Source organism: Saccoglossus kowalevskii, unplaced genomic scaffold (genome assembly GCF_978046115.1).
Source record: "Saccoglossus kowalevskii unplaced genomic scaffold, keSacKowa6.1 SCAFFOLD_87, whole genome shotgun sequence".
In the NCBI taxonomy this organism is placed as follows: domain Eukaryota; kingdom Metazoa; phylum Hemichordata; class Enteropneusta; family Harrimaniidae; genus Saccoglossus; species Saccoglossus kowalevskii.
In genome coordinates, this window is record NW_028188632.1 from 1 (window position 1) to 72089 (window position 72089).

Sequence of the window (72089 nt, forward strand, 5' to 3'; positions counted from 1 at the left end):
AGGTACATATACACCAAGTATCAAAGCATTCAAGCTTGGAGTTTTTTAAGAAGAAGTCGAAAAAGTAAAACATTGACACAGACGACGGAGGAAAATCACTGATAGGCTTCGCTCGACAAAGTCGACAGCGGAGCTAATAAAATTAATTTAATAACCGTCTATTATTCTTGCAAACAAACAATATATTTTATTTGCTCTCAGATAATACATACATCTACATTTACAAAGGCAAATTTATAAACACAAATAACCAGTTGCCTATCCAATCAAAAGCTGTTTGTTGTTGTTTATCTTTCATTCCATTCTGTTTTACTTCCTGTTAATTTTCAATTTATACATTCAAATTTTATATTCGAAGATAATTAGGCTTTCAAGTCCCTTCAGGCTTGAAAGCCTATTGTTTTTGTTAAGTTTATTATTATTATTAGGCTTTCAAGTCCCTTCAGGCTTGAAAGCCTATTGTTTTTGTTATGTTTATTAGGCTTTCAAGTCCCTTCAGGCTTGAAAGCCTATTGTTTTTGTTATGTTTATTATTATTATTATTATTCTTCCGCCAACTTCAAACGACTTCTTCTCTGAAACGGCTGTACCATTCTGCCTGAAAATTTGTATATACCTTCTACATGTCATGCCATTAAAAGTGACTGAAACAGATTTTGGATTAGTCACGTGGTTCGGCCGCCATCTTGAAGCTCATTAAATATGCATGTCTCTTGTATCTCAAAAACTATTGCATGTACAAACATGGAACTAACGGTATACTGAAGGCAACGAACAAGAGAATAGGCCAAAATATTCGTTGACCATATATGGTCATAGAACTCATTAAATATGTATGTCTCTTATATCTCCAGCACTATTGCATGTACAAATGTGAAACTAACGCTATATTGAAGGTAATAGTCAAGAGAATGAGCCAACATATTCGTTGACCATATAAGGTCATATACCTCATTAAATATGCATATCTATAATATCTCAGGAACTATTGCACATACAGACATGGAACCATTGCTATATTGAAGGCTTTGGACAAGAGAAATTGTCAACATGTTCCATGACTATATATGGTCATACAACTCATTAAATATGCATGTCTCCAATATCTCAAGCACTATTGCATGTATAAACATGGTACCAAGGCTATATTGAAGGAACTGAGAATGAAAATTGGCCAACATATCCGTTGACCATATATGGTCATAGAACTCATTTAATATGCATGTCTCTAATATCTCAAGCGCTATTCCATGTACAAACATGGAAAAAACACTATATTGAAGGCAATAGCAAAGAGAATTGGCCAACATATTCGTTGACCATATATGGTCATAGAACTCATTAAATATGCATGTCGCTAATATTTCAAGCAGTATTGCATGTACAGACAGGGTACCAACGCTATACTGAAGGCAATGGAAAAGAGAATTGGCCAACATATCCGTTGACCATATATGGTCGTAGAACTCATTTAATATGCATGTCTCTAATATCTCAAGTGCTATTCCATGTACAAACATGGAACAAACACTATATTGAAGGCAATAGAAAAGAGAATTGGCCAACATATCCGTTGACCATATATGGTCATAGAACTCATTAAATATGCATATATACAATATCTCGAACATTGGGCCAGAACGTCGTGTAACCTAAACGTATATACATTGCACAAATCAAATCTTCAAACTTTTTTTTTTCCAAATTTAATGGTGTTATGGCCCCTTTTTCTTGAAAGCCGTTAATAGCTGCTCTGCAGCTATATTTATTATTATTATTATTATTCTTCCGCCAACTTCAAACGACTTCTTCTCTGAAACGGCTGTACCATTTTGCCTGAAAATTTGTATATACCTTCTACATGTCATGCCATTAAAAGTGACTGAAACAGATTTTCGATTAGTCACGTGGTTCGGCCGCCATCTTGGAACTCATTAAATATGCATGTCTCTTGTATCTCAAAAACTATTGCATGTACAAACATGGAACGAACGGTATGTTAAAGGCAACGGACAAGAGAATTGGCCAAAATATTCGTTGACCATATATGGTCATAGAACTCATTAAATATGCATGTCTCTTATATCTCAAGCACTATTGCATGTACAAACGTGAAACTAACGCTATATTGAAGGTAATGGTCAAGAGAATGAGCCAACATATTCGTTGACCATATAAGGTCATATACCTCATTAAATATGCATATCTATAATATCTCAGGCACTATTGCACATACAGACATGGAACCATTGCTATATTGAAGGCTTTGGACAAGAGAAATTGTCAACATGTTCAATGGCCATATATGGTCATATAACTCATTAAATATGCATGTCTCCAATATCTCAAGCACTATTGCATGTACAAACATGGAACTAACGGTATACCGAAGGCAATGGACAAGAAAATTGACCAACATATACGTTGACCATATATGGTCATAGAACTCATTAAATATGCATGTCTCCAATATCTCAAGCACCATTGCAAGTATAAACATGGTACCAATGATATATTGAAGGCAATGGACAAGAAAATTGGCCAACATATCTGTTGACCATATATGGTCATAGAACTCATTTAATATGCATGTCTCTAATTTCTCAAGCGCTATTCCATGTACAAACATGGAACAAATACTATATTGAAGGCAATAGAAAAGAGAATTGGCCAACATATCCATTGACCATATATGGTCATGGAACTCATTAAATATGCATGTCTCTAATATTTCAAGCAGTATTGCATGTACAGACAGGGTACCAACGCTATAATGAAGGTAATGGAAAAGAGAATTGGCCAACATATCTGTTGACCATATATGGTCATAGAACTCATTAAATATGCATATATATAATATATCGAGCACTATTGAAGTTAGAGACATGGAAATAGCGCTATAATGAAGACATTGGGCCAGAACGTCGTGTAACCTACACGTATATACATTGCACAAATCAAATCTTCAAACTTTTTTTTTCAAATTGAATGGTGTTATGGCCCTTCAGGCTTGAAAGCCGTTAATAGCTGCTATGCAGCTATATTTCTTATTAGGGTTTCGAGCCCTATGGGGCGAAACCCTATTGTAATTGCTATGTTTATTATTCTTATTATTATTATTATTATTCCGCCATTTTTTTTAAGCGCTGTAACTTACAAAATAATGCTGCGATTGATGAGGCATTTTGCATGCTGATGAAGGGCCATGAGTTGTGGTGCATACCCCAAAACCAGCCATGTAGGTCACATGACCTGGCCGCCATCTTAGGTAGAACACAAACCGGAAGTGCTCAATTGCACCACTTTCTGAGGGTCTAGGAACTTCCGGTTTTTTTGTGTGGCATCATTGGCTCATGTCTAGCAAATATCAGCAATAAAATCTTTAGCGGTCATGTGACCTTGGCCGCCATATTGGATTTTGTGAAAAATGACAAAAAACTTTTAAAATCTTCTTCTTAAAAATGGCTCATTCATGTGATTAGAAATTTGCATTGCAGTACCTATGGCCATAGCTCTACAAAGTTGCTGAAGCAGATTTTTGAAAAATGGCTTCATTTGGCAGCCATCTTGGATTTAGTCAAAAGTGAAAGTACGCTATAACTCATGAACAATTTGCCAGATTGAAACCAAAGTTGGCATAAAACATCTGTTCAATAAGGTGATCATGTGTTCATGAAAATATTTCCCATGATTCAAGTGGTTTTGGCGGCCATCTTGAATTTTTTTAAATAAAGCAAAAAAGCTCAAAAAATTATGTTCTTAAAAACTGCTTGCTTGTTTGACAATCAATTCAGCATATATTATCTCTGTTGATTGCTCTACAAAGTAACTGAAGCAGATTTTTGAAAAATGGCTTCCTTTGGCAGCCATCTTGGATTTAGTAAAAAGTGAAAGTACACTACAACTCATGAACAATTTGCCAGATTGATACCAAAGTTGGCATACAACATCCCGTCAATGAGATGGTTACATGTTAATGAAAATATTTCCCATGATTCAAATGGTTTTGGTGGCCATCTTGAATTTATCCAAAAATGCAAAAAACCTCAACAAATTATCTTCTTAAAAACTGCTTGCTTGTTTGACAATCAATTTAGCATATAGTATCTCTGTTGATAGCTCTACAAAGTTACTGAAGCCGATTTTTGAAAAATGGCTCCCTTTGGCAGCCATCTTGGATTTAGTAAAAAGTGAAAGTACGTTATAACTCATGAACAATTTGCCAGATTGACACCAAAGTTGGCATACAACATCCGATCAATAAGATGATTATGTGTTCATGAAAATATTTTCCATGATTTAAGTGGTTTTGGCGGCCATCTTGAATTATAAAAAAATGCAAAAAACCACAAAAAATTATCTTCTTAAAAACTGCTTGCTTGTTTGACAATCTATTTAGCATATAGTATCTATGTTGATACCTCTAGAAAGTTACTGAAGCAGATTTTTTGAAAAATGGCTTCCTTTGGCAGCCATCTTGGATTTAGTAAAAAGTGAAATTACGCTATAATTCATGAACTATTTGCCAGACTGATACAAAATTCGGTATGTGGAATCCTTGCATTACGTTTTCATATTCCTATGAAATCAAATCCATGTATTGTCTGCCATTTTGAATTCAGTTAAAACAACAAAGCTTCCTAAAACTATTGGTACGACATGCAGCATACGACCTCCATGTAATTTATTGTCAATTAGAAATGCCCTACAGCATATGAATGAAATACTATTTATACAAATTTTAGCATATTTTAAACTTGTATATTCATAACGTCTCGAATGTACTTTTATTAACGATGATATACAAAATAACGAAAATAATTATTTGTATTATCCAAAAGTGTAACAGAATGAGGACTGTCATTCCCAATGGACATATAGATACATTTGCATCTGTTTGATTTGATTGCAAACATGTTAGTCAACAGTAGTATGCCTGAACCTAATGTTATGAGAACTATTGTAGATAGAGAAGGGAGATTGAAAAAAATATGGCACAATATGCGGGAAACTGATTAGATGGATATGGTTATGTGGTTCATCAAATATGCCCAATTATAATATCCTGAACAGTTTTTGGTATGAATATGCATCTTTTGGCATAAGTGTGTCATGCATTCATTGTTCTAATCCTCACATGCATGTGTTTGTCAAGCCAGGGTACAGTAATATAAGAAACATTTGCTTCAAAGATTCCTTAACATATAACTGAGTAAATCACGTAGTTTTGTTATTTAAAAAATGAGTCATTTATTTTGGCAACATTAATAACAATATGTACAAAAACTATTACATGTGGTTTTGGATATATATAATACAGTCATGTAAATAAGCAAATGACATTATATATCAGTAAAGAGTTCGTTAGCTAAGTTCATAATGTGAAACAAAAAGAAACAGTGGTTTTCAATAAGTAATTGAAAATTACAGTAATAGTAAAATCATTTATATTGAACAACATTAGAATATATCACAACAGTTACATGATTATAAAATCAATACAACGCAGATGATGCGGTATTCATTGTCTGTCTTAGATAACTATGTCTATCACGTGTTGTCTGATTTCATGTTTTTAACGTTCTGATGTCATAAAGTGTATACATAAGCACAAATGTTTTTGACTGACAGTGACTATAATATACACTGATTATAATAGACGCTCCTAGTTCTTCACTAAATATATAATATATGGTTACATATTCATAATATATATGGCAAATATGAGTACACAAATTCAGAGAACGCATGCTCGGCTTACTTCTGCAAAATATGTTTAACATAACATTGAGAAACAACAAGGCTACCGGATTAAAAATCAATCTTTACATTTCGTTGCTTTGAAGAAATTGTTCTAACCATATTAATATTTCGTTTATATTACCTAAATAGATTCTGTATTTTTGATAATAATTCGGCTAAAAGAAATAAGATATAATTTACAACCCAGAAAGAGGATAACAAAATCCTATTTCATTAACTGAACTACTCAAAATAGTTTAGGAGACACCATAATAGCCCGATTCAAGCGTGATTTCTTTTTTTCCAGTTACAACTACAATAAATCAGATCAAAATGCATGTTATGATAGCATATTTTACGGGAATGAACATTATAATAATGAATGTATTATAATTGGTGACACAACAATGTACAACACATGCACGATAATATGAACAGTTTATGCATCACTTCACTTCACTTTGGTCTGTCGCCCCTCCTGGAACATAAGCCATCGATGACAGTTCTCAGCATGTGCGGCCCTGTTCTGCAGTCTCAAGCTGTACCTAGGTGGATCTTGAGCGCCTAACATCACTGTTTAGGTCCCTCAGCCAGGTGTTTTTTGGCCTTCCATGTTCCCGTTTTCCTTGTGGATGTTGGATGGTTGCTTATGCAAAATGTGGCCAATCCAACTCCATCTCCTCCGCAAGATCTCTTCCTCCATGGGAGGCTGCCTAGTTTGCTTCCAGAGCTCAAGGTGGCTGATCTTATCCGGCCAATGAATTTTTAGGATTGTCTGCAGGCATCTGTTTACAAAGGTCTGTACTTTGTGCGTTGTTGCCTTTGTGGTACGCCAGGTTTCTGCTCCATATAACAGGACAGACTTTACATTTGTATAAACAAACGAAGCTTGGTGTGTCTTCCTATAGTTCTGGAGTTCCAAATGTTCCTTAGTTGGAGGAATGCAGCTCTTGCTTTGCCAATTTGACATCAGCATCCGTCCTGCCCTGTTTATCCACAACACTGCCAAGGTAAGTGAAGGACTCCACCTCGTCAAGAGGTGTATCACTTATTCTGATCGGGATCGGATATTCACTTTCATGACCTTTGTCTTACCTTGGTGGATGATTAGACCAAATTTGGCAAAAGTTGTGCTTGTGGTTATGGGACAGGAGGGCAATGTCATCAGCGAATTCCAGGTCTTCAAGCTGTGTCCATAGTGTCCACTGGATACCATTTTTGTCATTTGTCACTTTCTTCATTATCGAGTCAATGATCAGCAGGAATAAAAATGGTGAGAGTGGGAAGCCTTGTCTCACACCTGTCTTCACTTCAAAGCTATCTGTCAGTTTTCCTCCATGTACCACCCTGCATGTCATTTCCTCGTATGAGTTTCAGATCATTCTGACAAACTTCATAGTGTCTAAGCAGCTTCCAAAGTGACTCTCTGTCTACACTGTCAAAAGCTTTCAGATAGTCCACAAAATTGATGTACAGGGTGGAGTTCCACTTTATGGACTGTTCAACTATGATCCTCAGTGTAGCAATGTGATCAGTACATGATCTGTCTTTACGGAAGCCTGCCTGGTGGTCACGTAGTTGTTGGTCAACCGGTCCTTTCAATCTTTCAAGGATAATCCTATTGAAGACCTTTTCCTGGTACTGTGACCCCTCTGTAGTTGGAATACTGACTGAGGTCTCCCTTCTTTGGAATTTTGATAAGATGGCCCTCTTTCCACTCTGCCGGGATTTGTTCCTGTTCCAAAATCTTCTCAAACAAAGAGAATAGTACCTCTACTGAAAAATCTAGTCTGCCTTTAGTGCCTCTATCCATACCATGACAGTAAATACTATGAATAGTTAATTGGGTCTATATTAGATGAATGCCAAGTCGATTCAATTAGAATGTTTTGTCCAGTATTGACATAGACAATATGTGACATCAAGTGCATAGTGTGGCTCGGTTTACAGCAGGCTCAAATGTTTGATGTAATTCGGTTATGGAGAGAGGGGGACGTTAATCAACTTGTATCATAATGCTGTCATCACATTAAGTGATCATGCTATCCTACTGTGGCATCGATGAAGTGTTCACCAGCTTGTATGACATGATATTTCAATCACATCATCTATGAGATCATTGACTTGGCTTGGTATGATTAATGTTCCAAAGGCGCTGAATTTGAAATTGATGGCCATAGTTCGGCTGTTAAAACCTGCGACAAGATTGTATCACTCTCATCTAAAGTTGTCACAAATGGGTGGCTTAACCTTAGTCATTTCTGAGCTGTTGAAAAGCTTTGACACATATACATGTAGGTGTCACAGTTATTATTCGTACACTTCCATGCTCAAATTATTAATGACGTGGTGTCATGCTTGTAGAATGTGTGACAACATAACATGCATTTCGAGCAGGTTTATGATTGCTACATTTAATTTTCCTATATTGGAACCCAAACCAAACATGCAAGGTTGTGCCAATATAACAGTTACATAACATTAAACAATATATAATGTCAGAAGCAAGGTGTTCCCTAAATTGTTTTGAGTAGTATCGATAAATTAATTTTTTTTATTGGGAGGGGGGCACTTGACCGATATTGTGTGAATAAAGTAAAGTTGCAATTACGTTACTGCTCTGCTGAAATTATTAGACCTCATAATATAGGTTCTATATTCAAAGTCCTTAATTACATTATATATCTTGCATAACGATCTATACTAAGCACGTGTAAACAATGACATTATGGTGGTCAACATCATTACATTGATCAGCAAAACAATTTAACATAAAATAGATAAATAAACAAATGCCACGTAACTGCAACTATCTCATCTGTTAAAAAACAATCAAATTTATTTTTTGTTATAAGAAAATAAGTTAGCGAAATATCCATGTCAATAAGTGCCCCCCTCCCAATCCTATAATGAGTGAAGTGGAGTGGGGTGGGTGGGCGTGTCCCTTAGTTTTACTTTCACGCCCAGGAATGCTATTCGCGTAGTACAAGTAGGGAGAGTTTTAATATCTATATACATTGGAATATTTTTTCCCTATAATAGATTTATCACTTAAGTGTGATTCTAGCATTCCAGTTGTAGCAATGTTGACATCTATATGAAGGTAGGAAATCAAGGTAGAAATTTCAATAATAATAAATCTAGATTGAGTGTACCAAATTAATGATACTTTCAGAACCGAATAATCACAGCATCATGAAACCCATAATATGTTTGTATAACTTCAACATTAAGAATGACAGCGTTTTTAATGTATACATGGTCAATCAACGTTCCACTTTCTGTAGTTGGTAAGGCTACACATTGTTTGAATCCTTGCTTTTCCAAAATGTTCTGCACACTGGAAGACACGAGTATATTTTCGTTGAAATCACCAATAATAATGTTACTTGCAGATATTTTACTCATTTCACTAACCAGACACAATAGGTTTTCTCTAAACACATCAGCTCTATATGACCGCGGTCTATATATAACAGCTATTGACACACGTACATCTTTCACATAAAAAGCTAAGTACTCCAAGTTAGACACATGTAGCTTGAGGAATTCAGTATCTTTATGAATGCTAGAATAAACTGCTACACCTCCATGTGCCTGTTGTTTCAAATCTGATGTTATCTCATTAGATGTATCATAAGATAATGACCGTGGTTTGTGGTGAAAATCAAAATTGTTTAATTCCAATTCACTATATAGTTTCCCATCCAGTAGCCAGGTTTCTGTCAAACACATAAAATCAACATTAACAAGTCTTTTATCGCATTTGATGTCTTCAAAATGAGACAATAATCCTTCAACATTGTGTAGCAAGATAGTACATTGGCAAACCCTGTCTGACACTGATTTTGACGTCAAGTATGTTGGCATGCTTAATAGAGCTGATTCAATCTTTTCATTGCAATACATACTCGATTCCTTGAAATCTTGAATAATAAGGCCATCTAATGTCTTAACTCTACTCAAAGCTACATAAGCTTGCCCCGGAGAAAATATTTTATTTAATGATACTACAGCTTTCTCTACTGTTAATCCTTGTACTTTGTGTATAGTGCATGCATAAGCTAGGCTTAATGGATATTGTCTTCTAATGCCTCCGCCATTGTTTACTCTGTCCTCTGATGGCTTTATAGGTGTGCTATTTGGTGATGATACAGAGAAGCTTCCAGATTTACTGCGTAGTTTAGTACCAACCTTCACGTTATCAAACACTACATATATACAGGATGGAAATATGTTATTGTCTTCAAAGGAAATATGTGAAATTTTGCCAAAAACACCATTTACTAGACCATCAGATACATCAATGTTTTTAATTAACATCACACGAGCATTTATAGCCAAAGTAACCGTCTTTGCTAAGTTTGTATTGTAGACTTTGACATAGTTCCTCTCTCTCTGTTCTAGTTTTTTAGTTTTAGTATTTCTATAAAAGTCTTGAGCATTAATACATATGGGGTTTGAACATGTTGCACGAAGCATGTTTATATTACATAGATCCACATCTTTATTTGTTGCAAATATATGCATACCAATGTACTCTTCACCAGTTTCACACAGACGAAACATGTTCACAACACTTGCTGGTAATTCATCAGATTTTCTTCGTGTTCTGACGCTATTTAATGCCTCAGCAAACTGTTGATCTTGCTGCCTTACTACATCTGTTAATTCAGCAATGGCGAAATAATCATTCCACAGATCCATACCTTCGCTACTAACATATAAAGCCTTTCCTTTTACAGGTGGTAATTGATAAAAATCGCCTACAGCAATCACAGAAACATTTCCAAATGGTGAATAGTCACCAGTCTGTTTGATTTGCCTTAATCTCCCATGTATATAACAAAGCAACTTCTTGTCAACCATTGAAATTTCATCAATAATAAGAATCTGCAGACTACTAAGTTTGGAACGAATGGTGGTTAATGTATCTTGTCCTAGTGGTTGATATGGCAATTTGGCATCAACTGCTATTGAGAAAGTACTATGGACAGTGGTTGCATTTATGTTGAACGCAGCTACACCAGTCGGTGCTGTCAACAGAACAGAAATATCATCTGGATTTGGTAGAATACGAGCAAGAATTCTTGAAGCCTCAAAATACACAGCCTTGATAACATGGGATTTTCCTGTTCCTGCTCCTCCACTTAAGAACATGTGAAATGGTGCAACATTCTTGCCATTAGCTTTATCTAAACACCATTGTCGAACAGTGTAGAATATATCACGCTGTTTATCATTAAGTGATCTCATCAATATTTTAGCCTCATTTTTGGACATTCCACACTGATTATATACTTCTTTACAAACTTCTTTTTTATCTTTGTGCAACAAGTCTGGAATTGAATCTTCACTTTCTGATTCATTAGATATCGAATTCGTACTAGCTGATTCTAAGCATTCTAATCTTTCCTTCTCAGATTCTGGGTGAATTTGTGCCCATGCATCTTCTAAAAGAGGGCATGACTCAAGCATTTGCTCAGCTGCATCAATAACATCAACATCTTTCTCAAACATTGCTTTATTTCTGTCAACTATAGATTTTACACTTTCGGGCCAATTGTTCTTATATTTCACAGCACCAGTTTGATAAAACTCTTCAAATGAATTGAATTTAGGTTTAGGTTTCAACTGGCATTCAGCTCTGTATGGCAGAAAAAGTTGCAATATACTTTGATAATGCTTCTCTGGTTCCTTAGTTGCTGAAAATCTTGCATATCTGACAACTGCAGGATCAGTTCTTGTTCTCTTTTGCATATAACCTAGACCATTATTAAGTTTAATAACTTTATTGTTATCAATATTTCTTTTTCTTTCTACCTCTGACGTAGGTACAATTCTGTATTCAGAAGCAAAACTTGCAAGACACATGGTATTAATTTCATTTGGTCTATTCTTATAACGATCAAGCATACTTGTCATCCAGATGTTTTCATTGTTGAGATCTCCGCCTTTACTCATGTTCTTTAAAATTGCTAGTGGAAGACTCATTTTAATTGGAGTATCGCCTGTAGGAATAAATTGTACTTTTCTTGAGCATTCTTTTAACCTCAAATTACAAACTCTGTATACAGCTTCCTGAGCACTCAACTCACGGTTGTGAAGATATACACCTCCAATTTTTTTCATTGCAAGTTTTGCATCCATATTACCTTCTTTTGATGCTTCCCTCTGTGCATGATCTAACAACAATCCCATTTCTCGTTCCGCTTTTGAAATGTAGCTAATAATGTACACAACACAACTGTAGGCATCTACAATATATTGTATGTCCATATTTGCATTCCAACATCTCAGAAGATCTTTGTTATATTGATTTACCCAAACATCAGAAGGTTGTCGTTTTAAAACTATGCTTGTTTTTTTTGTCAACACGCTACATGCTGTCTCAAAGATTTCTTGGGTTAATTCAATGTAAGCAAACAAGGATGAAACAGATGAGAAGTTCTTTTCAGAATTCAGTAGTATATTCCAAATTTTTGTCAGAATTGCCATGGCTGTATCTTTAGTCATCTCATTTTCTTGGTCTGTTTCTTGATATTCTGTTTCACTATCAACATAATCCTGTATGACATTATCAGTTTCAGTTGTTTTTTCTTCTTTGTCCTTAGCTTTTTCTGCATCAGTTCGAGCAATAAAGGTTTTTCCTGAAGGTGGACGTGGGAAATTAAATCTACAAGTAGTACCAAGTTTTCTGCAAGTTTTTGAATGTCGTGTACTGTGTTTTTGTACACTATTCACAATCTCATTAAGTTCTTCATCTTGTTCCGGAGATGGCATTTCACAAGTGACATATTTATCCACGAAAGTTGCTACTTCTTCGTCATCATCTTTATCAATAATTGGTGCATTCTTTACCCAAAAAAGACAATGTGTATGAGGAGAACCACGTTGCTGAAATTCAACACGGTAAAAATAATCTACTATTTCGCCAATAGGTGCTGCAGGTGACATAATTACCTGTTTCAAAAATAAGTGGAATCTGTGTTCAAACATTCGAGCTGCAGTTACAGGATTGTTTCTTAATACAGCACATTTTTCAGACCAATCAAGATCTTCAAAACTTCGTGTATCACCTACTTCTCGAAGAATACATTCAATTATTTCAGGCCATCTTGTGTCAGCTGATGAAAATGAACAAAACCATGTAGGTATACCAAGCTGTCTTAACATTGCAAATAAATCTTTCTGTGCACTTTGCCAAAAAGGTGGTGTTCCACGAATGGGTTTCAAAAACTTGTATCCCTCATTGTGCTTAAGAATGTCAGTCAATGACTGTGAATTTGTTAAAGTTGCAGCTGTTACAGATTGACCAACTGCTTTACCAGAACCTTTGCGTAAGGCAATAGACACATTTGAGACAACTTGTTGTACTTCTGACAAATACTGGGCATAAAATATAAAATCTGTATTTTTGGCAAATCTACCATCTGCATTCATCAAACGAGTATGCAGGTATCTTGACAATGTTATTTTTTCACTGCGTATGTCATGAAATGTTGGTGATCCTTCAGGATACAATACAGGAAAAGACTTTGCTTCATTGCCTTCATCCATTAACATTTTAACTGGACTATTTCCTTCAGCAGGGGCAATACAAGATATTTCATCAGAAGGTTGATCAAGTACTTCGGGTCCGATATCTACTGGTTGAAGACATGTGTCTAAAAGTAATCCATCTTTTTCTTCTTCATTGTCCTCAAAATCTCTATTTTTTTCTTCAGAATGTTTTGAGGCACTATCCTCGTTTTCTGGTGTTTCAATTTCTCCTTCAATTTTTGCTAAAGGATTAACCCAATCTTTGTTAAAACAAACATTGCTATACCATTTATTGTTCTTCTGAAGATATACTAATGCATTCTTTATATGAGCCTCATTTACAAAGTGATACTGATAATGGCCCTTGTATGTTAGTTTCCGCTTCAGTTTTACTTTTATCATTTGGTCATCTGATTCACATCTTGGTAAAATGGATGTAGCTTTATCAATGCTAGAAGGGACACATACAACAGGTCCATGAACACCATTCTGTCCACCTTTTGGTAAAGCCAACATTTTCATAAAAGGAATGTGCAATGCCACCAAATGTTGTTCCAGAGAGTTTAAGCATTTTAATTCATCTGGAATAGGCTTCAGATTAAGATTGTTGGTAACTGCTTCACATGGAATTTTACCACTCAGAATTTTCCTTTGACAAGTAAAACAAATCCATAATTTACACTGTCCATTTTTCAAATATAAACATTCACTATCACTAGAACACACACTGCTACATTTGTGTAGATAATCTTCAGTAATACACTTATCTGCAATTAATGCAACATTCCCACCTTTTTTGGTGTACACCTCTTTTTTACAATGAATAACTTGATTTCTGAAAAGTCGCCGATGGCAAACTGTACAGACAAAATCTGGACCATGGGCAATTTCATTTCTAAACATATCCAATACATTTCTAAAATATTGTTTATTATTTGATTCTATTAATCTTTTGGTGGGTGTTCTATTTAAAACATCTTTTCTATGCTGTTCATTCTTTTTATATTTTGTAGTACTCCTTGCCTTCACAGCTTCTCTATGCGACGGATTATATTTATATTTTGCTCTACTCCTTGTCTTCCAAACTTCCCTATGTATGTCATTCTCTTCATATTTCACTTTGCTTCTTGCCTTAACAGATTCTCTGTGTAATTCATTATCTTTATATTTAGTAATGCTTCTAGATTTCACAGAATCCCTGTGTAATTCATCATCTTTATATTTAGTAATGCTTCTAGATTTCACAGACTCCCTGTGTAATTCATCATGTTTATATTTAGTAATGCTTCTAGATTTCACAGAATCCCTGTGTAATTCATTTTGTTTATATTTGCTAATGCTTCTAGTTTTTATAGACTCCCTGTGCATTTCGTCATATTTATATTTTGTAATGCTTCTCGTCTTCAAAGCTTCTTTGCGAGTCTTATTATTTGCATAATGTTGAATTATGTTCTTTTTTTTCCTTTGGCAAAAAGTGTCATCATTGTGATATCGCTCTCGCTCTTTCTCTAGTTTACGTTTTTTACCCACATGCTGCCCAGTTTGTTTAGCACTTTGTTTTCTTTGAACATATTCTTTCAAACATTTAAGATAGGCACGTCTGCCCCGAGAACGTGTAATTTTTGCTGGTTTAGTTAGAGTATTTGGTACATCATCTGACTCTATATTGCTATCATTTTTAAATAATTTCATTGTTGTTCCAATATCAGTTTCTGTGCTTTCTAGGCGTCTTTTCTTCATTCCAAATTTTGACACCCTGTCTTGTTCTATAATATTGCTCTGGGAGCAGTCACACAACACATTACCAGCATGCTTGACACATTCAACCACTTCATAATGTATTTCCATGGCGTGTTTTAAGTATATTGCTTTTCCATTATTGGATACACTCTTGTTAAGCTGATAGTTGGAGTATTTAATCCATTTACCTCTGCTAAATGTACAAATATCTGTTCTTAATAGATCAGCAGCTCCAAGTATCTCAACTTCTGTTGCCCATGTTTGAGCATATTGCATACCAGATGCTATAATGTAATCATCAACAGACTCGTGGCCTGGTCTTAAAAATGGGTAAAATACAGGGTTATTCTTCTTTAGATGATTTACAATGGCAAATCTGATTTGCATGTGGTTAGCCTCACTTCCAGATAGTACATATGACAATGCCCGGAAAAAACAATTACCATCCCCTTGGATAGATTTGGTTTTGCATGGTTCACCCATTTCAAAATTTTCAGTATGAAACCCAAATCTTTCTCTTTCATTTTGTAAACTAAGTTCAGTACACAATATTTGACACATCTCAGAGGACAAGGGTTTATATAAAAAAGGTGTATGATCTGATTCAACTAACTCCACTTCATTATCTGACTGAGTTTCACTGTCAATAAAATGACACTTTTCAGCATTAACATTTATACCCGTAACTTCAAACTGTTCATTTTCATGCACATGCATGGATACAGCAAGATCACAACAATGTTTATACACCATCTCAATACTACTGAACTTGATTACTATGCTTAATCCATCAGGTGCTACCATGCCTTTGGAATTTCTTGAATGTGAATCAAAGATCCAATAAAATCCATCATTCTTGATCACAGCAAATGCTGCTCCGCCAAATATAACAAAGCATGAATTATATTCAGTTAATGATATATCAAGAGCATTGTCAAATGGTGTAAGAAATGTGTTCTCATAATCACCTTCACCAATAATACCAAATAATGAGTCACCAACACTCAAAGTAAACTGGGTGTCAAATAAATCAACTGTTTGTGGTAATTCTGTCACTAATAACAGTTCTGAATTAACAGTTGTAGACTGTTATAAAAAACCATACAATTCATTACCAGTTTGCAGTATTATATCCAAATCTTCCGATTCCCATGAATCTACATATTTGATTTGACTGAATATCATAGAAACTAAGCTATTTGCAACACACTGTTTTCCACTGTTATCTAGAAATTGATGATGACCTTGATGAAAACTTCCTTGTACTGAAGTTTTTAGCATGAACTTATTACCTGTTGTCTGATCATTAACATTTCCAACTGAATCATTTAACAAATTAAATTGCTCTAATGAGAAACTCTCTGCAACATTATTTGTTTCTTCATCATGTACTTTATTAAAAATACTTCCAGCACTAATTTGCGACTCGTTCTGATCCCGAAAGATAATACTTACAGATTCATTCTGATCCTGAAGGACAATACTTTCTGATTCATTATGATCCCGAAGGACAGTATTGCTATGATCCCGAAGGACAGTATTGCTATGATCCCGAAGGACAGTATTGCTATGATCCCGAAGGACAGTATTGCTATGATCCCGAAGGACAATACTTTCTGATTCATTATGATCCCGAAGGACAATACTTTCTGATTCATTATGATCCCGAAGGACAATACTTTCTGATTTATTATGATCCCGAAGGACAGTATCGCTTTGATCCCGAAGGACAGTATCGCTTTGATCCCGAAGGACAGTATCGCTTTGATCCCGAAGGACATTGGTTGGTGGGTTTCTACCCAAGGCCAACCTCTTCTTTAGAGCTTCACCTTTCTTCCAACCTTTCTTTCGAGGCATCTGAAAGATACAATTGTCAAAATACAAGTGATTTATTTAATATATTTGCTAAATTGAGCACTGTTTTTTACTTACAAGAGATAGGTACATTGTTATTAAAATACAGATGCTACCTGTGTCAATTTCATTAGCAATACTGCTAATTTGCAAGCAAAACAGTGAGATAAATTGCAAACTTGCATTGTGAGTTTTTTCCTTCACAGTTAAATACCACACGGCTGTCTTGAATTGGATCATCACACAAATGCATGTACATAGGTCTGATGTCTGTGTTTATGATTTTTGAAGTTTATACAGTTGTTAATAAAGAGCTAAACATACACTCATATCTACCTCTAAACATGTTCAAACATGATCAAAGTGTTTGTGTGAATGAGATCTGGTTGTAAAAAATGGTTGATTTCAAAAATATGTTACCTAAAAATTGTAGACATACAGGTGTCTTGAATTAGAACACTATAAAACTTTATTTACTGCTTAGAATGTCTATTGAATTACTAAACTAAAAACCTGATTGGTCCAGATATGTATGCATAGGCTAGAAAGATTGACACATATATATATCAATTCCCCAGTTGAGTGACAAAATGATCTACATATAGCATTAACTCCCACAAACCATGTGAACTTGGATATATTTTACCATAATGCTGACATGCAGTAATAATGTGTATAAATATCAATACATACTGAGCAGTATATAAGCATATATCCAGAGTTCACACTTCATTATTAACGGCTAACAAAATGTGCACATGTTTGATACATAATTTTTAACCAAATTAAAACTATATAAGGTATAGATCATAACAAATTCAACTTTCATGCCTAGACATATCTTACCTTTCAATATACAGGAATAGATTGTTATAGACTGCAAGTGAAATATAGAGAACTGTTAAATTATGCAACATAGTGAATTTACAATTATTATAGTAATGTGACGGTCAACACAGCAATTTTTGGTATTAATACATTTACAGTACTGTAAATGGCAAACCAATCACTATTCACTAAACTATTCACTCTTCGCTACAAATTATTTACAAAATTGTTTGCCCTGTTAATTGATTCAGGTTGATTTCAGGAAACTTGAAATAGCAAATCATTACAACCAATGATTATTGACAAAGGGTCATTAACTTGACCAGTGGCTGAAACCGCAACATGCAGTTAGTACTATAGGTCAAAGGTCACAATACAAAATAAAACAAGCAGCCTGTCAGCTGAGATAGCCCCGATGTTAGCTGTTCAAAATTAGATATCATCATGAATTGAACAAATCTCAGATAGGTATACCTGAGGTACCTATATGAATGGTATCCAAGCAATAGGCTCAAAATCAACCATTAGATAGTACACACAAGACGATTGAAATATCAATGCAACATACCCACAAGTAACAAAAATAGCAATTAAGGACCAGCAAGAAAATTTGGTAAAAAACACATGTGCAAAGAACTGGATGACTCCAGGTTTTGAAATTGTTAACACAAACATTGGGGTAACCCTGAATCTCTGGCCCCCGGCCAAATTGAATGGCCCCCTGGCCAATGAGCCATTTACATGCTTTTCTCACATATTTTAATATATTTAACACCACTAGCCAATCTCTGGCTCAGGCCAAATTGAATGGCATACATATAAAATATGTTCTTTGAAATTCAGTCCCTCATCCCCTTGGCTTTTATCGCCAATTTTTTTTGTCGCCAGAGTGATTTACCTCATCAATTTTGTTTCACGAGCGTCTCTAATGAATAACCTATCTAACCGCTGGACTGAATTAATGATATTATCAAAAAATCATAGAAGATTTGGCGAAAATCGGTCATTTTTGGCATCAACATATTTTTGCTCAGAAACGCAATGGCGATAAGACTCATTTTCAAGGACGCAGGTTGTTTGGATCGGAATGTTTCCTTTGTTTTGGGTTCGTTGTGAGTCTAGAGACATAATGTTATTTTTAGAGAATATAAAATATGTTCTGTTTCAATACAAGATTTTGATATGCCAATTGGGCAATTTTAACAATTTCTTACTGGAGCGTCCCCCTGTATAAATAGTCCTCTTCTGTCCAAAAATTGGCAATGGTACTAGCACAGAATGGACTTCCTGTTCTGCGCGTCTTTGATTGTAGCAATGTTCACAGCACTGTACGAAATACGCACACTCACGAATTTGACAACATTCACGGAAATACCAGTTACATCACTCATAACGATTGATGATTCGATTGCTGGCCGGGATAGATGTGTTTATTTCTTAGCTATATGTCTACACTTGCGTTTCTCAATTTCGATGTTTGAAATCATATCGCTGCTTTGGATGCAGTCGGTTGACAGAGTGTTTTGCTTTTGCGGCTCTTTGGGCATGGGCAACTGATTTTTAGGTTTCTTTTTTTAATATTCTGACGTTTACTTGGTCGTATTTTGTATATACCAGTCAGACACTGACAACAATTAAGTAAACAGGCCTGGACTCAGAAGGCCCCAGAGAAAGCGTCATCGTACAACATTAATGAACTAAATTTACATTACAATCTCATGCTTCCGAACAATTCGATATTTATGATGGAAAACAAAGTATACAAGTACTGTCTACGATATACTGCAAAGTGGAAATAATATACTTATTTAACCATTGATTTTTGTACAAAACTCCAAGAACACAAAACAAACAACTGACAACAAAAGACAAAAAAAAAACTGCCGAGTACACTACACAGTCACTGTAGTCACACCAATAAGAAAAACATACAAAATAAATGTCAGTGAACACAATCTTTATAAAAAAAATTGCAGTTTGCAGCCTCTATGGACAAGTTCACAACCTCTAATATTGCAAAACTGTCAGTTGTGAACTGTACATTAAATCTTATTAGGATTTCCACATAAAGTTACACAGATCAAAAAAAAATTCAATATTAAGACAAGGAAAAATAATGCTTTTTTGTCAAGGCTATATACTAAATTCTCTTATCCTGAGGGTATTTTTGTGGGTGTACAAGTATGCATTAAAATTATCGAAACTTCAAAAGTAATCATAGTACAAATGTTAAGTGAACAAAATTATCAAGTGATTTTGGATTTGTTGGAAAAGTGGCCGAAAGGCTGTGACATTGTTTATTTGGTGATGAGAACTGCCAAGCCAGTTTATAAAACAGTGAACAAAGATTTTTTCGTAAATATTACTGACCACGAAAGACGCCCATCGCGAAATGTCTCTGTATTACTGTCGAGTCATGGTAACTTATCGGCCAATTCACTTCCGCGTTTTACGTACATTGGCGAGTGGCGTTAAATATATAAACATTTGCGAGAAAAACATGTAAATTAATAACTCATTGGCCGGGGCCTGAGATTCGGGTTACCCCATACATTGCTAGTTTTGGGAATTGACGTTTGACCTTTCTAAATAATCGACACTATAAAATAGCGCCATTGTTCAATTATTTCACCCATTAGAGCTGTTAAATAATGTCTTTGTTTGTTTGTGACGCTCAAATGACACGTCTGTGACTTTCTAAATTGCCATATTGATTAACATGTGCAATGTTTTCAAGAGTTGAACACGGTGCACGCACTTCCGGTCGACATGACTGGGCGACGCCATGATTGTTTTACACGATAAATGACTAGAAAATGCACAAAATTTATCACATTTAATATCTTACACCGAAAACCGGACTTGAGAATGCGACAACTAGACCTTTACATTTCGGATATGTTCACTTATAGTTACATAAATTGTCATATATTATCAATATTCAACATTTGAATCTCCGATCATAAAATAAACATGTACTCACCTAAACGAAAGCGCAGCATATAAACTTCGACCGTCTGGTGGCGCTATATAGTTTTCACAGTCACGGCCTGAGAGACGGGCCGTTGTCCAAGTCCAACATTCTTAGTTATACCATTGAACAATAAACCAGTTCCATGGTTATACTAGTAATTAGTAGTCCAATAAAATTTACGAGATCAGATCACACGATTATTACACACCTTGTTGTTCTCAGATTGATTTGTTGAAATTGTATGCCTTTATTTTAATCTGTGCAAGTGCAAAAATGTGTTGTGAATTGATCAAAATTAAAGTACGCGTCTGTCACTGCGAGACCGTCGTTTTTTTTTTTGGTAACTGTTATATGAGAGTTTATACCGGGCATACTCTGTCCCGGGATTCGCCCATACAGATGTAAACGAAATATTATACATATAAATTTTATAACCAGATCTTGACATAACTTAGACGTCTCTGGTATCATATTGACAACATAAATTTACAACATATTATAAGTTATTAAACCAAGTACAAGATAGAATGCGACAACTGTGGCACATGTACAAGAAAATATTGAAAATGTTTTGTCTATGCTGCTACAATTAACAGTTTCAAAAACGACTGTAGGTTCCATTTTGTAAGTTCCATGGTTACATGCACTTCTAGTATAATGTGCGCCCTCTATTGCAACCAGGCTGCAGTAGCTTCTTAATGATACATTTCTGCAATGAAGCCTCATATTTTAAGCTGAGTGACATGCGTTATATTTTATTATTTGAAATGTTTTCAGGTTATTTCAAATGAAAACATCCTGACGGTGTAGTGAACCTTGTTATTTAAATACACGCATTGCCGGATTAATGAATTACAAGAAATTAATCAATCCAATTAAGAAAGAAACTGTATACTGAAATCACTGCCATCGCCGCTATGTAAACCAGCCAGAAAACAACGTGCATGATTTAAATTACTATGCCAAACAGTAAACTGCAGAAAAAGTCATTTTACAAGTATATTTTCAATACTACCATAAAGAGCTATGGACAACTACCAAATTATAAACAACCCTTTATTTATTTATTTTTATTAACGCCACTCAAACACCATTATCATTTTCCTACTTTATTACGAACACTTCACTATTTTCTTCATAGTTGCGACTAATTTGCAAGGTTATTGTGCCTTCATTTTCCTCACATATTTCGTTATGAATGTATTTGTACTAAGACTGTCGCCCCTGATTTGAAAGTCACTAAACATGTAACGGTTAACGTCATCATTGATATCCGTTTAAACTGAATTCCCCAGCCTTACGTCGAACACTTGTCGGTCTCTATGTTCTCCTTTGTCTTTCAATATTCAACGTTGTTTTCACGACTATTATGTAAATAACACTGCCATTCTCGCTATTACTTTTACTTGCCAAATACCCGCCGTCAGAAATCCATATGTTGTGTAGTTTGTCTGCTATCTTGCATTCTAGACATGAAACGTTCGTCAAATAATCACATCGAGCAAGTGCAATTTGTCATGAGCCACGCAGGCTCGAAACCCGTCATCGCTGCTATGCAGCTATATTTAGGGTTTCGAGCCCATTTGGTCGAAACCCTTTTGTAATTGTTCCGTTTATTAGGGTTTCGAGCCCATTTGGTCGAAACCCTATTGAAATTGTTCCGTTTATTATTAGGGTTTCGAGCCCATTTGGTCGAAACCCTTTTGTAATTGTTCCGTTTATTATTATTATTATTAGGGTTTCGAGCCCATTTGGTCGAAACCCTTTTGTAATTGTTCCGTTTATTATTATTAGGGTTTCGAGCCCATTTGGTCGAAACCCTTTTGTAATTGTTCCGTTTATTATTATTATTATTATTATTATTATTATTATTCTTCCGCCTAAATTTTTGGTCACGCTTTATGTCAACGCCGTTGGACCGATCAATTCAATACTTGCCACAATGGTAAAGCTATATGAGATCTGGTGCATATCCTAAGTTCAGACACGTAGGTCACATGACCAGGCCGCCATCTTGGATTAAAGGCGAAATTTTCAATGACGAATTGCGCACCTTTCTGAGGGTCTGAGTGCTCCAATTTTTTTATGATAGTAGCAGTGCGACAAGGGCTACAAATCTCATCAAAAAAAACTTTAGCGGTCACGTGACTTTTTTTTTTAGAATTTTTTTAAATTTTGTTTTGCATCTCATTTGCATAATTTTCGACAAATCAACTAACCCTGAATAACTTTGAAAGATCATATGACATAGTATTTAATTCCAAAATATCGAGTCCAGGCGATAAGCCGTTTTTTATAAGAAGATTTTAGAATGTTTTTTCATATTTTTTTGTTCTTTTATATGGTCATGTGACCTCATTTTATAGACATAATTGCAATATCTCAAGCACTGTTACAGATAGGAACATGCAACCAGTGCAATATTAAAGTGATGGTACATGAAATTCTACTAACAAACAAGATGACCATATATGGTCATGTGATCTCATTAAATATGCATAAATGTAATATATCAAGCACTGTTACAGATAGGGACATGCAACCTGTGCAATATCGAAGCTATAAGACACGAGATGTGACTAACTAATGTGATGACCATATATGGTCATGTGACTTCATCAAATATGCATAAATGTAATAACTCAAGCACAGTTACAGACGGGAACATGCAACCAGTGCAATATTGAAGTGATGGTACATGAAATTTTACTAACAAACAAGATGACCATATATGGTCATGCGACCTCATTGAATATGCATAAATATAATATATCAAGCACTGCAAGAGTTAGGGACATGCAACCTGTGCAATATCGAAGGTATGGGTCAACAGATGTGGCTAACTAATGTGATGACCATATATGGTCATGTGACTTCATTAAATATGCATAATTGAATTCTCTCAAGAACTGTTACAGACATAAACATGCAACCTGTGCAAAATCGAAGCTGTGGGACATGAGATGTGAGTAACTAATGTGATGACCGTATATGGTCATGTGACGTCATTAAATATGCATAATTGTAATATCTCAAGCAGAATCACAGATAGAGTCATGCAACCTATGCAATATCGAAGCTATGAGACAAGAGATGTGGCTAACTAATGTGATGACCATATATGGTCATGTAATTTCATCAAATATGCATAAATGTAATAACTCAAGTACTGTTACAGATAGGAACATGCAACCAGTGCAATATTGAAGCTATTGCACAACAGATGTGACTAACACATCCGATGACCATATATGGTCATGTGACCTCATCAAATATGCATAAATGTTATATCTGAAGCACTGTTACAGATAGGAACATGCAACCAGTGCAATATTGAAGCTATTGCACAACAGAAGTCACTAACATATCCGATGACCATATATGGTCATGTGACCTCGTCAAATAAGCATAAATGTAATAACTCAAGCACTATTACAGACGGGAACATGCAACCTGTACAATATCGAATCTATGGAACAAGAGATGTGACTAACTAATGTGATGACCATATATGGTCATGTGACCTCATCAAATATGCATAAATGTTATATTTGAAACACAGTAACAGATAGAAACACACAACCTGTGCAATATCGAAGCTATGAGACAAGATATGTAACTAACACATCTGATGCCCAAACACGGTCATGTGACATCATTAAATATGCATAAATGTAATAACTCAAGCACTGTTACAGACGGGAACATGCAACCTGTGCAATATCGAATCTATGGAACAAGAGATGTGACTAACTAATGTGATGACCACATATGGTCATGTGACCTCATCAAATATGCATAAATGTTATATCTCAAGCACTGTTACAGATAGGAAAATGCAACCAATGCAATATTGAAGTTATTGCACAACAGAGCTGACAAAAACATCCGATGACCATATATGGTCATGGGACATCATTAAATATGCAAGATTGTAATACCTTAAGCACTGTAACAGACAGGAACATGCAACATGTTTAGTATGAAGGCCATGCAATTTCCTTTAATATATTATTGTCAATGATGCTGATTTTGGAACGCTGCTAATAAGTCAGTGGGCTCGAAACCCGACATTGCTGCAACGCAGCTATATTTATTATTATTATTATTATTATTATTCTTCCGCCTAAATTTTTGGTCACGCTTTATGTCAACGCCGTTGGACCGATCAATTCAATACTTGCCACAATGGTAAAGCTATATGAGATCTGGTGCATATCCTAAGTTCAGACACGTAGGTCACATGACCAGGCCGCCATCTTGGATTAAAGGCGAAATTTTCAATGCCGAATTGCGCACCTTTCTGAGGGTCTGAGTGCTCCAATTTTTTTATGATAGTAGCAGTGTGATAAGGGCTACAAATCTCATCAAAAAAAACTTTAGCGGTCACGTGACTTTTTTTTTTAGAATTTTTTTAAATTTTGTTTTGCATCTCATTTGCATAATTTTCGACAAATCAACTAACCCTGAATAACTTTGAAAGATCATATGACATAGTATTTAATTCCAAAATATCGAGTCCAGGCGATAAGCCGTTTTTTATAAGAAGATTTTAGAATGTTTTTTCATATTTTTTTGTTCTTTTATATGGTCACGTGACCTCATTTTATAGACATAATTGCAATATCTCAAGCACTGTTACAGATAGGAACATGCAACCAGTGCAATTTTGAAGTGATGGTACATGAAATTCTACTAACAAACAAGATGACCATATACGGTCATGTGATCTCATTAAATATGCATGAATGTAATATATCAAGCACTGTTACAGATAGGGACATGCAACCTGTGCAATATCGAAGCTATACGACACGAGATGTGACTAACTAATGTCATGACCATATATGGTCTTGTGACTTCATCAAATATGCATAAATGTAATAACTCAAGCACAGTTACAGACGGGAACATGCAACCAGTGCAATATTGAAGTGATGGTACATGAAATTTTACTAACAAACAAGATGACCATATATGGTCATGTGACCTCATTGAATATGCATAAATGTAATATATCAAGCACTGCAAGAGTTAGGGACATGCAACCTGTGCAATATCGAAGGTATGGGTCAAGAGATGTGGCTAACTAATGTGATGACCATATATGGTCATGTGACTTCATTAAATATGCATAATTGAATTATCTCAAGCACTGTTACAGACATGAACATGCAACCTATGCAATATCGAAGCTATGAAACAAGAGATGTGGCTAACTAATGTGATGACCATATATGGTCATGTAATTTCATCAAATATGCATAAATGTAATAACTCAAGCACTGTTCCAGATAGGAACATGCAACCAGTGCAATATTGAAGCTATTGCACAACAGAAGTGACTAACACATCCGATGACCATATATGGTCATGTGACCTCATCAAATATGCATAAATGTTATATCTCAAGCACTGTTACAGATAGGAACATGCAACCAGTGCAATATTGAAGCTATTGCACAACAGAAGTCACTAACATATCCGATGACCATATATGGTCATGTGACCTCATCAAATAAGCATAAATATAATAACTCAAGCACTATTACAGACGGGAACATGCAACCTGTGCAATATCGAATCTATAGAACAAGAGATGTGACTAACTAATGTGATGACCATATATGGTCATGTGACCTCATCAAATATGCATAAATGTTATATTTGAAACACAGTAACAGAAAGAAACACACAACCTGTGCAATATCGAAGCTATGAGACAAGATATGTGACTAACACATCTGATGCCCATACACGGTCATGTGACATCATTAAATATGCATAAGTGTAATAACTCAAGCACTGTTACAGACGGGAACATGCAACCTGTGCAATATCGAATCTATGGAACAAGAGATGTGACTAACTAATGTGATGACCACATATGGTCATGTGACCTCATCAAATATGCATAAATGTTACATCTCAAGCACTGTTACAGATAGGAAAATGCAACCAATGCAATATTGAAGTTATTGCACAACAGAGCTGACAAAAACATCTGATGACCATATATGGTCATGGGACATCATTAAATATGCAAGATTGTAATACCTTAAGCACTGTTACAGACAGGAACATGCAACATGTTTAGTATGAAGGCCATGCAATTTCCTTTAATATATTATTGTCAATGATGCTGATTTTGGAACGCTGCTAATAAGTCAGTGGGCTCGAAACCCGACATTGCTGCAACGCAGCTATATTTAGGGTTTCGAGCCCATTTGGTCGAAACCCTTTTGTAATTGTTCCGTTTATTATTATTATTATTATTATTATTATTATTATTCTTCCGCCTAAATTTTTGGTCACGCTTTATGTCAACGCCGTTGGACCGATCAATTCAATACTTGCCACAATGGTAAAGCTATATGAGATCTGGTGCATATCCTAAGTTCAGACACGTAGGTCACATGACCAGGCCGCCATCTTGGATTAAAGGCGAAATTTTCAATGCCGAATTGCGCACCTTTCTGAGGGTCTGAGTGCTCCAATTTTTTTATGATAGTAGCAGTGCGACAAGGGCTACAAATATCATCAAAAACAACTTTAGCGGTCACGTGACTTTTTTTTTTAGAATTTTTTTAAATTTTGTTTTGCATCTCATTTGCATAATTTTCGACAAATCAACTAACCCTGAATAACTTTGAAAGATCATATGACATAGTATTTAATTCCAAAATATCGAGTCCAGGCGATAAGCCGTTTTTTATAAGAAGATTTTAGAATGTTTTTTCATATTTTTTTTTTCTTTTATATGGTCACGTGACCTCATTTTATAGACATAATTGCAATATCTCAAGCACTGTTACAGATAGGAACATGCAACCAGTGCAATATTGAAGTGATGATACATGAAATTCTACTAACAAACAAGATGACCATATATGGTCATGTGATCTCATTAAATATGCATAAATGTAATATATCAAGCACTGTTACAGATAGGGACATGCAACCTGTGCAATATCGAAGCTATAAGACACGAGATGTGACTAACTAATGTGATGACCATATATGGTCATGTGACTTCATCAAATATGCATAAATGTAATAACTCAAGCACAGTTACAGACGGGAACATGCAACCAGTGCAATATTGAAGGGATGGTACATGAAATTTTACTAACAAACAAGATGACTATATATGGTCATGTGACCTCATTGAATATGCATAAATGTAATATATCAAGCACTGCAAGAGTTAGTTACATGAAACCTGTGCAATATCGGAGGTATGGGTCAAGAGATGTGACTAACTAATGTGATGAACATATATGGTCATGTGACATCATTAAATATGCATAATTGAATTATCTCAAGCACTGTTACAGATAGAAACATGCAACCTGTGCAAAATTGAAGCTATGGGACATGAGATGTGAGTAACTAATGTGATGACTGTATATGGTCATGTGCCGTCATTAAATATGCATAATTGTAATATCTCAAGCAGAATCACAGATAGAGACATGCAACCTATGCAATATCGGAGCCATGTGACAAGAGATATGACTAACTAATGTGATGACCATATATGGTCATGTAACTTCATCAAATATGCATAAATGTAATAACTCAAGCACTTTTACAGATAGGAACAAGCAACCAGTGCAATATTGAAGCTATTGCACAACAGAAGTGACTAACACATCCGATGACCACATATGGTCATGTGACCTCATCAAATATGCATAAATTTTATATCTCAAGCACTGTTACAGATAGGAACATGCAACCAGTGCAATATTGAAGCTATTGCACAACAGAAGTGACTAACATATCCGTTGACCATATATGGTCATGTGACCTCATCAAATAAGCATAAATGTAATAACTCAAGCACTATTACAGACGGGAATATGCAACCTGTGCAATATCGAATCTATGGAACAAGAGATGTGACTAACTAATGTGATGACCATATATTGTCAGGTGACCTCATCAAATATGCACAAATGTTATATCTCAAGCACTGTTACAGATAGGAACATGCAACCAATGCAATATTGAAGTTATTGCACAACAGAGCTGAAAAAAACATCCGATGACCGTATATGGTCATGGGACATTATTAAATATGCAAGATTGTAATACCTTAAGCACTGTTACAGACAGGAACATGTAACATGTTTAGTATGAAGGCCATGTAATTTCCTTTAATATATTATTGTCAATGATGCTGATTTTGGAACGCTGCTAATATGTCAGTGGGCTCGAAACCCGACATTGCTGCAACGCAGCTATATTTATTATTATTATTATTATTATTCTTCCGCCTAAATTTTTGGTCACGCTTTATGTCAACACCGTTGGACCGATCAGTTCCATACTTGCCACAATGGTAAAGCTGTATGAGATCTGGTGCATATCCTAAGTTCAGACACATAGGTCACATGACCAGGCCGCCATCTTGGATTAAAGGCGAAATTTTCAATGCCGAATTGCGCACCTTTCTGAGGGTCTGAGTGCTCCAATTTTTTTATGATAGTAGCAGTGCGACAAGGGCTACAAATTTCATCCAAAAAAACTTTAGCGGTCACGTGACTTTTTTTTTTAGAATTTTTTGAAATTTTGTTTTGCATCTCATTTGCATAATTTTCGACAAATCAACTAACCCTGAATAACTTTGAAAGATCATATGACATAGTATTTAATTCCAAATTATGGAAGTCCAGGCGAAAAGCCGTTTTTTATAAGAAGATTTTAGAATGTTTTTTCATATTTTTTTGTTCTTTTATATGGTCACGTGACCTCATTTTATAGACATAATTGCAATATCTTAAGCACTGTTACAGTTAGGAACATGCAACCAGTGCAATATTGAAGTGATGGTACATGAAATTCTACTAACAAACAAGATGACCATATATGGTCATGTGATCTCATTAAATATGCATGAATGTAATATATCAAGCACTGTTACAGATAGGGACATGCAACCTGTGCAATATCGAAGCTATAAGACACGAGATGTGACTAACTAATGTGATGACCATATATGGTCATGTGACTTCATCAAATATGCATAAATGTAATAACTCAAGCACAGTTACAGACGGGAACATGCAACCAGTGCAATATTGAAGGGATGGTTCATGAAATTTTACTAACAAACAAGATGACCATATATGGTCATGTGACCTCATTGAATATGCATAAATGTAATATATCAAGCACTGCAAGAGTTAGGGACATGCAACTTGTGCAATATCGAAGGTATGGGTCAAGAGATGTGACTAACTAATGTGATGACCATATATGGTCATGTGACTTCATTAAATATGCATAATTGAATTATCTCAAGCACTGTTACAGACATGAACATGCAACCTGTGCAAAATCGAAGCTGTGGGACATGAGATGTGAGTAACTAATGTGATAATCGTATATGGTCATGTGACGTCATTAAATATGCATAATTGTAATATCTCAAGCAGAATCACAGATAGAGACATGCAACCTATGCAATATCGGAGCCATGTGACAAGAGATATGACTAACTAATGTGATGACCATATATGGTCATGTAACTTCATCAAATATGCATAAATGTTATATCTCAAGCACTGTTACAGATAGGAACATGCAACCAGTGCAATATTGAAGCTATTGCACAACAGAAGTGACTAACATATCCGATGACCATATATGGTCATGTGACCTTATCAAATAAGCATAAATGTAATAACTCAAGCACTATTACAGACGGGAACATGCAACCTGTGCATTATCGAATCTATGGAACAAGAGATGTGACTAACTAATGTGATGACCACATATGGTCATGTGACCTTGTCAAATATGCATAAATGTTATATCTCAAGCACTGTTACAGATAGGAACATGCAACCAATGCAATATTGAAGTTATTGCACAACAGAGCTGACAAAAAAACATCAGATGACCATATATGGTCATGTGACATCATTAAATATGCGAGATTGTAATACCTTAAGCACTGTTACAGACAGGAACATGTAACATGTTTAGTATGAAGGCCATGCAATTTCCTTTAATACATTATTGTCAATGATGCTGATTTTGGAACGCTGCTAATAAGTCAGTGGGCTCGAAACCCGACATTGCTGCAACGCAGCTATATTTAGGGTTTCGAGCCCATTTGGTCGAAACCCTATTGTAATTGTTCCGTTTATTATTATTATTATTATTATTATTATTATTATTCTTCCGCCTAAATTTTTGGTCACGCTTTATGTCAACGCCGTTGGACCGATCAATTCAATACTTGCCACAATGGTAAAGCTATATGAGATCTGGTGCATATCCTAAGTTCAGACACGTAGGTCACATGACCAGGCCGCCATCTTGGATTAAAGGCGAAATTTTCAATGCCGAATTGCGCACCTTTCTGAGGGTCTGAGTGCTCCATTTTTTTTATGATAGTAGCAGTGCGACAAGGGCTACAAATCTCATCAAAAAAAACTTTAGCGGTCACGTGACTTTTTTTTTTAGAATTTTTTTAAATTTTGTTTTGCATCTCATTTGCATAATTTTCGACAAATCAACTAACCCTGAATAACTTTGAAAGATCATATGACATAGTATTTAATTCCAAAATATCGAGTCCAGGCGATAAGCCGTTTTTTATAAGAAGATTTTAGAATGTTTTTTCATATTTTTTTGTTCTTTTATATGGTCACGTGACCTCATTTTATAGACATAATTGCAATATCTCAAGCACTGTTACAGATAGGAACATGCAACCAGTGCAATTTTGAAGTGATGGTACATGAAATTCTACTAACAAACAAGATGACCATATATGGTCATGTGATCTCATTAAATATGCATGAATGTAATATATCAAGCACTGTTACAGATAGGGACATGCAACCTGTGCAATATCAAAGCTATAAGACACGAGATGTGACTAACTAATGTCATGACCATATATGGTCATGTGACTTCATCAAATATACATAAATGTAATAACTCAAGCACTGTTACAGACGGGAACATGCAACCTGTGCAATATCGAAGCTATGGGACAAGAGATGTGACTAACTAATGTGATGACCATATATGGTCATGTGACCTCATCAAATATGCATAAATGTTATATTTGAAACACAGTAACAGATAGAAACACACAACCTGTGCAATATCGAAGCTATGAGACAAGATATGTGACTAACACATCTGATGCCCATACACGGTCATGTGACATCATTAAATATGCATAAATGTAATAACTCAAGCACTGTTACAGACGGGAACATGCAACCTGTGCAATATCGAATCTATGGAACAAGAGATGTGACTAACTAATGTGATGACCACATATGGTCATGTGACCTCATCAAATATGCATAAATGTTATATCTCAAGCACTGTTACAGATAGGAAAATGCAACCAATGCAATATTGAAGTTATTGCACAACAGAGCTGACAAAAACATCCGATGACCATATATGGTCATGGGACATCATTAAATATGCAAGATTGTAATACCTTAAGCACTGTTACAGACAGGAACATGCAACATGTTTAGTATGAAGGCCATGCAATTTCCTATAATATATTATTGTCAATGATGCTGATTTTGGAACGCTGCTAATAAGTCAGTGGGCTCGAAACCCGACATTGCTGCAACGCAGCTATATTTATTATTATTATTCTTCCGCCTAAATTTTTGGTCACGCTTTATGTCAACGCCGTTGGACCGATCAATTCAATACTTGCCACAATGGTAAAGCTATATGAGATCTGGTGCATATCCTAAGTTCAGACACGTAGGTCACATGACCAGGCCGCCATCTTGGATTAAAGGCGAAATTTTCAATGCCGAATTGCGCACCTTTCTGAGGGTCTGAGTGCTCCAATTTTGTTATGATAGTAGCAGTGCGACAAGGGCTACAAATATCATCAAAAAAAACTTTAGCGGTCACGTGACTTTTTTTTTTAGAATTTTTTTAAATTTTGTTTTGCATCTCATTTGCATAATTTTCGACAAATCAACTAACCCTGAATAACTTTGAAAGATCATATGACATAGTATTTAATTCCAAAATACCGAGTCCAGGCGATAAGCCGTTTTTTATAAGAAGATTTTAGAATGTTTTTTCATATTTTTTTGTTCTTTTATATGGTCACGTGACCTCATTTTATAGACATAATTGCAATATCTCAAGCACTGTTACAGATAGGAACATGCAACCAGTGCAATTTTGAAGTGATGGTACATGAAATTCTACTAACAAACAAGATGACCATATATGGTCATGTGATCTCATTAAATATGCATGAATGTAATATATCAAGCACTGTTACAGATAGGGACATGCAACCTGTGCAATATCGAAGCTGTAAGACACGAGATGTGACTAACTAATGTCATGACCATATATGGTCATGTGACTTCATCAAATATACATAAGTGAATTATCTCAAGCACTGTTACAGACAGGAACATGCAACTAGTGCAGTATTGAAGGTATTGCACCAGAAAGGTGACTAACATATCCGATGACCATGTATGATCATGTGATATCATTAAATATGCATTAATGTAATAACTCAAGCACTGTTACAGATATGGACATGCAACCTGTGCAATATCGAAGCTATGAGACACGAGATGTGACTAACTAATGTGATGAAAATTGATATGGTCATGTGACTTCAACAAATATGCATAAATGTGATAACTCAAGCACTGTTACAGACGGGAACATGCAACCAATGCAATACTGAAGTGATGGTACAAGAAATTTTACTAACAAACAAGATGACCATATATGGTCATGTGACGTCATTAAATATGCATAAATGTAATATATCAAGCACTGTTACAGACGGGAACATGCAACCTGTGCAATATCGAAGCTATGAGACGAGTGCTCCAATTTTTTTATGATAGTAGCAGTGCGACAAGGGCTACAAATATCATCAAAAAAAACTTTAGCGGTCACGTGACTTTTTTTTTTAGAATTTTTTTAAATTTTGTTTTGCATCTCATTTGCATAATTTTCGACAAATCAACTAACCCTGAATAACTTTGAAAGATCATATGACATAGTATTTAATTCCAAAATACCGAGTCCAGGCGATAAGCCGTTTTTTATAAGAAGATTTTAGAATGTTTTTTCATATTTTTTTGTTCTTTTATATGGTCACGTGACCTCATTTTATAGACATAATTGCAATATCTCAAGCACTGTTACAAATACGAACATGCAACCAGTGCAATATTGAAGTGATGGTACATGAAATTTTACTAACAAACAAGATGACTATATATGGTCATGTGACCTCATTGAATATGCATAAATGTAATATATCAAGCACTGCAAGAGTTAGTTACATGCAACCTGTGCAATATCGGAGGTATGGGTCAAGAGATGTGACTAACTAATGTGATGACCATATATGGTCATGTGACTATTAAATATGCATAATTGAATTATCTCAAGCACTGTTACAGATAGAAACATGCAACCTGTGCAAAATCGAAGCTATGGGACATGAGATTTGAGTAACTAATGTGATGACCGTATATGGTCATGTGCCGTCATTAAATATGCATACTTGTAATATCTCAAGCAGAATCACATATAGAGACATGCAACCTATGCAATATCGAAGCTATGTGACAAGAGATATGACTAAGCAATGTGATGACCATATATGGTCATGTAACTTCATCAAATATGCATAAATGTAATAACTCAAGCACTGTTACAGATAGGAACATGCAACCAGTGCAATATTGAAGCTATTGCACAACAGAAGTGACTAACACATCCGATGAACATATATGGTCATGTGACCTCATCAAATATGCATAAATGTTATATGTCAAGCACTGTTACAGATAGGACCATGCATCCAGTGCAATATTGAAGTTATTGCACAACAGAAGTGACTAACACATCTGATGACCATATATGGTCATGTAACCTCATCAAATATGCATAAATGTAATAACTCAAGTACTGTTACAAACGGGAACATGCAACCAGTGCAATATTGAAGCTATTGCACAAGATAGGTGATTAACATATCCGATGACCATATATGGTCATGTGACATCATTAAATATGCATAATTGTAATACCTTATGCACTGTTACAGACAGGAACATGTAACATGTTTAGTATGAAGGCCATGCAATTCCTTTAATATATTCTTGTCAATGATGCTGATTTTGGAACGCTGCTAATAAGTCAGTGGGCTCGAAACCCGACATTGCTGCAACGCAGCTATATTTAGGGTTTCGAGCCCATTTGGTCGAAACCCTTTTGTAATTGTTCCGTTTATTATTATTATTATTATTATTATTATTATTATTCTTCCGCCTAAATTTTTGGTCACGCTTTATGTCAACGCCGTTGGACCGATCAATTCAATACTTGCCACAATGGTAAAGCTATATGAGATCTGGTGCATATCCTAAGTTCAGACACGTAGGTCACATGACCAGGCCGCCATCTTGGATTAAAGGCGAAATTTTCAATGCCGAATTGCGCACCTTTCTGAGGGTCTGAGTGCTCCAATTTTTGTATGATAGTAGCAGTGCGACAAGGGCTACAAATCTCATCAAAAAAAACTTTAGCGGTCACGTGACTTTTTTTTTTAGAATTTTTTTAAATTTTGTTTTGCATCTCATTTGCATAATTTTCGACAAATCAACTAACCCTGAATAACTTTGAAAGATCATATGACATAGTATTTAATTCCAAAATATCGAGTCCAGGCGATAAGCCGTTTTTTATAAGAAGATTTTAGAATGTTTTTTCATATTTTTTTGTTCTTTTATATGGTCACGTGACCTCATTTTATAGACATAATTGCAATATCTCAAGCACTGTTACAGATAGGAACATGCAACCAGTGCAATTTTCAAGTGATGGTACATGAAATTCTACTAACAAACAAGATGACCATATATGGTCATGTGATCTCATTAAATATGCATGAATGTAATATATCAAGCACTGTTACAGATAGGGACATGCAACCTGTGCAATATCGAAGCTATAAGACACGAGATGTGACTAACTAATGTCATGACCATATATGGTCATGTGACTTCATCAAATATACATAAATGTAATAACTCAAGCACTGTTACAGACGGGAACATGCAACCTGTGCAATATCGAAGCTATGGGACAAGAGATGTGACTAACTAATGTGATGACCATATATGGTCATGTGACCTCATCAAATATGCATAAATGTTATATTTGAAACACAGTAACAGATAGAAACACACAACCTGTGCAATATCGAAGCTATGAGACAAGATATGTGACTAACACATCTGATGCCCATACACGGTCATGTGACATCATTAAATATGCATAAATGTAATAACTCAAGCACTGTTACAGACGGGAACATGCAACCTGTGCAATATCGAATCTATGGAACAAGAGATGTGACTAACTAATGTGATGACCACATATGGTCATGTGACCTCATCAAATATGCTTAAATGTTATATCTCAAGCACTGTTACAGATAGGAAAATGCAACCAATGCAATATTGAAGTTATTGCACAACAGAGCTGACAAAAACATCCGATGACCATATATGGTCATGGGACATCATTAAATATGCAAGATTGTAATACATTAAGCACTGTTACAGACAGGAACATGCAACATGTTTAGTATGAAGGCCATGCAATTTCCTATAATATATTATTGTCAATGATGCTGATTTTGGAACGCTGCTAATAAGTCAGTGGGCTCGAAACCCGACATTGCTGCAACGCAGCTATATTTATTATTATTATTATTATTCTTCCGCCTAAATTTTTGGTCACGCTTTATGTCAACACCGTTGGACCGATCAGTTTCATACTTGCCACAATGGTAAAGCTGTATGAGATCTGGTGCATATCCTAAGTTCAGACACATAGGTTACATGACCAGGCCGCCATCTTGGATTAAATGCGAAATTTTCAATGCCGAATTGCGTACCTTTCTGAGGGTCTGAGTGCTCCAATTTTTTTATGATAGTAGCAGTGCGACAAGGGCTACAAATTTCATCAAAAAAAACTTTAGCGGTCACGTGACTTTTTTTTTTAGAATTTTTTTAAATTTTGTTTTGCATCTCATTTGCATAATTTTCGTCAAATCAACTAACCCTGAATAACTTTGAAAGATCATATGACATAGTATTTAATTCCAAAATATTGAGTCCAGGCGATAAGCCGTTTTTTATAAGAAGATTTTAGAATGTTTTTCCATATTTTTTTGTTCTTTTACATGGTCACGTGACCTCATTTTTTTAGACATAATTGCAATATCTCAAGCACTGTTACAGATAGGAACATGCAACCAGTGCAATATTGAAGTGATGGTACATGACATTCTACTAACAAACAAGATGACCATATATGGTCATGTGATCTCATTAAATATGCATAAATGTAATATATCAAACACTGTTACAGATAGGGACATGCAACCTGTGCAATATCGAAGCTATAAGACACGAGATGTGACTAACTAATGTGATGACCATATATGGTCATGTGACTTCATCAAATATGCATAAATGTAATAACTCAAGCACAGTTACAGACGGGAACATGCAACCAGTGCAATATTGAAGTGATGGTACATGAAATTTTACTAACAAACAAGATGACTATATATGGTCATGTGACCTCATTGAATATGCATAAATGTAATATATCAAGCACTGCAAGAGTTAGTTACATGCAACCTGTGCAATATCGGAGGTATGGGTCAAGAGATGTGACAAACTAATGTGATGACCATATATGGTCATGTGACTTCATTAAATATGCATAATTGAATTATCTCAAGCACTGTTACAGATAGAAACATGCAACCTGTGCAAAATCGAAGCTATGGGACATGAGATGTGAGTAACTAATGTGATGACCGTATATGGTCATGTGCCGTCATTAAATATGCATAATTGTAATATCTCAAGCAGAATCACAGATAGACCAATGCAACCTATGCAATATCGAAGCTATGTGACAAGAGATATGACTAACTAATGTGATGACCATATATGGTCATGTAACTTCATCAAATATGCATAAATGTAATAACTCAAGCACTGTTACAGATAGGAACATGCAACCAGTGCAATATTGAAGCTATTGCACAACAGAAGTGACTAACACATCCGATGACCATATATGGTCATGTGACCTCATCAAATATGCATAAATGTTATATCTCAAGCACTGTTACAGATAGGAACATGCAACCAGTGCAATATTGAAGCTATTGCACAACAGAAGTGACTAACATATCCGTTGACCATATATGGTCATGTGACCTCATCAAATAAGCATAAATGTAATAACTCAAGCACTATTACAGACGGGAATATGCAACCTGTGCAATATCGAATCTATGGAACAAGAGATGTGACTAACTAATGTGATGACCACATACGGTCATGTGACTTCATCAAATATCCATAAATGTTATATCTCAAGCACTGTTACAGATAGGAAAATGCAACCAATGCAATATTGAAGTTATTGCACAACAGAGCTGATAAAAACATCCGATGACCATATATGGTTATGGGACATCATTAAATATGCAAGATTGTAATACCCTAAGGACTGTTACAGACAGGAACATGCAACATGTTTAGTATGAAGGCCATGCAATTTCCTTAAATATATTATTGTCAATGATGCTGATTTTGGAACGCTGCTAATAAGTCAGTGGGCTCGAAACCCGCCATTGCTGCAACGCAGCTATATTTATTATTATTATGATTCCGCCTAAATTTTTGGTCACGCTTTATGTCAACACCGTTGGACTGATCAGTTCCATACTTGCCACAATGGTAAAGGTGTATGAGATCTGGTGCATATCCTAAGTTCAGACACATAGGTCACATGACCAGGCCGCCATCTTGGATTAAAGGCGAAATATTCAATGCCGAATTGCGCACCTTTCTGAGGGTCTGAGTGCTCCAATTTTTTTATGATAGCAGCAGTGTGATAAGGGCTACAAATTTCATCAAAAAAAACTTTAGCGGTCACGTGACTTTTTTTTTTAGAATTTTTTTAAATTTTGTTTTACATCTCATTTGCATAATTTTCGACAAATTAACTAACCCTGAATAACTTTGAAAGATCATATGACATAGTATTTAATTCCAAAATATTGAGTCCAGGAGATAAGCCGTTTTTTATAAGAAGATTTTAGAATGTTTTTTCATATTTTTTTGTTCTTTTATATGGTCACGTGACCTCATTTTATAGACATAATTGCAATATCTCAAGCACTGTTACAGATAGGAACATGCAACCAGTGCAATATTGAAGTGATGGTACATGAAATTCTACTAACAAAAAGATGACCATATATGGTCATGTGATCTCATTAAATATGCATAAATGTAATATATCAAGCACTGTTACAGATAGGGACATGCAACCTGTGCAATATCGAAGCTATAAGACACGAGATGTGACTAACTAATGTGATGACCATATATGGTCATGTGACTTCATCAAATATGCATAAATGTTGTATCTCTAGCACTGTTACATATAGGAACATGCAACCAGTGCAATATTAAAGTTGTTGCACAACAGAGGTGACTAACATATCCGATGACCATATATGGTCATGTGACCTCATCAAATATACATAAATGTAATAACTCAAGCACTGTTGCAGACAGGAACATGCAACTAGTGCAGTATTGAAGGTATTGCACCAGAAAGGTGACTAACATATCCGATGACCATGTATGATCATGTGACATCATTAATTATGCATTAATGTAATAACTCAAGCACTGTTACAGATAGGGACATGCAACCTGTGCAATATCGAAGCTATGAGACACGAGATGTGACTAACTAATGTGATGAAAATATATATGGTCATGTGACTTCATCAAATATGCATAAATGTAATAACTCAAGCACTGTTACAGATAGGGACATGCAACCTGTGCAATATCGAAGCTATGAGACACGAGATGTGACTAACTAATGTGATGACCATATATGGTCATGTGACCTCGTCACATATGCATAAATGTAATAACTCAAGCACAGTTACAGACGGGAACATGCAACCAGTGCAATATTGAAGTGATGGTACATGAAATTTTACTAACAAACAAGATGACCATATATGGTCATGTGACCTCATTGAATATGCATAAATGTAATATATCAAGCACTGCAAGAGTTAGGGACATGCAACCTGTGCAATATCGAAGGTATGGGTCAAGAGATGTGACTAACTAATGTGATGACCATATATGGTCATGTGACTTCATTAAATATGCATAATTGAATTATCTCAAGCACTGTCACAGACATGAACATGCAACCTGTGAAAAATCGAAGCTGTGGGACATGAGATGTGAGTAACTAATGTGATTATCGTATATGGTCATGTGACGTCATTAAATATGCATAATTGTAATATCTCAAGCAGAATCACAGATAGAGACATGCAACCTATGCAATATCGAAGCTATGAGACAAGAGATGTGGCTAACTAATGTGATGACCATATATGGTCATGTAATTTCATCAAATATGCATAAATGTAATAACTCAAGCACTGTTACAGATAGGAACATGCAACCAGTGCAATATTAAAGTTGTTGCACAACAGAGGTGACTAACATATCCGATGACCATATATGGTCATGTGACCTCATCAAATATACATAAATGTAATAACTCAAGCACTGTTGCAGACAGGAACATGCAACTAGTGCAGTATTGAAGGTATTGCACCAGAAAGGTGACTAACATATCCGATGACCATGTATGATCATGTGACATCATTAATTATGCATTAATGTAATAACTCAAGCACTGTTACAGATAGGGACATGCAACCTGTGCAATATCGAAGCTATGAGACACGAGATGTGACTAACTAATGTGATGAAAATATATATGGTCATGTGACTTCATCAAATATGCATAAATGTAATAACTCAAGCACTGTTACAGATAGGGACATGCAACCTGTGCAATATCGAAGCTATGAGACACGAGATGTGACTAACTAATGTGATGACCATATATGGTCATGTGACCTCGTCACATATGCATAAATGTAATAACTCAAGCACAGTTACAGACGGGAACATGCAACCAGTGCAATATTGAAGTGATGGTACATGAAATTTTACTAACAAACAAGATGACCATATATGGTCATGTGACCTCATTGAATATGCATAAATGTAATATATCAAGCACTGCAAGAGTTAGGGACATGCAACCTGTGCAATATCGAAGGTATGGGTCAAGAGATGTGACTAACTAATGTGATGACCATATATGGTCATGTGACTTCATTAAATATGCATAATTGAATTATCTCAAGCACTGTCACAGACATGAACATGCAACCTGTGAAAAATCGAAGCTGTGGGACATGAGATGTGAGTAACTAATGTGATTATCGTATATGGTCATGTGACGTCATTAAATATGCATAATTGTAATATCTCAAGCAGAATCACAGATAGAGACATGCAACCTATGCAATATCGAAGCTATGAGACAAGAGATGTGGCTAACTAATGTGATGACCATATATGGTCATGTAATTTCATCAAATATGCATAAATGTAATAACTCAAGCACTGTTACAGATAGGAACATGCAACCAGTGCAATATTGAAGCTATTGCACAACAGAAGTGACTAACAAATCCGATGACCATATATGGTCATGTGACCTCATCAAATATGCATAAATGTTATATCTCAAGCACTGTTACAGATAGGAACATGCAACCAGTGCAATATTGAAGCTATTGCACAACAGAAGTCACTAACATATCCGATGACCATATATGGTCATGTGACCTCATCAAATAAGCATAAATGTAATAACTCAAGCACTATTACAGACGGGAACATGCAACCTGTGCAATATCGAATCTATGGAACAAGAGATGTGACTAACTAATGTGGTGACCATATATGGTCATGTGACCTCATCAAATATGCATAAATGTTATATTTGAAACACAGTAACAGATAGAAACACACAACCTGTGCAATATCGAAGCTATGAGACAAGATATGTGACTAACACATCTGATGCCCATACACGGTCATGTGACATCATTAAATATGCATAAATGTAATAACTCAAGCACTGTTACAGACGGGAACATGCAACCTGTGCAATATCGAATCTATGGAACAAGAGATGTGACTAACTAATGTGATGACCACACATGGTCATGTGACCTCATCAAATATGCATAAATGTTATATCTCAAGCACTGCTACAGATAGGAAAATGCAACCAATGCAATATTGAAGTTATTGCACAACAGAGCTGACAAAAACATCCGATGACCATATATGGTCATGGGACATCATTAAATATGCAAGATTGTAATACATTAAGCACTGCTACAGACAGGAACATGCAACATGTTTAGTATGAAGGCCATGCAATTTCCTTTAATATATTATGGTCAATGATGCTGATTTTGGAACGCTGCTAATAAGTCAGTGGGCTCGAAACCCGACATTGCTGCAACGCAGCTATATTTATTATTATTATTATTATTATTCTTCCGCCTAAATTTTTGGTCACGTTTTATGTCAACGCCGTTGGACCGATCAATTCAATACTTGCCACAATGGTAAAGCTATATGAGATCTGGTGCATATCCTAAGTTCAGACACGTAGGTCACATGACCAGGCCGCCATCTTGGATTAAAGGCGAAATTTTCAATGCCGAATTGCGCACCTTTCTGAGGGTCTGAGTGCTCCAATTTTTTTATGATAGTAGCAGTGCGACAAGGGCTACAAATATCATCAAAAAAAACTTTAGCGGTCACGTGACTTTTTTTTTTAGAATTTTTTTAAATTTTTTTTTGCATCTCATTTGCATAATTTTCGACAAATCAACTAACCCTGAATAACTTTGAAAGATCATATGACATAGTATTTAATTCCAAAATATCGAGTCCAGGCGATAAGCCGTTTTTTATAAGAAGATTTTAGAATGTTTTTTCATATTTTTTTGTTCTTTTATATGGTCACGTGACCTCATTTTATAGACATAATTGCAATATCTCAAGCACTGTTACAGATAGGAACATGCAACCAGTGCAATTTTGAAGTGATGGTACATGAAATTCTACTAACAAACAAGATGACCATATATGGTCATGTGATCTCATTAAATATGCATGAATGTCATATATCAAGCACTGTTACAGATAGGGACATGCAACCTGTGCAATATTGAAGCTATAAGACACGAGATGTGACTAACTAATGTCATGACCATATATGGTCATGTGACTTCATCAAATATACATAAATGTAATAACTCAAGCACAGTTACAGACAGGAACATGCAACCAGTGCAATATTGAAGTGATGGTACATGAAATTTTACTAACAAACAAGATGACCATATATGGTCATGTGACCTCATTGAATATGCATAAATGTAATATATCAAGCACTGTAAGAGTTAGGGACATGCAACCTGTGCAATATCGAAGCTATGGCTCAAGAGATGTGATTAACTAATGTGAGGACTATATATGATCATGTGACCTCATCAAATATGCATAAATGTAATAACTCAAGCACTGTTACAGACGGGAACATGCAACCTGTGCAATATCGAAGCTATGGGACAAGAGATGTGACTAACTAATGTGATGACCTTATATGGTCATGTGACCTCATCAAATATGCATAAATGTTATATTTGAAACACAGTAACAGATAGAAACACACAACCTGTGCAATATCGAAGCTATGAGACAAGATATGTGACTAACACATCTGATGCCCATACACGGTCATGTGACATCATTAAATATGCATAAATGTAATAACTCAAGCACTGTTACAGACGGGAACATGCAACCTGTGCAATATCGAATCTATGGAACAAGAGATGTGACTAACTAATGTGATGACCACATATGGTCATGTGACCTCTTCAAATATGCATAAATGTTATATCTCAAGCACTGTTACAGATAGGAAAATGCAACCAATGCGATATTGAAGTTATTGCACAACAGAGCTGACAAAAACATCCGATGACCATATATGGTCATGGGACATCATTAAATATGCAAGATTGTAATACCTTAAGCACTGTTACTAGACAGGAACATGCAACATGTTTAGTATGAAGGCCATGCAATTTCCTATAATATATTATTGTCAATGATGCTGATTTTGGAACGCTGCTAATAAGTCAGTGGGCTCGAAACCCGACATTGCTGCAACGCAGCTATATTTATTATTATTATTCTTCCGCCTAAATTTTTGGTCACGCTTTATGTCAACGCCGTTGGACCGATCAATTCAATACTTGCCACAATGGTAAAGCTATATGAGATCTGGTGCATATCGTAAGTTCAGACACGTAGGTCACATGACCAGGCCGCCATCTTGGATTAAATGCGAAATTTTCAATGCCGAATTGCGCACCTTTCTGAGGGTCTGAGTGCTCCAATTTTTTTATGATAGTAGCAGTGCGACAAGGGCTACAAATCTCATCAAAAAAAACTTTAGCGGTCACGTGACTTTTTTTTTTAGAATTTTTTTAAATTTTGTTTTGCAACTCATTTGCATAATTTTCGACAAATCAACTAACCCTGAATAACTTTGAAAGATCATATGACATAGTATTTAATTCCAAAATATCGAGTCCAGACGATAAGCCATTTTTTATAAGAAGATTTTAGAATGTTTTTTCATATTTTTTTTGTTCTTTTATATGGTCACGTGACCTCATTTTATAGACATAATTGCAATATCTCAAGCACTGTTACAGATAGGAACATGCAACCAGCGCAATTTTGAAGTGATGGTACATGAAATTCTACTAACAAATAAGATGACCATATATGGTCATGTGATCTCATTAAATATGCATGAATGTAATATATCAAGCACTGTTACAGATAGGGACATGCAACCTGTGCAATATCGAAGCTATAAGACACGAGATGTGACTAACTAATGTGATGACCATATATGGTCATGTGACTTCATCAAATATACATAAATGTAATAACTCAAGCACAGTTACAGACAGGAACATGCAACCAGTGCAATATTGAAGTGATGGTACATGAAATTTTACTAACAAACAAGATGACCATATATGATCATGTGACCTCATTGAATATGCATAAATGTAATATATCAATCACTGTAAGAGTTAGGGACATGCAACCTGTGCAATATCGAAGCTATGGGTCAAGAGATGTGACTAACTAATGTGATGACTATATATGATCTTGTGACCTCATCAAATATGCATAAATGTAATAACTCAAGCACTGTTACAGACGGGAACATGCAACCTGTGCAATATCGAAGCTATGGGACAAGAGATGTGACTAACACATCTGATACCCATACACGGACATGTGACCTCATCAAATATGCATAAATGTAATAACTCAAGCACTGTTACAGATGGGAACATGCAACCTGTGCAATATCGAAGCTATGGGACAAGAGATGTGACTAACTAATGTGATGACCATATATGGTCATGTGACCTCATCAAATATGCATAAATGTTATATTTGAAACACAGTAACAGATAGAAACACACAACCTGTGCAATATCGAAGCTATGAGACAAGATATGTGACTAACACATCTGATGCCCATACACGGTCATGTGACATCATTAAATATGCATAAATGTAATAACTCAAGCACTGTTACAGACAGGAACATGCAACCTGTGCAATATCGAATCTATGGAACAAGAGATGTGACTAACTAATGTGATGACCATATATGGTCAGGTGACCTCATCAAATATGCACAAATGTTATATCTCAAGCACTGTTACAGATAGGAACATGCAACCAATGCAATATTGAAGTTATTGCACAACAGAGCTGAAAAAAACATCCGATGACCGTATATGGTCATGGGACATTGTTAAATATGCAAGATTGTAATACCTTAAGCACTGTTACAGACAGGAACATGTAACATGTTTAGTATGAAGGCCATGCAATTTCCTTTAATATATTATTGTCAATGATGCTGATTTTGGGACGCTGCTAATATGTCAGTGGGCTCGAAACCCGACATTGCTGCAACGCAGCTATATTTATTAGGGTTTCGAGCCCATTTGGTCGAAACCCTTTTGTAATTGTTCCGTTTATTATTAGGGTTTCGAGCCCATTTGGTCGAAACCCTATTGTAATTGTTCCGTTTATTATTATTATTATTAGGTTTTCAAGACACATGTCTTGGAAACCTTTTGTAATTGTTATGTTTTTTATTATTATTATTATTATTCCTCCAGATTTTTCGCTAAGCGCCATTCGAACACCGTTGCACATATCTTGAAAATGTTTTCAAATGTTTGTAAAGTCTGATGAGATCTAGTGCATATCCTAAGATGACGCATATTGGTCACGTGGTACGGCGGCCATTTTGAATTTAAGGCAAAAAATGGCATGCTCATTTAAACACCTTTCTGAGGGTCTAGGAGTCTCAAACTTTTGCTTAAAAGAAGCATTGGCCCTAGAGCTACGTATTTCATGAAAAAAAAGTTGAACGGTCATGTGACTTTTTTTTCTAGAATTTTCTAAAATATTGTTTTGCATCTCATTTGCATAATTTTGATCGTATCAAAATTCCACGCCATAATTTTGAAGAACATCATACATACTACAGATTAATCAAAGAATCATGGAAGTGCGACCAGTAGTTTTGGAGCAGTTGATTTATGAATATTTTTCACATTTTATATAAAATAGTCAGCAATGTTGCATTGTGGGAAAGGGGGGAGGGCCCCTATACAATACACATTGAATTGACATATATTGAGAACTATTGCACATACAAACATGGAACTAACGCTATATTGAAGACATTGGACAAGAAAATTGACCAAAACATTGGATGACCATATATGGTCATAGAACTCATTAAATATACATGTCTTTAATATCTCAGGCACTATTGCAAGTACAAACATGGAACCAATGCTATATTGAAGACATTGAACAAAAGAATTGATCAACATAGTTGATGACCATATATGGTCATATAACTCATTAAATATGCGTGTCTCTAATATCTCAGTCATTATTGCAAGTACAAACATCGAACCAACGCTATATTGAAGACATAGGACGAGAGATTTGACCAACATATTCGATGACCATATATGGTCATAGAACTCTTTAAATATGCATATCCATAATATCTCGAGCACTTTTAAAGATAGAGACATGTACCCAAACCTATACTGAAGGCATTGGACAAAAGAATTGACCAACATTTTAAATGACCATATATGGTCATAGAACTCATTAAATGTGCAAGTCTCTAATATCTTAGGCACTGTTGCAAGTAGGAACATTGAACCAATGCTATATTGAAGACATTGGACAAGAGAATTGACAAACATACCCGATGACTATATATGGTCATGCAACTCATTTAATATGCATGGCTATAATATCTCGGACACTGTCACATATACAAACATGGAACCAACATTAATTTTCAGGGCTATTGCAAACAGTCATTCATGGCCATGCATTGCATGTGACTTCGCCATGTGCCATGGTCTTGAAAACCGGTGATTGCTGCTATGCAGCTATATTTATTATTATTATTATTCTTCCGCCTAAATTTTTGGTCACGCTTTATGTCAACGCCGTTGGACCGATCAATTCAATACTTGCCACAACAGTAAAGCTATATGAGATCTGGTGCATATCCTAAGTTCAGACACGTAGGTCACATGACCAGGCCGCCATCTTGGATTAAAGGCGAAATTTTCAATGCCGAATTGCGCACCTTTCTGAGGGTCTGAGTGCTCCAATTTTTTTATGATAGTAGCAGTGCGACAAGGGCTACAAATCTCATCAAAAAAAACTTTAGCGGTCACGTGACTTTTTTTTTAAGAATTTTTTTAAATTTTGTTTTGCATCTCATTTGCATAATTTTCGACAAATCAACTAACCCTGAATAACTTTGAAAGATCATATGACATAGTATTTAATTCCAAAATATGGAAGTCCAGGCGAAAAGCCGTTTTTTATAAGAAGATTTTAGAATGTTTTTTCATATTTTTTTGTTCTTTTATATGGTCACGTGACCTCATTTTATAGACATAATTGCAATATCTCAAGCACTGTTACAGATAGGAACATGCAACCAGTGCAATATTGAAGTGATGGTACATGAAATTCTACTAACAAACAAGATGACCATATATGGTCATGTGATCTCATTAAATATGCATAAATGTAATATATCAAGCACTGTTACAGATAGGGACATGCAACCTGTGCATTATCGAAGCTATAAGACACGAGATGTGACTAACTAATGTGATGACCATATATGGTCATGTGACTTCATCAAATATACATAAATGTAATAACTCAAGCACAGTTACAGACAGGAACATGCAACCAGTGCAATATTGAAGTGATGGTACATGAAATTTTACTAACAAACAAGATGACCATATATGGTCATGTGACCTCATTGAATATGTATAAATGTAATATATCAAGCACTGCAAGAGTTAGGGACATGCAACCTGTGCAATATCGAAGGTATGGGTCAAGAGATGTGGCTAACTAATGTGATGACCATATATGGTCATGTGACTTCATTAAATATGCATAATTGAATTATCTCAAGCACTGTTACAGATATGAACATGCAACCTGTGCAAAATCGAAGCTGTGGGACATGAGATGTGAGTAACTAATGTGATGACCGTATATGGTCATGTGACGTCACTAAATATGCATAATTGTAATATCTCAAGCAGAATCACAGATAGAGATATGCAACCTATGCAATATCGAAGCTATGAGACAAGAGATGTGGCTAACTAATGTGATGACCATATATGGTCATGTAATTTCATCAAATATGCATAAATGTAATAACTCAAGCACTGGTACAGATAGGAACATGCAAACAGTGCAATATTGAAGCTATTGCACAACAGAAGTGACTAACACATCCGATGACCATATATGGTCATGTGACCTCATCAAATACGCATAAATGTTATATCTCAAGCACTGTTACAGATAGGAACATGCAACCAGTGCAATATTGAAGCTATTGCACAACAGAAGTGACTAACATATCCGATGACCATCTATGGTCATGTGACCTCATCAAATAAGCATAAATGTAATAAATCAAGCACTATTACAGACGGGAACATGCAATCTGTTCAATATCGAATCTATGGAACAAGAGATGTGACTAACTAATGTGATGACCATATATGGTCATGTGACCTCATCAAATATGCACAAATGTTATATCTCAAGCACTGTTACAGATAGGAACATGCAACCAATGCAACATTGAAGATATTGCACAACTGAGCTGAAAAAAAACATCCGATGACCGTATATGGTCATAGGACATTATTAAATATGCAAGATTGTAATACCTTAAGCAGTGTTACAGACAGGAACATGTAACATGTTTAGTATGAAGGCCGTGCAATTTCCTTTAATATATTATTGTCAATGATGCTGATTTTGGAACGCTGCTAATATGTCAGTGGGCTCGAAACCCGACATTGCTGCAACGCAGCTATATTTATTATTATTATTATTATTAGGGTTTCGAGCCCATTTGGTCGAAACCCTATTGAAATTGTTCCGTTTATTAGGGTTTCGAGCCCATTTGGTCGAAACCCTATTGAAATTGTTCCGTTTATTATTATTATTATTATGATTCCGCCTAAATTTTTGGTCACGCTTTATGTCAACGCCGTTGGACCGATCAGTTCCATACTTGCCACAATGGTAAAGCTGGATGAGATCTGGTGCATATCCTAAGTTCAGACACATAGGTCACATGACCAGGCCGCCATCTTGGATTAAAGGCGAAATTTTCAATGCCGAATTGCGCACCTTTCTGAGGGTCTGAGTGCTCCAATTTTTTTATGATAGTAGCAGTGCGACAAGGGCTACAAATTTCATCAAAAAAAACTTTAGCGGTCACGTGACTTTTTTTTTTAGAATTTTTTTAAATTTTGTTTTGCATCTCATTTGCATAATTTTCGACAAATCAACTAACCCTGAATAACTTTGAAAGATCATATGACATAGTATTTAATTCCAAAATATTGAGTCCAGGCGATAAGCCGTTTTTTATAAGAAGATTTTAGAATGTTTTTTCATATTTTTTTGTTCTTTTATATGGTCACGTGACCTCATTTTATAGACATAATTGCAATATCTCAAGCACTGTTACAGATAGGAACATGCAATCTGTGCAATATCGAAGCTATGAGACAAGAGATGTGACTAACTAATGTGATGACCATATATGGTCATGTAACTTAATCAAATATGCATACATGTAATAACTTAAGCACAGTTACAGACGGGAACATGCAACCAGTGCAATATTGAAGTGATGGTACATGAAATTTTACTAACAAACAAGATGACTATATATGGTCATGTGACCTCATTGAATATGCATAAATGTAATATATCAAGCACTGCAAGAGTTAGTTACATGCAACCTGTGCAATATCGGAGGTATGGGTCAAGAGATGTGACTAACTAATGTGATGACCATATATGGTCATGTGACTTCATTAAATATGCATAATTGAATTATCTCAAGCGCTGTTACAGATAGAAACATGCAACTTGTGCAAAATCGAAGCTATGGGACATGAGATGTGAGTAACTAATGTGATGACCGTATATGGTCATGTGCCGTCATTAAATATGCATAATTGTAATATCTCAAGCAGAATCACAGATAGAGACATGCAACCTATGCAATATCAAAGCTATGTGACAAGAGATATGACTAACTAATGTGATGACCATATTTGGTCATGTAACTTCATCAAATATGCATAAATGTAATAACTCAAGCACTGTTACAGATAGGAACATGCAACCAGTGCAATATTGAAGCTATTGCACAACAGAAGTGACTAACACAACCGATGACCATATATGGTCATGTGACCTCATCAAATATGCATAAATGTTATATCTCAAGCACTGTTACAGATAGGAACATGCAACCAGTGCAATATTGAAGCTATTGCACAACAGAAGTGACTAACATATCCGTTGACCATATATGGTCATGTGACCTCATCAAATAAGCATAAATGTAATAACTCAAGCACTATTACAGACGGGAATATGCAACCTGTGCAATATCGAATCTATGGAACAAGAGATGTGACTAACTAATGTGATGACCATATATGGTCAGGTGACCTCATCAAATATGCACAAATGTTATATCTCAAGCACTGTTACAGATAGGAACATGCAACCAATGCAATATTGAAGTTATTGCACAACAGAGCTGAAAAAAACATCCGATGACCGTATATGGTCATGGGACATTATTAAATATGCAAGATTGTAATACCTTAAGCACTGTTACAGACAGGAACATGTAACATGTTTAGTATGAAGGCCATGCAATTTCCTTTAATATATTATTGTCAATGATGTTGATTTTGGAACGCTGCTAATATGTCAGTGGGCTCGAAACCCGACATTGCTGCAATGCAGCTATATTTATTATTATTATTATTATGATTCCGCCTAAATTTTTGGTCACGCTTTATGTCAACGCCGTTGGACCGATCAATTCAATACTTGCCACAATGGTAAAGCTATATGAGATCTGGTGCATATCCTAAGTTCAGACACATAGGTCACATGACCAGGCCGCCATCTTGGATTAAAGGCGAAATTTTCAATGCCGAATTGCGCACCTTTCTGAGGGTCTGAGTGCTCCAATTTTTTTATGATAGTAGCAGTGCGACAAGGGCTACAAATCTCATCAAAAAAAACTTTAGCGGTCACGTGACTTTTTTTTTTAGAATTTTTTTAAATTTTGTTTTGCATCTCATTTGCATAATTGTCGACAAATCAACTAACCCTGAATAACTTTGAAAGATCATATGACATAGTATTTAATTCCAAAATATTGAGTCCATGCGATAAGCCGTTTTTTATAAGAAGATTTTAGAATGTTTTTCCATATTTTTTTGTTCTTTTACATGGTCACGTGACCTCATTTTTTAGACATAATTGCAATATCTCAAGCACTGTTACAGATAGGAACATGCAACCAGTGCAATATTGAAGTGATGGTACATGAAATTCTACTAACAAACAAGATGACCATATATGGTCATGTGATCTCATTAAATATGCATAAATGTAATATATCAAGCACTGTTACAGATAGGGACATGCAACCTGTGCAATATCGAAGCTATAAGACACGAGATGTGACTAACTAATGTGATGACCATATATGGTCATGTGACTTCATCAAATATGCATAAATGTAATAACTCAAGCACAGTTACAGACGGGAACATGCAACCAGTGCAATATTGAAGTGATGGTACATGAAATTTTACTAACAAACAAGATGACTATATATGGTCATGTGACCTCATTGAATATGCATAAATGTAATATATCAAGCACTGCAAGAGTTAGTTACATGCAACCTGTGCAATATCGGAGGTATGGGTCAAGAGATGTGACAAACTAATGTGATGACCATATATGGTCATGTGACTTCATTGAATATGCATAAATGTAAAATATCAAGCACTGCAAGAGTTAGTTACATGCAACCTGTGCAATATCGGAGGTATGTGTCAAGAGATGTGACAAACTAATGTGATGACCATATATGGTCATGTGACTTCATTAAATATGCATAATTGAATTATCTCAAGCACTGTTACAGATAGAAACATGCAACCCGTGCAAAATCGAAGCTATAGGACATGATATGTGAGTAACTAATGTGATGACCGTATATGGTCATGTGCCGTCATTAAATATGCATAATTGTAATATCTCAAGCAGAATCACAGATAGAGACATGCAACCTATGCAATATCGAAGCTATGTGACAAGAGAGATGACTAACTAATGTGATGTCCATATATGGTCATGTAACTTCATCAAATATGCATAAATGTAATAACTCAAGCACTGTTACAGATAGGAACATTCAACCAGTGCAATATTGAAGCTATTGCACAACAGAAGTGACTAACACATCCGATGACCATATATGGTCATGTGACCTCATCAAATATGCATAAATGTTATATCTCAAGCACTGTTACAGATAGGAACATGCAACCAGTGCAATATTGAAGCTATTGCACAACAGAAGTGACTAACATATCCGTTGACCATATATGGTCATGTGACCTTTTCAAATAAGCATAAATGTAATAACTCAAGCACTATTACAGACGGGAATATGCAACCTGTGCAATATCGAATCTATGGAACAAGAGATGTGACTAACTAATGTGATGACCATATATGGTAATGTGACCTCATCAAATATGCATAAATGTTATATCTCAAGCACTGTTACAGATAGGAAAATGCAACCAATGCAATATTGAAGTTATTGCACAACAGAGCTGATAAAAACATCCGATGACCATATATGGTCATGGGACATCATTAAATATGCAAGATTGTAATACCCTAAGCACTGTTACAGACAGGAACATGCAACATGTTTAGTATGAAGGCCATGCAATTTCCTTAAATATATTATTGTCAATGATGCTGATTTTGGAACGCTGCTAATAAGTCAGTGGGCTCGAAACCCGCCATTGCTGCAACGCAGCTATATTTATTATTAGGTTTTCAAGACACATGTCTTGGAAACCTTTTGTAATTGTTATGTTTTTTATTATTATTCCGCCAGATTTTTCGCTAAGCGCCATTCGAACACTGTTGCACATATCTTGAAAATGTTTTCACATGTTTGTTATGTTTCATGAGATCTAGTGCATATCCTAAGATGACGCATATTGGTCACGTGGTACGGCGGCCATTTTGAATTTAAGGCGAAAAATGGCATGCTCATTTAAACACCTTTCTGAGGGTCTAGGAGTCTCAAACTTTCGTTTAAAAGAAGCATTGGCCTTAGAGCTACGTATTTCATGAAAAAAAAGTTGAACGGTCATGTGACTTTTTTTTCTAGAATTTTCTAAAATATTGTTTTGCATCTCATTTGCATAATTTTGATCGTATCAAAATTCCACGCCATAGTTTTGAAGAACATCATACGTTCTACAGATTAATCAAAGAATCATGAAAGTGCGACCAGTAGTTTTGGAGCAGTTGATTTATGAATATTTTTCACATTTTATATAAAATAGTCAACAATGTTGCATTATGGGAAAGGGGGGAGGGCCCATATACGATACACATTGAATTGACATATATTGAGAACTATTGCACATACAAACATGGAACTAACGCTATATTGAAGACATTGGACAAGAGAATTGACCAAAATGATGGATGACCATATATGGTCATGCAACTCATTAAATATGCATGTCTCTAATATCTCAGGCACTATTGCAAGTACAAACATGGAACTAACGCTATATTGAAGACATTGGCGGAGAGAATTGACCAACATATTTGACTACCATATATGGTCATAGAACTCATTAAATATGCATATCCATAATATCTCGAGCACTTTTAATGATAGAGACATGTACCCAAACCTATATTGAAGGCATTGGACAAAAAAATTGACCAACATATAAAATGACCATATATGGTCATATAACTCATTAAATATGCATGTCTCTAATATCTCAGGCACTATTGCAAGTACAAACATGGAACCAACGCTATATTGAAGACATTGGCCGAGAGAATTGACTAACATATTTGACGACCATATATGGTCATAGAACTCATTAAATATGTATATCCATAATATCTCGAGCACTTTTAAAGATAGAGACATGTACCCAAACCTATGCTGAAGGCATTGGACAAAAGATTTGACCAATATTTTAAATTAACATATATGGTCATAGAACTCATTAAATATGCAAGTCTCTAATATCTTAGGCACTGTTGCAAGTAGGAACATTGAACCAATGCTTTATTGAAGACATTGGACAAGAGAATTGACAAACATACCCGATGACTATATATGGTCATGCAACTCATTAAATATGCATGGCTATAATATCTCGGACACTATCACATATACAAACATGGAACCAACGTTAATTTTGAGGGCTATTGCAAACAGTCATACATGGCCATGCATTGCATGTGACTTGGCCATGTGCCATGGTCTTGAAAACCGGTGATTGCTGCTATGCAGCTATATTTATTATTATTATTCTTCCGCCTAAATTTTTGGTCACGCTTTATGTCAACACCGTTGGACCGATCAGTTCCATACTTGCCACAATGGTAAAGCTGTATGAGATCTGGTGCATATCCTAAGTTCAGACACATAGGTCACATGACCAGGCCGCCATCTTGGATTAAAGGCGAAATTTTCAATGCCGAATTGCGCACCTTTCTGAGGGTCTGAGTGCTCCAATTTTTTTTATGATAGTAGCAGTGCGACAAGGGCTACAAATTTCATCAAAAAAAACTTTAGCGGTCACGTGACTAATTTTTTTCTAGAATTTTTTTAATTTTCTTTTGCATCTCATTTGCATAATTTTCGACTAATCAACTATCCCTGAATAACTTTGAAAGATCATATGACATAGTATTTAATTCCAAAATATGAAGTCCAGGCGATAAGCCGTTTTTTAGAAGAAGATTTTAGAATGTTTTTTCATATTTTTTTTGTTCTTTTATATGGTCACGTGACCTCATTTTATAGACATAATTGCAATATCTCAAGCACTGTTACAGATAGGAACATGCAACCAGTGCAATATTGAAGTGATGGTACATGAAATTCTACTAACAAACAAGATGACCATATATGGTCATGTGATCTCATTAAATATGCATAAATGTAATATATCAAGCACTGTTACAGATAGCGACATGCAACCTGTGCAATATCGAAGCTATAAGACACGAGATGTGACTAACTAATGTGATGACCATATATGGTCATGTGACTTCATCAAATATGCATAAATGTAATAACTCAAGAACAGTTACAGACGGGAACATGCAACCAGTGCAATATTGAAGTGATGGTACATGAAATTTTACTAACAAACAAGATGACATATATGGTCATGTGACCTCATTGAATATGATTAAATGTAATATATCAAGCACTGTAAGAGTTAGGGACATGCATCCTGTGCAATATCGAAGGTATGGGTCAAGAGATGTGACTAACTAATGTGATGACCATATATGGTCATGTGACTTCATTAAATATGCATAATTGAATTATCTCAAGCACTGTTTCAGTTAGAAACATGCAACCTGTGCAATATCGAAGCTGTGAGACAAGAGATGTGACTAACTAATGTGATGACCATATATGGTCATGTAACTTCATCAAATATGCATACATGAAATAACTCAAGCACTGTTACAGACATGAACATGCAACCTGTGCAAAATCGAAGCTATGGGACATGAGATGTGAGTAACTAATGTGATGACCATATATGGTCATGTGACTTCAACAAATATGCATAAATGTAATAACTCAAGCACAGTTACAGACGGGAACATGCAACCAGTGCAATATTGTAGTGATGGTACATGAAATTTTACTAACAAACAAGATGACCATATATGGTCATGTGACCTCATTGAACATGCATAAATGTAATAACTCAAGCACAGTAAACAGACGGGAACATGCAACCTGTGCAATATCGAAGCTATGAGACAAGAGATGTGACTAACTAATGTGATGACCATATATGGTCATGTGACATCATCAAATATGCATCTCTAGCACTGTTACTGATAGAAACATACAACCAGTGCAATATTGAAGTTATTGCACAACAAAGGTGACTAACATATCCGATGACCATATATGGTCATATGACCTCATCAAATATGCATAAATGTAATATCTCCAGCACTGTTACAGATAGGAACATGCAACCAATGCCATATTGAAGTTACTGCACAACAGAGATGACAGCAATATCTGATGACCATATATGGTCATGTGACCTCAACAAATATGCATAAATGTAATAACTCAAGCACTGTTACAGACAGGAACATGCAACTAGTGCAATATTAAAAGTCTTGCACAAGAGAGATGACTAACATATCTGATGCCCATACACGGTCATGTGACATCATTAAATATGCATAAATGTAATAACTCAAGCACTGTTACAGACGGGAACATGCAACCTGTGCAATATTGAATCTATGGAACAAGAGATGTGACTAACTAATGTGATGACCATATATGGTCATGTGACCTCGTCAAATATGCGTAAATGTTATATCTCAAGCACTGTTACAGATAGGAACATGCAACCAATGCAATATTGAAGTTATTGCACAACAGAGCTGACAAAAACATCCGATGACCATATATGGTCATGGGACATCATTAAATATGCAAGACTGTAATACCTTAAACACTGTTACAGACAGGAACATGTAACATGTTTAGTATGAAGACCATGCAATTCCTTTAATATATTATTGTCAGTGTTCCTGATTTTGGAACGCTGCTAATAAGTCAGTGGGCTCGAAACCCGACATTGCTGCAACGCAGCTATATTTATTATTATTATTCTTCCGCCTAAATTTTTGGTCACGCTTTATGTCAACGCCGTTGGACCGATCAATTCAATACTTGCCACAATGGTAAAGCTATATGAGATCTGGTGCATATCGTAAGTTCAGACACGTAGGTCACATGACCAGGCCGCCATCTTGGATTAAAGGCGAAATTTTCAATGCCGAATTGCGCACCTTTCTGAGGGTCTGAGTGCTCCAATTTTTTTATGATAGTAGCAGTGCGACAAGGGCTACAAATCTCATCAAAAAAAACTTTAGCGGTCACGTGACTTTTTTTTTTAGAATTTTTTTAAATTTTGTTTTGCATCTCATTTGCATAATTTTCGACAAATCAACTAACCCTGAATAACTTTGAAAGATCATATGACATAGTATTTAATTCCAAAATATCGAGTCCAGACGATAAGCCATTTTTTATAAGAAGATTTTAGAATGTTTTTTCATATTTTTTTTGTTCTTTTATATGGTCACGTGACCTCATTTTATAGACATAATTGCAATATCTCAAGCACTGTTACAGATAGGAACATGCAACCAGCGCAATTTTGAAGTGATGGTACATGAAATTCTACTAACAAATAAGATGACCATATATGGTCATGTAATCTCATTAAATATGCATGAATGTAATATATCAAGCACTGTTACAGATAGGGACATGCAACCTGTGCAATATCGAAGCTATAAGACACGAGATGTGACTAACTAATGTGATGACCATATATGGTCATGTGACTTCATCAAATATACATAAATGTAATAACTCAAGCACAGTTACAGACAGGAACATGCAACCAGTGCAATATTGAAGTGATGGTACATGAAATTTTACTAACAAACAAGATGACCATATATGATCATGTGACCTCATTGAATATGCATAAATGTAATATATCAATCACTGTAAGAGTTAGGGACATGCAACCTGTGCAATATCGAAGCTATGGGTCAAGAGATGTGACTAACTAATGTGATGACTATATATGATCTTGTGACCTCATCAAATATGCATAAATGTAATAACTCAAGCACTGTTACAGACGGGAACATGCAACCTGTGCAATATCGAAGCTATGGGACAAGAGATGTGACTAACACATCTGATACCCATACACGGTCATGTGACCTCATCAAATATGCATAAATGTAATAACTCAAGCACTGTTACAGATGGGAACATGCAACCTGTGCAATATCGAAGCTATGGGACAAGAGATGTGACTAACTAATGTGATGACCATATATGGTCATGTGACCTCATCAAATATGCATAAATGTTATATTTGAAACACAGTAACAGATAGAAACACACAACCTGTGCAATATCGAAGCTATGAGACAAGATATGTGACTAACACATCTGATGCCCATACACGGTCATGTGACATCATTAAATATGCATAAATGTAATAACTCAAGCACTGTTACAGACAGGAACATGCAACCTGTGCAATATCGAATCTATGGAACAAGAGATGTGACTAACTAATGTGATGACCACATATGGTCATGTGACCTCATCAAATATGCATAAAAATTGCAATATCTCAAGCACTGTTACAGATAGGAAAATGCAACGAATGCAATATTGAAGTTATTGCACAAGAGAGCTGACAAAAAATCCGATGACCATATATGGTCATGGAACATCATTAAATATGCAAGATTGTAATACCTTAAGCACTGTTACAGAAAGGAACATGCAACATGTTTAGTATGAAGGCCATGCAATTTCCTTTAATATATTATTGTCAATGATGCTGATTTTGGAACGCTGCTAATAAGTCAGTGGGCTCGAAACCCGACATTGCTGCAACGCAGCTATATTTATTATTAGGGTTTCGAGCCCTATGGGGCGAAACCCTATTGTAATTGCTTTGATTATTATTATTATTATTATTATTATTATTATTATTCTTCCGCCGTTTTTTGTAAGTTCTGTAACTTGAAAAATAATGCTGCGATTGGTTTGCCATTTTGCATGCTGATAAAGGACCATGAGTTGTGGTGCATACCCCAAAACCAGCTATGTAGGTCACATGACCTGGCCGCCATCTTAGATAGAACACAAACCGGAAGTGCTTAATTGCACCACTTTCTGAGGGTCTAGGAACTTCCGGTTTTTTTGTGTGGCATCATTGGCTCATGTCTAGCAAATATCAGCAATAAAATCTTTAGCGGTCATGTGACCTTGGCCGCCATATTGGATTTTGTGAAAATTGACAAAAAACTTTTAAAATCTTCTTCTCAAAAATGGCTCGTTCATGTGATTACACATTTGCTTTGCAGCACCTATGGCCATTGCTCTACAAAGTGACTGAAGCAGATTTTTGAAAAATGGCTTCCTTTGGCAGCCATCTTGGATTTAGTAAAAAGTGAAAGTACGCTATAACTCATGAACAATTTGCCAGATTTAAACCAAAGTTGGCATACAACATCCCTTCAATAAGATGGTTATGTGTTCCTGAAAATATTTCCCATGATTCAAGTGGTTTTAGCAGCCATCTTGAATTTATCAAAAAATGCAAAAAACCTCAAAAAATTATCTTCTTGAAATCTGCTTGCTTGTTTGACAATCAATTCAGCATATAGTATCTCTGTTGATAGCTCTACAAAGTTACTGACACAGATTTTTGAAAAATGGCTTCCTTTGGCAGCCATCTTGGATTTAGTAAAAAGTGAAAGTACGCTATAACTTATGAACGATTTGCCAGATTTAAACAAAACTTGGCATACAACATCCCTTCAATAAGTTGATTATGTGTTCATAAAAATATTTCCCATGATTCAAGTGGTTTTGGCCGCCATCTTGAATTTATCAAAAAAATGCAAAAAATCTCAAAAAAATATCTTCTTAAAAACTGCTTGCTTGTTTGACAATCAATTTAGCATATATTATCTCTCTTGGTAGCTCTACAAAATTACTGAATCAGATTTTTGAAAAATGACTTTCTTTGGCAGCCATCTTGGATTTAGTAAAAAGTGAAATTACGCTATAACTCATGAACAATTTGCCAGATTGAAACCAAAGTTGGCATACAACATCCCTTCAATAAGATGATTTTGTGTTCATAAAAATATTTCCCATGATTCAAGTGGTTTTGGCGGCCATGTTGAATTTATCACAAAAATTCAAAAAACCTCAAAAAAATTATCTTGTTAAAAACTGCTTGCTTGTTTGATAAGCAATTTGGCATATAGTATCCCTGTTGATAGCTCTACAAAGTTACTGAAGTTGATTTTTAAAAATGGCTTCCTTTGGCAGCCCTCTTTGATTTAGTAAAAGAGAAAAAGTTCTTTAACTCACGAACTATTTGTCCTTGCATTTGTCCTTGCAGTTTATCATATTCCTGTGAAATCAAATCCATATGTTGTGTAGTTTGTCTGCTATCTTGCATTCTAGACATGAAACGTTCGTCAAATAATCACATCGAGCAAGTGCAATTTGCCATGAGCCACGCAGGCTCGAAACCCGTCATCGCTGCTATGCAGCTATATTTATTATTATTATTATTATTATTCTTCCGCCTAAATTTTTGGTCACGCTTTATGTCAACGCCGTTGGACCGATCAATTCAATACTTGCCACAATGGTAAAGCTATATGAGATCTGGTGCATATCCTAAGTTCAGACACATAGGTCACATGACCAGGCCGCCATCTTGGAATAAAGGCGAAATTTTCAATGCCGAATTGCGCACCTTTCTGAGGGTCTGAGTGCTCCAATTTTTTTATGATAGTAGCAGTGCGACAAGGGCTACAAATTTCATCAAAAAAAACTTTAGCGGTCACGTGACTTTTTTTTTTAGAATTTTTTTGAATTTTGTTTTGCATCTCATTTGCATAATTTTCGACAAATCAAATAACCCTGAATAACTTTGAAAGATCATATGACATAGTATTTAATTCCAAAATATGGAAGTCCAGGCGAAAAGCCGTTTTTATAAGAAGATTTTAGAATGTTTTTTCATATTTTTTTGTTCTTTTATATGGTCACGTGACCTCATTTTATAGACATAATTGCAATATCTCAAGCACTGTTACAGATAGGAACATGCAACCAGTGCAATATTGAAGTGATGGTACATGAAATTCTACTAACAAACAAGATGACCATATATGGTCATGTGATCTCATTAAATATGCATAAATGTAATATATCAAGCACTGTTACAGATAGGGACATGCAACCTGTGCAATATCGAAGCTATAAGACACGAGATGTGACTAACTAATGTGATGACCATATATGGTCATGTGACTTCATCAAATATACATAAATGTAATAACTCAAGCACAGCTACAGAAGGGAACATGCAACCAGTGCAATATTGAAGTGATGGTACATGAAATTTTACTAACAAACAAGATGACCATATATGGTCATGTGACCTCATTGAATATGCATAAATGTAATATATCAAGCACTGCAAGAGTTAGGGACATGCAACCTGTGCAATATCGAAGGTGTGTGTCAAGAGATGTGGCTAACTAATGTGATGACCATATATGGTCATGTGACTTCATTAAATATGCATAATTGAATTATCTCAAGCACTGTTACAGACATGAACATGCAACCTGTGCAAAATCGAAGCTGTGGGACATGAGATGTGAGTAACTAATGTGATGACCGTATATGGTCATGTGACGTCATTAAATATGCATAATTGTAATATATCAAGCAGAATCACAGATAGAGACATGCAACCTATGCAATATCGAAGCTATGAGACAAGAGATGTGGCTAACTAATGTGATGACCTTATATGGTCATGTAATTTCATCAAATATGCATAAATGTAATAACTCAAGCACTGTTACAGATATGAACATGCAGCCAGTGCAATATTGAAGCTATTGCACAACAGAAGTGACTAACACATCCGATGACCATATATGGTCATGTGACCTCATCAAATATGCGTAAATGTTATATCTCAAGCACTGTTACAGATAGGAACATGCAACCAGTGCAATATTGAAGCTATTGCACAACAGAAGTCACTAACATATCCGATGACCATATATGGTCATGTGACCTCATCAAATAAGCATAAATGTAATAACTCAAGCACTATTACAGATGGGAACATGCAACCTGTGCAATATCGAATCTATGGAACAAGAGATGTGACCAACTAATGTGATGACCATATATGGTCATGTGACCTCATCAAATATGCATAAATGTTATATTTGAAACACAGTAACAGAAAGAAACACACAACTTGTGCAATATCGAAGCTATGAGACAAGATATGTGACTAACACATCTGATGCCCATACACGGTCATGTGACATCATTAAATATGCATAAATGTAATAACTCAAGCACTGTTACAGACGGGAACATGCAACCTGTGCAATATCGAATCTATGGAACAAGAGATGTGACTAACTAATGTGATGACCACATATGGTCATGTGACCTCATCAAATATGCATAAATGTTACATCTCAAGCACTGTTACAGATAGGAAAATGCAACCAATGCAATATTGAAGTTATTGCACAACAGAGCTGACAAAAACATCTGATGACCATATATGGTCATGGGACATCATTAAATATGCAAGATTGTAATACCTTAAGCATTGTTACAAACAGGAACATGCAACATGTTTAGTATGAAGGCCATGCAATTTCCTTTAATATATTATTGTCAATGATGCTGATTTTGGAATGCTGCTAATAAGTCAGTGGGCTCGAAACCCGACATTGCTGCAACGCAGCTATATTTATTATTATTATTCTTCCGCCTAAATTTTTGGTCACGCTTTATGTCATCACCGTTGGACCGATCAGTTCCATACTTGCCACAATGGTAAAGCTGTATGAGATCTGGTGCATATCCTAAGTTCAGACACACAGGTCACATGACCAGGCCGCCATCTTGGATTAAAGGCGAAATTTTCAATGCCGAATTGCGCACCTTTCTGAGGGTCTGAGTGCTCCAATTTTTTTATGATAGTAGCAGTACGACAAGGGCTACAAATTTCATCAAAAAAAACTTTAGCGGTCACGTGACTTTTTTTTTTAGAATTTTTTTAAATTTTGTTTTGCATCTCATTTGCATAATTTTCGACAAATCAACTAACCCTGAATAACTTTGAAAGATCATATGACATAGTATTTAATTCGAAAATATGGAAGTCCAGGCGAAAAGCCGTTTTTTATAAGAAGATTTTAGAATGTTTTTTCATATTTTTTTGTTCTTTTATATGGTCACGTGACCTCATTTTATAGACATAATTGCAATATCTTAAGCACTGTTACAGTTAGGAACATGCAACCAGTGCAATATTGAAGTGATGGTACATGAAATTCTACTAACAAACAAGATGACCATATATGGTCATGTGATCTCATTAAATATGCATAAATGTAATATATCAAGCACTGCAAGAGTTAGGGACATGCAACCTGTGTAATATCGAAGGTATGGGTCAAGAGATGTGACTAACTAATGTGATGATCATATATGGTCATGTGACTTCATTAAATATGCATAATTGAATTATCTCAAGCACTGTTACAGACATGAACATGCAACCTGTGCAAAATCGAAGCTGTGGGACATGAGATGTGAGTAACTAATGTGATAACCGTATATGGTCATGTAACGTCATTAAATATGCATAATTGTAATATCTCAAGCAGAATCACAGATAGAGACATGCGACCTATGCAATATCGAAGCTATGAGACAAGAGATGTGGCTAACTAATGTGATGACCATATATGGTCACGTAATTTCATCAAATATGCATAAATATAACAACTCAAGCACTGTTACAGATAGGAACATGCAACCAGCGCAATATTGAAGCTATTGCACAACAGAAGTGACTAACATATCCGATGACCATATATGGTCACGTAATTTCATCAAATATGCATAAATGTAATAACTCAAGCACTGTTACAGATAGAAACATGCAATCTGTGCAATATCGAATCTATGGAACAAGAGATGTGACTAACTAATGTGATGACCATATATGGTCATGTGACCTCATCAAATATGCATAAATGTTATATCTCAAGCACTGTTGCAGATAGGAACATGCAACCAATGCAATATTGAAGTTATTGCACAACAGAGCTGACAAAAACATCAGATGACCATATATGGTCTTGGGACATCATTAAATATGCGAGATTGTAATACCTTAAGCACTGTTACAGACAGGAACATGTAACATGTTTAGTATGAAGGCCATGCAATTTCCTTTAATATATTATTGTCAATGATGCTGATTTTGGAATGCTGCTAATAAGTCAGTGGGCTCGAAACCCGGCATTGCTGCAACGCAGCTATATTTATTAGGTTTTCAAGACACATGTCTTGGAAACCTTTTGTAATTGTTATGTTTTTTATTAGGTTTTCAAGACACATGTCTTGGAAACCTATTGTAATCGTTATGTTTTTTATTATTCCGCCAGATTTTTTCGCTAAGCGCCATTTCGACACCGTTGCACATATCTGTAAAAAATTTTCATATGTTTGTAAAGGTTGATGAGATCTAGTGCATATCCTAAGATGACGCATATTGATCACGTGGTACGGCGGCCATTTTGAATTTAAGGCGAAAAATGGCATGCTCATTTGAACACCTTTCTGAGGGCCTAGGAGTCTCAAACTTTCGCCTAAAAGAAGCATTGGCCCTAGAGCTACGTATATCAGAAAAAAAAAGTTGAACGGTCATGTGACTTTTTTTTCTAGAATTTTCTGAAATATTGTTTTGCATCTCATTTGCATAATTTTGATCGTATCGAAATTCCACGCCATAATTTTGAAGAACATCATACATACTACAGATTAATCAAAGAATCATGGAAGTGCGACCAGTAGTTTTGGAGCAGTTGATTTATGAATATTTTTCACATTTTATATAAAATAGTCAGCAATGTTGCATTATGGGAAAGGGGGGAGGGCCCATATACGATACACATTGAATTGACATATATTGAGAACTATTGCATATACAAACATGGAACTAACGCTATATTGAAGACATTGGACAAGAGAATTGACCAAAATATTGGATGACCATAAATGGTCATGCAACTCATTAAATATGCATGTCTCTAATATCTCAGGCACTATTGCAAGTACAAACATGGAACTAACGCTATATTGAAGACATTGGACAAGATAATTGACCAAGATATTGGATGACCATATATGGTCATGTAACTCATTAAATATGCATGTCTTTAATATCTCAGGCACTATTGCAAGTATAAACATGGAACCAATGCTATATTGAAGACATTGAACAAAAGAATTGATCAACATAGTGTATGACCGTATATGGTCATATAACTCATTAAATATGCGTGTCTCTAATATCTCGGGCATTATTGCAAGTTCGAACATGGAATCAACGCTATATTGAAGACATAGGACGAGAGAATTGACCAACATATTCGATGACCATATATGGTCATAGAACTGATTAAATATGCATATCCATATATCTCGAACACCTTTAAAGATAGAAACATGTACCCAAACCTATACTCAAGACATTGGACAAGAGAATTGTCCAACATATGAGATGACCATATATGGTCATAGAACTCATTAAATATGCATGCCTCTAATATCTTAGGCACTGATGCAGGTAGGAACATGGAACCAATGCTATATTGAAGTCATTGGACAAGAGAATTGACAAACATACCTGATGACTATATATGGTCATATAACTCATTACATATGCATGGCAATAATATCTTGGACACTATCACATATACAAACATGGGACCAACGTTAATTTTGGGGGCTATTGCAAACAGTCATACCTGGCCATGCATTGCATGTGACTTGGCCATGTGCCATGGTCTTGAAAACCGGTCATTGCTGCTATGCAGCTATATTTATTATTATTATTATTCCGCCAGATTTTTCGCTAAGCGCCATTCGAACACCGTTGCACATATCTTGAAAATGTTTTCACATGTGTGTAAAGTCTGATGAGATCTAGTGCATATCCTAAGATGACGCATATTGGTCACGTGGTACGGCGGCCATTTTGAATTTAATGCAAAAAATGGCATGCTCATTTAAACACCTTTCTGAGGGTCTAGGAGTCTCAAACTTTCGCTTAAAAGAAGCATTGGCCCTAGAGCTACGTATTTCATGAAAAAAAAGTTGAACGGTCATGTGACTTTTTTTTCTAGAATTTTCTAAAATATTGTTTTGCATCTCATTTGCATAATTTTGATCGTATCAAAATTCCACGCCATAATTTTGAAGAACATCATACATACTACAGATTAATCAAAGAATCATGCAAGTGCGACCAGTAGTTTTGGAGCAGTTGATTTATGAATATTTTTCACATTTTATATAAAATAGTTAGCAATGTTGCATTATGGGAAAGGGGGGAGGGCCCATATACGATATACATTGAATTGACATATATTGAGAACTATTGCACATACAAACATGGAACTAACGCTATATTGAAGACATTGGACAAGAGAATTGACCAAAATATTGAATGACCATATATGGTCATGCAACTCATTAAATATGCATATCCATAATATCTCGATCACTTTGAAAGATATAGACATGTACCCAAACATATATTGAAGACATTGGACAAGAGAATTGACCAACACATTCGATGACCATATATGGTCATAGAACTCATTAAATATGCGTGTCTCTAATATCTCAGTCATTATTGCAAGTACAAACATCGAACCAACGCTATATTGAAAACATAGGACGAGAGATTTGACCAACATATTCGATGACCATATATGGTCATAGAACTAATTAAATATGCATATCCATATATCTCGAGCACTTTTAAAGATAGAGACATGTACCCAAACCTATATTGAAGGTATTGGACAAGAGAATTGACCAACACATTCGATGACCATATAAGGTCATAGTACTCATTAAATATGCATGTCTCTAATAGCTCAGGCACTATTGCAAGCACAAACATGAAACCAATGTTATATTGAAGACATTGGACAAAAGAATTGACCAACACAGTCGATGACCTTATATGGTCATACAACTCATTAAATATGCATGTCTCTAATATCTCGAGCACTATTGCAAGCACAAACATGGAACCAATGCTATATTGAAGACATTGAACAAAAGGATTGACCAACATATTCGATTACCATACGTGGTCATAGAACTCATTAAATATGCATATCCATAATATTTCGAGCACTTTTAAAGATAGAGACATGTACCCAAACCTATACTGAAGGCATTGGACAAAAGAATTGACCAACATTTTAAATGACCATATATGGTCATAGAACTCATTAAATGTGCAAGTCTCTAATATCGTAGGCACTGTTGCAAGTAGGAACATTGAACCAATGCTATATTGAAGACATTGGACAAGAGAATTGACAAACATACCCGATGACTATATATGGTCATGCAACTCATTTAATATGCATGGCTATAATATCTGTCACATATACAAACATGGAACCAACGTTAATTTTCGGGGCTATTGCAAACAGTCATACCTGGCCATGCATTGCATGTGACTTGGCCATGTGCCATGGTCTTGAAAACCGGTGATTGCTGCTATGCAGCTATATTTATTATTATTATTATTCCGCCAGATTTTTCGCTAAGCGCCATTCGAACACTGTTGCACATATCTGGAAAATGTTTTCACATGTTTGTAAAGTTTGATGAGATCTAGTGCATATCCCAAGATGACGCATATTGGTCACGTGGTACGGCGGCCATTTTGAATTTTAGACAAAAAATGGCATGCTCATTTAAACACCTTTCTGAGGGTCTAGGAGTCTCAAACTTTCGCTTAAAAGAAGCATTGGCCCTAGAGCTACGTATTTCATGAAAAAAAAGTTGAACGATCATGTGACATTTTTTTTTAGAATTTTCTGAAATATTGTTTTGCATCTCATTTGCATAATTTTGATCGTATCAAAATTCCACGCCATAGTTTTGAAGAACATCATACATACTACAGATTAATCAAAGAATCATGCAAGTGCAACCAGTAGTTTTTGAGCAGTTGATTTATGAATATTTTTCACATTTTATATAAAATAGTCAGCAATGTTGCATTGTGGGAAAGGGGGGAGGGCCCATATACGATACACATTGAATTGACATATATTGAGAACTATTGCACATACAAACATGGAACTAACGCTATATTGAAGACATTGGAGAAGAGAATTGACCAAAATATTGGATGACCATATATGGTCATGCAACTCATTAAATATGCATGTCTCTAATATCTCAGGCACTATTGCAAGTACAAACATGGAACCACTGCTGTATTGAAGACATTGACCGAGAGAATTGACTAACATATTCGATGACCATATATGGTCATAGAACTAATTAAATATGCATATCAATATATCTCGAGCACTTTTAAAGATAGAGACATGTACCCAATCCTATATTGAAGGTATTGGACAAGAGAATTGGCCAACACATTCGATGACCATATAAGGTCATAGTACTCATTAAATATGCATGTCTCTAATATCTCAGGCACCATTGCAAGCACAAACATGAAACCAATGTTATATTGAAGACATTGGACAAAAGAATTGACCAACACAGTCGATGACCTTATATGGTCATACAACTTATTAAATATGCATGTCTCTAATATCTCGAGCACTATTGCAAGCACAAACATGAAACCAATGCTATATTGAAGACATTGAACAAAAGGATTGACCAACATATTCGATTACCATATATGGTCATAGAACTCATTAAATATGCATATCCATAATATTTTGAGCACTTTCAAAGATAAGGACATGTACGCAAACCTATACTGAAGACATTGGACGAGAAAATTGTCCAACATATGAGATGACCATATATGGTCATACAACTCATTAAATATGCATGTGTCTAATATCTCGAGCACTATTGCAAGCACAAACATGGAACCAATGCTATATTGAAGACAATGAACAAAAGGATTGACCAACATATTCGATTACCATATATGGTCATAGAACTCATTAAATATGCATATCCATAATATTTCGAGCACTTTTAAAGATAGAGACATGTACCCAAACCTATACTGAAGGCATTGGACAAAAGAATTGACCAACATTTTAAATGACCATATATGGTCATAGAACTCATTAAATGTGCAAGTCTCTAATATCTTAGGCACTGTTGCAAGTAGGAACATTGAACCAATGCTATATTGAAGACATTGGACAAGAGAATTGACAAACATATCCGATGACCATATATGGTCATGCAACTCATTTAATATGCATGGCTATAATATCTCGGACACTGTCACATATACAAACATGGAACCAACGTTAATTTTCAGGGCTATTGCAAACAGTCATTCATGGCCATGCATTGCATGTGACTTCGCCATGTGCCATGGTCTTGAAAACCGGTGATTGCTGCTATGCAGCTATATTTAGGTTTTCAAGACACATGTCTTGGAAACCTATTGTAATCGTTATTAGGGTTTCGAGCCCATTTGGTCGAAACCCTATTGTAATTGTTCCGTTTATTAGGGTTTCGAGCCCATTTGGTCGAAACCCTATTGTAATTGTTCCGTTTATTATTATTATTATTATTATTATTCTTCCGCCTAAATTTTTGGTCACGCTTTATGTCAACACCGTTGGACCGATCAGTTCCATACTTGCCACAATGGTAAAGCTGTATGAGATCTGGTGCATATCCTAAGTTCAGACACATAGGTCACATGACCAGGCCGCCATCTTGGATTAAAGGCGAAATTTTCAATGCCGAATTGCGCACCTTTCTGAGGGTCTGAGTGCTCCAATTTTTTTATGATAGTAGCAGTGCGACAAGGGCTACAAATTTCATCAAAAAAAACTTTAGCGGTCACGTGACTAATTTTTTTCTAGAATTTTTTTAATTTTCTTTTGCATCTCATTTGCATAATTTTCGACTAATCAACTATCCCTGAATAACTTTGAAAGATCATATGACATAGTATTTAATTCCAAAATATGAAGTCCAGGCGATAAGCCGTTTTTTAGAAGAAGATTTTAGAATGTTTTTTCATATTTTTTTTGTTCTTTTATATGGTCACGTGACCTCATTTTATAGACATAATTGCAATATCTCAAGCACTGTTACAGATAGGAACATGCAACCAGTGCAATATTGAAGTGATGGTACATGAAATTCTACTAACAAACAAGATGACCATATATGGTCATGTGATCTCATTAAATATGCATAAATGTAATATATCAAGCACTGTTACAGATAGCGACATGCAACCTGTGCAATATCGAAGCTATAAGACACGAGCTGTGACTAACTAATGTGATGACCATATATGGTCATGTGACTTCATCAAATATGCATAAATGTAATAACTCAAGCACAGTTACAGACGGGAACATGCAACCAGTGCAATATTGAAGTGATGGTACATGAAATTTTACTAACAAACAAGATGACCATATATGGTCATGTGACCTCATTGAATATGATTAAATGAAATATATCAAGCACTGTAAGAGTTAGGGACATGCATCCTGTGCAATATCGAAGGTATGGGTCAAGAGATGTGACTAACTAATGTGATGACCATATATGGTCATGTGACTTCATTAAATATGCATAATTGAATTATCTCAAGCACTGTTACAGTTAGAAACATGCAACCTGTGCAATATCGAAGCTGTGAGACAAGAGATGTGACTATCTAATGTGATGACCATATATGGTCATGTAACTTCATCAAATATGCATACATGAAATAACTCAAGCACTGTTACAGACATGAACATGCAACCTATGCAAAATCGAAGCTATGGGACATGAGATGTGAGTAACTAATGAGTTGACCGTATATGGTCATGTGACGTCATTAAATATGCATAATTGTAATATCTCAAGCAGAATCACAAATAGAGACATGCAACATATGCAATATCGAAGCTATGAGACAAGAGATGTGACTAACTAATGTGATGACCATATATGGTCATGTAACTTCATCAAATATGCATAAATGTAGTAACTTAAGCACTGTTACAGATAGGAACATGCAACCAGTGCAATATTGAAGCTATTGCACAACAGAAGTGACTAACACATCTGATGACCATATATGGTCATGTGACCTCATCAAATATGCATAAATGTTATATCTCAATCACTGTTACAGATAGGAACATGCAACCAGTGCAATATTGAAGCTATTGCACAACAGAAGTGACTAACATATCCGATGACTATATATGGTCATGTGACCTCATCAAATAAGCATAAATGTAATAACTCAAGCACTATTACAGACGGGAACATGCAACCTGTGCAATATCGAATATATGGAACAATAGATGTGACTAACTAATGTGATGACCATATATGGTCATGTGACCTCATCAAATATGCATAAATGTTATATGTCAAGCACTGATACAGATAGGAACATGCAACCAGTGCAATATTGAAGTTATTGCACAACAGAAGTGACCGACACATCCGATGTCCATATATGGTCATGTGACATCATTAAATATGTATGATTGTAAAACATTAAGCACTGTTACAGACAGGAACATGTAACATGTTTAGTATGAAGGCCATGCAAATCCATTAATATATTCTTGTCGATGATGCTGGTTTTGGAACGCTGCTAATAAGTCAGTGGGCTCGAAACCCGACATTGCTGCAACGCAGCTATATTTATTAGGGTTTCGAGCCCATTTGGTCGAAACCCTTTTGTAATTGTTCCGTTTATTATTATTAGGTTTTCAAGACACATGTCTTGGAAACCTTTTGTAATTGTTATGTTTTTTATTATTATTATTATTATTATTAT

General features: G+C 35.5%; 1 protein-coding gene and 1 long non-coding RNA gene across 2 annotated transcripts; both read right to left on the reverse strand.

Annotated features, from left to right (window-relative positions):
- Positions 1-7059: 7059 nt before the first annotated feature.
- On the reverse strand, positions 7060-16337 carry LOC146726068 (uncharacterized). The gene is made up of 3 exons (XM_085496295.1): positions 16317-16337; positions 8921-16110; positions 7060-7489 (listed from the first exon to the last, which is right to left on the reverse strand). Exons 1-3 carry the CDS (start codon positions 16335-16337, stop codon positions 7060-7062), a joined length of 7641 nt encoding a protein of 2546 aa, XP_085352421.1.
- A 56-nt stretch (positions 16338-16393) lies between these two features.
- LOC146726069 (uncharacterized) lies at positions 16394-20742 on the reverse strand. The gene is made up of 3 exons (XR_014928663.1): positions 20690-20742; positions 17725-17755; positions 16394-16881 (listed from the first exon to the last, which is right to left on the reverse strand). It is a non-coding gene; the product is annotated as an uncharacterized LOC146726069 (long non-coding RNA).
- Positions 20743-72089: the final 51347 nt, after the last annotated feature.

Bases quoted from the DNA above. Each gene is read 5' to 3' on its own strand.
- LOC146726068 (XM_085496295.1), bottom strand. From the start codon at position 16,337: ATGTTAATGATCAGACAACAG. The intron at 16,111-16,316 runs GTAATAAGTTCA...TTTTTATAACAG, and splicing joins TGTTAATGATCAGACAACAG to TCTACAACTGTTAATTCAGA. The intron at 7,490-8,920 runs GTTCTGAAAGTA...TTGTTTGAGAAG, and splicing joins CATGATGCTGTGATTATTCG to ATTTTGGAACAGGAACAAAT.